This window comes from Eumetopias jubatus, unplaced genomic scaffold, assembly GCF_037043125.1.
Source record: "Eumetopias jubatus isolate StellerSeaLion01/CBP00866 unplaced genomic scaffold, mEumJub1_p1.0 scaffold_2, whole genome shotgun sequence".
In the NCBI taxonomy this organism is placed as follows: Eukaryota; Metazoa; Chordata; class Mammalia; order Carnivora; family Otariidae; genus Eumetopias; species Eumetopias jubatus.
The window spans coordinates 199491371-199560781 of NW_028274808.1; the positions used below are offsets into that span (position 1 = coordinate 199491371).

Genomic DNA, 69411 nt, shown 5'->3' on the forward strand with positions numbered 1-69411 from the left:
TACACTCAGTAATTATTAATTGGGTAGCTCTTATGGGCCAAAAACTAAGCTAGGGCTCTGGTGACAAATAAGCCAGACTTTGGATGTAAGAGCCAAGAGGTGGGTAAACTGTGTTCTTTGTTCCAGCACGAGCTGGCAAGGTCTTCTGCAAGGATTCCCACCCATGGCCAAATGGAATTTTCCACCTCCCTCTATACTTTGACTTCTGGCTTTATGACCTCTCACCCCAGAGCCCTAGGCCTCCAGGTTTCTGCTGTGTCACCTCTCTCTGCTGTGCTCCTATGACACACAGCAGGGCAGCAGGGACCCGTCAGCCAACGCCAGGACAAGGCAAAGCCTCAGGGCCCCAAATGGGTCTGGGCACGTGGAGCACAGAGCCTGAAAAACTTCCCTCTTTCTGTAACCTTTGAACCCTCTGAACCCACAACACTGTGTTGAGTGTTGCAGTTTTCATGTTTCATAACCATCATCTTCGATGTCTGCCTCCACCATCGGCCTGAAGGTTACCCAAGTGCAGGACTGTATTCAGCTCTGCATTCTCCATGCTTGGCGCAGGTCCGTCCCCACGTATTAGCAACTGGTGAGATTTGTCATTACTCATCTTTTGGCCGCTCCAACCAGGCTACACCCCCTTTGGACAGAATTAAGGGTTGAATTATGTCCCCCCTTCCTCAAAAAGCAGGTCAAAGTCCAAATCTACTGTACCTGTGGACTTATTTGGAAATAGGGGCTTTGCAGAAGAGATACAGAGAAAGTGTGGGACCACGGAGGCTGAGTTATGTGGCCACAGTCCAGGAACGCTAACAATTGCTGGCGACGATCAGAAACTGGGAGAGAGGCAAGAGTGTTCTCTCTCAGAGCCTCCAGAACTGTGAGAGAATAAATTTCTGTTGTTTCAAGCCACCCAGTTTGTGGTAATTTGTCATAGCAGCCCCCAGGAAAGAAAGGAAGAAAGAAAGCCTCATTGAAAATGGAGTCAGCGGAGGGGCGGGGCACCTGGGTGGCTCTGTCTCTCAAGCGTCCAACTCTTGATTTCAACTCAGGTCATGATGTCAGGGTTGTGAGACTGAGCCCTGTACTGGGCTCCATGCTAAGCGTGGAGTCTGCTTGCGATTCTTTCTCTCTGCCCCTCCTGCTCATTCTCTCTCTGTCTCTCTCTCTCTCAAATAAATAAATAAATAACAGTTGGGAAGCCCTGAAGGGGGAGCACTCACATAAGTACCGCTCGCTGCAGTGAGCATCACCAGCAGAAAGAATTATTTGTGACAAGAGAGGACATTTTTCACAAAGGAATTCCATCTCCTACTTTTAAGAAAAAGAAGGACGATCCCTCTCCACCCCAGCAACAGCGCATTAAGCGCGCTTGCAGCCAACGAGAAACTGTCCAACCTCGAACTCGCCTTCTTCTCCACTGAACTTTTGTTTAAAACACCCCTCCCCAATTTCCTCCTAAGACCTAATAGAAGCTGACCTTTCCTCGTCTCTCCGGACTTGCCTATGGTTCACCAGAGCTTGCACGGCGGAACTGCAATTTCTCTGCTATTCCTGAATAAACTCGTTTTGCTAGTAAAGTAACTGGCTCCTCAGTTTTTAAGGTTGACAATACGGACAACATAAAAATGAACCACATGGTCCAAGTCCAACGGCGTCAACAGGTGTGTCTGAGGTCACATCACTCATTTACGCCTCACTGAATTCCACAGACACTGGTGCATGCTCTTCTCTCCGAGAAATCACACGCTCTGAGTTAGTGCTTCTCCTGGACTCCATAGCGACTCTGCAGGGAGTGATAAAAGCCCCAACAGACTGACTGAGGCACCAAGAGAATGAAGACTCCCGGAGTTTCCGGCATAGCGCAGATTCTGCGGACGGTACTGGACATGGGGCCCGACCCGTCAGGGGACACGCAGGTGACAGCGGGCGGCCAGCCGGCGCGCGCAGAGGGCAGGCCCGCGCTCCCCGGACCTCCGCCAGCATCCGCACCCGCCACAGGCGCCCCGGGCCCGGGCGAGCCCGACGCGGTGTCCACACGCCACGGCCAGGGCGGCCCTCCGAGCACAGCGGGGACACGCCCCCGCGGGCAGCACACGCCGCGACGGCGGCCCCGGAGAGGCAAGCGAGGGTGAGTCTCCGCGGCGCGAGCCGCTCGCGGGAGCGTCCCGGGGCAGGTGGCCCCTCCGCCCCGCCCTCCCCGTGACGTCACAGACCGCGACGCCCGGTGCGTCATCGCGGCGCGCCGTAGCCGCGGAGCCCTCGGCGCTGACGGACCATGGCGGAGGTTGGCAGGGCGGCTGTGCGGGACCCGGCTGCGCTACTCCCTGGGGGCTTCTGGGCGGCGGTGGCCGTGTGGCTGGAGAGGCCTCAGGTGGCCAACAAACGTCTGTGTGGCGTCCGCCTGGACGCCCGGCGGAGTGTTGGTTTTCCCCGGGCGGAGGCCTGCGGCCACAGTCCCAACACTAGCCCGGAGCAGGAGGAGCGGGCTGCGGCCAGACCCTGTCAGCGCTCCCCCAATGGGGGCCTGGGCCCCGGGCCGAGCACAGGCCCCGAGCTGGGCACGGCGGGTCGCGGGCCCGAGGAGTCGCCGCTCCGGCGCCCGCAAGGGGAGGACCCCAGGGAAGCAGCCGCCGCGGCTCGGCTCGCAGGGGTTCCCGGGCAGCCCGGCAAGGTTGGAGTCGGGGAGGGCGATTTCCCTGCCGCGGACCTGGATTCTCTCTGGGACGCTTTCTCTCGGAGCCTCGCCGGCGGCAATCCAGAGATGCTGGCCTTCCTTACCGGGTCCCGGGCGGGATCGCAGCCGGAGGCGCCAGGCGAGCTCGACGTGGTTCTCAGAACCGTCATCCCGAAAACAGGCCCTCATTGCCCGCTTGCTGCTCCGAGGAGAGAAGTAGTCGTGCAAGGTAAAAGAGTGTTTCTCATGGTGAGAGGTAGAGTGAGGGAAGCGAAAATTAGCGAAAGGGGGTTTGGTCTTTGTGACTGCCTTCGGGGTGTCCCCTCGAGCGCCTGGAAGTTAGGCTCCTCCCCCCCGGAGGCGGGGACACAAGGGCCCACCTTCAGGAAGGGGCTGAGACCGCCCTGGCAGCTTTGAGGGAGCCTCGGGTCATTCTAGGGATGCAGCCTTGAGCTGTTAGGAACTGTGCCAGTGTGGAAGTCTTCAAGGCCAGCTTGAAGCCTAGTTGAGACAGGGCGCAGAAGAGCCTGGCTGGAGTTTGGTCAGAGAGAGAATCTTTGGCACAGGATGCAGTTAGATTAAAAAGCATTCTTTGAACCTTAGGTCAGTGAAAAGGCTCTAACGGTACTCACTAGGTCAGGACCTTTGCGATGTCCCAGGGAGGTTGTAGATTTTTTTTCCTTACTGTTTTTTGAGGGGACATGTAGATATGTGTATTTCAAGTACAGAGAATGGGGTCATTGTTGGGGGGGCGAGTGTCTAGAATGCTTGAGGGACAAGATGACGGAGCTCCAGACGTCGAATGATGAATAGGAGTTTAGCAGGTGAAGAGATTAGTGGAAGGCCCACTCCTGGAGCAGCTGCTGGAGGCCTCCCTCGGGTTCTTGCGTCTCAGAGCCTGCACCAGTCCTTCTCATGCTTGCAAACTCCTCTTCTGCCTCCAGCTGGAGAAAGTTCTTGGCTTTTCCAGGCCCCTGTGACTGGCCTGAGCCCACCTGCCTCATCCCGACTACTCCCTTTCCTGAGGTCTGGAGCCTCGTCACATCTGCAGAGTCCCTCTGTGCCTTGTCACATGGCACAGACTCAGGCTGTGGGTATTAGGGCGCGATCGCCTTCGAGAGGCTGTGGTACCACATGCAGCAATGCCAAATCGCTGTAGGTGCCTTCCCTCCCACCCCCACTTCCCAACACTGTCTGCCTCTGTGCCCCTGCAAGACTTGAAGTGTCCGCTCTGCCAGGAGGCTCTCCGTGACCCTGTCATGTCCAGATGAACTTAGGAGCTCTTCCAGCTTTGATCACTGGTGTTTGATCACCTTTTACATCTCCTTCTACCCGACAGAGGTTGGTGAGTCAGTGCCCCCAAGGCCTTCAGATGTAGGCATCTGCATTCCCAGATTGGCTTCCCTGCTGGGGAGAAGCAGTGCTCCTCTACAGCGACTTCCTACCTTCAGCTCCTGCTGAGCGCATCTGCTGCGTGGGCCTGGCGCCCTCTAGGAGGCTCAGGATGCAGCAGTGGATAGGACATAAAACATGTCTGTGGTAAAGGGAGGCAGCGGGAAAGCCCCAGGAGAGCAAAGTCGGGCTGAGTCATGACTATGTTTAATACTGCTTCTGATAAAATGCTGAAGCAAGCGGTTTTAATTCGTTATCCCCCATCTTTTATTCCCCAGATGTCCTCAATGGAACTGTAACTTTTTTGCCTTTGGAAGAAGATGACAGAAGGAATGTAAAGGTTGAGATGAGCAACGTGTATCAAGTCCGGCTCAGTCAGAGCCAGAAAGAATGGTAAGAGCTACAGAATGGAGCCCTCTTCTAGGGCTGTGTGGCTTCTGTCACACGTCTGGGTAGCTGCAGGATTCAGGGTCACTGAAGAGCTGAAGGTGCCCTTGGTAGCTAAGGTGTGTGGGAACATGTTTCCTGTTTCTCGTTGGCCTTTCCTTGGCGTGTCTTTGTTCCTCTTGGCACCGGGCCTGGGTCTGTATTCTTTACAGTCCACGTAGCCGGGATGATGAGTAGCACCTCGGTTTAGCCGAATTCAAGTAATCGCAAATCCTTTTATTATTTTCTTTTTTACAACTTGGGAATGGGGGGTGAGGGTAGCTTCCTTTGTTATTTCTTGCTGAGGCTCATGTGGTTTTGGATGTAGTGGGTATTCAGTGGTGCTTATCACGAAAGTAGCAGTTCAGTAGCCCCCTTATTTCCATGTGGTATTTGGGCCTGTACCCCAAGTGTGAAATTTGGTTTACTTCCATTTGGTATTTTTTAAATGGAAAAGTCAGAGGAAGGGTACGTTCACTTAATCACTCTGCTGCTGCTCCTTTCCTGAGAGCCACATCTGTCTGTACTTTCCAGAACAACCTTGGGGATTGCTGTCTGTTAGATCAGACTGGGCTTGGCATGTGGCTTTGTATAAAGCAGAGGAGTACAGTGTGAAGACACTGTTGTGCAGTCAGATGGACCTGGGTTTGCCCACTAGCCGTGTGACCTTGGAACGTCGTCTCTGTGGTCCTCGGTCTTCTCACCTGTGCGAGGGGTTAAATAATTCTTAAGCCTCTGAGGAGGGGCCCAGGCTTCATAAGGACCTGTTGCAGGCATAGAAGCTCGATGGCAATACTTAGGGCCTGGCTGAAGCCTCTTAGAATTGTCTAGAGACTGTTCGAGGGACCTGGCCCCAGGACATTCCTCGGCATGCTTGTGTTGGAAAGTGGGGACTGGGAGCAGGCATGTGGGGGAAAGCGTGTCTCCTGTGGCGCTCCCTGGGGGGGCGCCGATGGCAGAGCGGGTGGGTGGCCACCGAAGGCATGTGCTCGAGGCTGCTGTGCGGGTGCCTGGTGCCCGGTGTGGCGCGGCCGTAGCAGCACGTGGTACGTTCCGTGCGTGGCAGTCACATTCTTGGCTGACGGACGGAGGGCTTGCTCTCGGCTTCCTGCTTCCCGTCTTTCCGGGTTGGCGTTTCCTGTCCTCACGCCCCCGGGCAGCTGTCCCTTACATCCCTTTGGGCACTCGGGCCAGCTATTGAGCGCAAGTTAAATGGGGGTTGACTGGACCACCGCTGTAGCGCACAGCGCTCCTCGTTGCCTCCTGTCATCACAGCAGTGTTGGTGTGTGCCCACCCCACCATGTGCTCTGCGATGAGCGGCGTGACACAGAGACACGCTCTGCCACCAGGTAGTGCTAAGTACCACGGTGTGCCAGAAAACGGGTGAAACATGTCTCTGTTCCCACGTCCCCTTGGTAGCAAAGGCGGTGTTGTGTCAGGTCCACGCAGAGCGGGTGGCAGTGCCTCTGAGGACGGGTCATCCCAAGTGAGACCTGAGCGGATGAGCAAGTAGGCTGTGGGGACTCTGGAGGACACCTGGGAGAAGAGCATGCGGCCCAGGGACAAGCAGGGGAGGGGCCTGACAGGGTGCGCCAGCCCCGGCAGGAGAGCTTCCGAGGTGACGGGATGGGAAAGGGGAGCAGCCCGAGTCCTTCCCAGGCTCTTCCCCCAGTGTGAGCTCCCCGGGCTGCGCCTCCCAGCGGACAGTCGGTGCCTGTTACTTGTGTCCCTCTGATGCTCAGCGTGGCGAAAATCCGGACAGTCCTGCTTCTGCCCCTCTCGCCCAGTTGCCTGTGCCTCCGCTTGTCCTTAGGGCCCCTGTTGAATGCCACCTTTTTTGTAGCCTTCTCTATCTGCCTGACAAACTGGATGCTCTCCCTTATTGTGCTGCCTGAATCGTGTCCTCAGACAGTTTATTGTGCTCTGGGCTCATGGGTGTGAGCTTTTACTCACGTGTTCAAACACACGGACAGAGAGGACCTGCTGTGCGTCTGGCGCGGGGCAGGTAACAGTGGGCAGGAGACACACAGAACGCAAACCCGTGAGCTGCAGGGGGCTGAGCACTCCACTTTTGGCCAGGAAGTATTTGGTGAGCCAGTTTACTCACACTTGAGTTGCACATGTGAAAATATACAAAAACAGAATGTTAGAAAAATCCTGAGACATCTGGAACCTGGCTAATCAGAACCTGGCTAATCAGTGCGTGAAGCAGACGGTAGGAGGAGCTTTGTTACTTGTCCATCCTTCTGATGGGCTTCATAGGATGGGTAGACGCATTTTTAACAGCGTTTATAAGAGAAGAATTCTTTCTGCTTTTAAAAAATGTGTTTTTCTCTCTCTGTTGAAAGTTCTGCAGCTAGTTCCCAATCGTTGGGTTTCAGGTCAAATATTCTGTAATTATAGCTGTCTTAACATGTACTCTTTTTTTGGTAAATGTTTAATTTAAAAATAAGAATTGAAACTAGCTCTGCTTATTCATATTTCTCTTATTTTTAAAGGTTCATATCTATTTTAATTTTCTGTCCAGAGAGATGGCATTCAGATGGCATTGTTTACCCCAAACCCTCCTGGCTGGGAGGAGAGCTGCTGGCCAGGCTGGCCCGGTGGTCTGTGGAGAGCAAGAGGAGCGGATTTAAGAGCACCCTGTCCCTCATTTCCATCATCAAATACAGCAAGACGTACCAGATGCTCAAGGAGAAGTATAAAGACATGGTCAAGGTAACTGAGGAAACATTCATGATCCCCTCGTTTTGATGAGGGGACAGTGACCAGACTGTACCAGGTGAAACCATTTTTCCAGTAAACGTTCTGGTGTATGCAGACACAGACATCAAGTCAAAACATAGCCACTTAAAGGCCCACATTGCAGGCTGTGTTTCGACATACGTAGGGATGCAAACTGCAAAACTGTTGACAGATGGAAAAGGATCTTTTTCTTTTCTTTTCTTTTTTTTTTTGCACATTGCTAATTTTTTTCCAAGCAAATAAAAGGAAAGTATTTGAATGAAAATAATTGGATATTAGTTACAAAATTGCTACATTTCCTTATATAAATTTAAGGATGTTTAAAGAAAAGATATGAAAAATTAAAGTGTAAAAGCATATATTTCCATAAAGGAAATAAATTTCAGAACATGTCCTTAACTTTATATTTAAGATATAAAGAGAAAGGAACAGCAAACCTCTGTGCTCACACCCGGAGGAAGAAATAAAGGTTCCCTAATGTAGCTGAACTTCTTTTGTAGTCTTCCCAGCATATGGCCCTCTTTCTGGAAGGAACCATGATTTGTCATTTATGTATGTGTTTTTCTGTTTTGTTTTGTTTGAGGTGGGTTGCAGAGGAGAGAATCTTAAGCAGGGTCCGTGTTCAGCGCAGAACGATGTGGGGCCCCATCCCATGACCCTGAGATCATGACCTGAGCTGAAATCAAGAGTCAGACGCTTAACTGACTGAGCCACCCAGGCACCCACATGTGTTTTTTGTTGTTGCTGTTTTGTTTGTTTGTTTTTTTATCAGTTAGCTATTGTTGTGTAACAGAGCACCCCAAAGGTCACAGGCTGGAGACAGTGACCTTTTTCATTCTTGCTGAAGTGTGTGGGTCCTAGACCTGGCCGACCTAAGCAGGGGGCTCCTTCTCTTTCAGATCCTGGCCTGAGAGGCCTTCATTATCTTATTAACTATTCAGTTCCTTCCGGAAAGGACTTCATCTATTATTCCGGCCTTTGCAGTTGTCCTTAGTGAGACAGCCTGACTCGTCTGACCTCCATGACTAGACACGGAAATCGGGATGTGTAGCCTTGTCGTGGGTTTTTCCTCTTCTGCTGGCTGTCCGTTGTGCACGTGACCCGTGTGAGCAGTGAGGTGTCGGGCTTGTGCGGCCAGTGTGCTGCAGCTTGCAGAGCACCTGCTGGTTGTCCCGTGTGGCGGCGAAGGCTTCAGCATGCAGACAGGGAGATGGGGACCACCTGCTGAGTGCTTCTCCTGAGCAAGTGGCCATCCGGCACCAGCAGACCAGAGGCCTGGAGCCCCAGCCTCCTGACCCCTTTGCTTTCCTCGTCCGAGCATCTTTGTTCATTTTCCTCATCTACATAAACGATGGAGCGGGCGAACTGAGCATTTTCCTCAATGTCCAGTTGCCTCATCTAAATAGCTACATAGGTTGTTTTCGTTGCAAAATCTTGCTTTGGACTGCATTGCTCTTGACGTGTCCCGTTACACACATATGTGGTAAAGGTTTTGCGTGTCTTTATGCCACGCTCTTACTGTAAGAGAGGGATCATCAATGTCTGCCTTTGGAATGAGCTTTTTTTAAAAATTTTACTGCCTGGTTAGTCTCATTTGACTTATGCTGATGGGGATACTTTACGTGTAGTGAAATGGCAGGGTGATGAGTGAACAGTTACATATGCTCTGGAAAATGTTTTAGGTGTGGCCTGAAGTAACCGATCCCGAAAAGTTTGTGTATGAAGATGTGGCCATCGCTGCGTACCTGCTGGTAAGCACATGTTCAGTCACCCAAGCCCTTCTGGGGTCGGGGAGGGTCACTGCCTGCCACCGCTACCGGGGGAGAGCAACATTCATCAAATCCATAACTTAGCATGCCGGCTTGGTAGCGCGTCCACTAGTTTGTGTGTGTGAGTGAGGAACACGTCTGCCCCGTGAGGCCAGACTGCAGGGGCTCCAGCTCAGCCGGGGCGTTCCTGACGCACCCTCACCACGGAGGCACTGCACCACTCATGCCGCTGACGGGACCCCTCCACTCCTCGGTCTGTCCTTAGCTAGCTCACTAGCCCCCAGATTGGGGTGTGCCCTTGACTTAATGGTCTTGATTTTCTTATCTAACAAATGTTTAGGCCAGATAATTTCTAATTTCCTTTCTTCTGTGATTCTCAGAGCCTTTTTAGAATAGCATATTTTGCTTTGATTATCAGAGTATACAGCCTAGAAGAACAAAGAAGGCATGAGGTACAGTACAGTACTGCGGTACAGTAATCTGTAAAGCTCTTGCCCAGAAAGGACCACTTTCATGTGGACTCTTGCTGGCAGGGGACAGCTTCGATGCCCCTGCGGCATCAGGCGAGGGCAGCTCCCTCTGTGTCACCTGCGCAGACCCAGGGCCCCAGACGAGGCCTGTCTGCCTGTCCTGGATATGTGATTTGTAATCCCATGCAGGGCTTGTGTCTGAATTATTCTTGGAGGGAATGAATCAGAAACTGATTTTTTTTTCTTTTTTTTTGTAACTTAGATTTTGTGGGAAGAAGAAAGAGCTGAGCGGGGCTTGACGGCCAAGCAGTCCTTTGTTGACTTAGGATGCGGGAACGGTCTGCTGGTGCACATCCTGAGCACAGAGGGGGTAAGGTGCGCTTCCTTGGCCGTTCTACTTCCTTTTCCTGCACAAGGGTCCTTGAGGTCTTTCTCTGCTGGTACGAGCTGGATCCAGAGTCTGCCTGGTTGTTGGGCTGGGACCGAGGGGAGTGGGCGGCCTGTGCAGCTGGATGACAGGCTTTGTGCAGCATGGCTGTCGTGGCCGTCAGGGGCTCTCTGGGGAACGCGGCATGTCGGGGCACTGGAGGGGGAATGAGAAGCGGTGGGTTCTGCCCCCCAGAAGCTGGAGTCCCGGCCCGGAGGCCAGTTACACTCCTGCTGTGATGGACACTGGTGACACTGGTGTGGGCGCCTTTTCTGGATCTGTGAAGTAAAGGCGGGATGTACTTAGAACAGCCCCTGTCACTCGGAGCAGGCGGTTCAGTGCGAGCCACGAGCTGCCCAGGCCGGTGCTTCGGGCCGGCGTCCAGCTTTCCTACGGAGTCACTGTGAGAGGTGCGGTGCTGTCACCCGGTGACCCCGGCTGACTTCTGATAGGAGCATTCTGCCCTGTGCGAGAGGCGCTCTGTCCACAGCTGTAGGAACTTGATATGGGGTTGTTAGAATGTACATTTTATTTGCTTTATTAAGAAATGAGTTTGTAATGGTAATACCCGTAAACAAGGTGTTGGGGGGGGTCAGCAATCAGGTGGTGACCTGCAGGCTGGTAAGTGAGGAGGACGGGCTACCTCATGCATGTCTCCTCTCCCCGCAACTTGGAAATGAGCACCGTTGCCCCGTGAGAGCCGGTGGGCACGGGCACGCATCCTGGGGGAGAAAACAGCTGCGGGGGATGGGCCTTGTCTCCTGGCAAGCTGGAGGGGCGGACATGCTGGGGTCCGGACTTGACTCTGGGCCACGAGGGAGGGGCTCTGTGTCCAGATGTGTCTCCTGGGCCACTGGCTTCAGACACGTTCCCACACGACTCCCTTTCCCCTTCGTGAAGACTTCTGGTGACCCTTAGCAGAGTGCAGGCCCTGACCCGTTGCAGTTGCTGAGAAACCGCGGGTGCCGTCCGGGTCTCTTGCACTTCACAGTGGTGGCGGTGCCTGCAGAGTTTAATTTGTCTTGCTCACTTATTATGAAGTACCGATGTTGACCTTTGATTTCTGAAATTCTTTTAGCATCCAGGCAGAGGGATCGATGTCCGAAGAAGAAAAATCTGGGACATGTATGGACCACAAACTTGCTTAGAGGTACTGACCTTGTTCATTTGTTTGCTCTCAGCACGTTTGTCCCCTAGGGGCCGTTGTTTTCACGAGTGTGCCCAGTGCTGACCTTCCTAGGTGCCTCATGCGTGTTAACCAGTCCTCACGCGGTGCCAGCAGTCAGTCCCTTGTCCCTCCCACTGTGCCTGGAAGGCAGGGCACACGCACACTGCTTCTCGGCTCACCTCCCGTTCTTGACCGTGTTTTCAGATGACAGGTTACACTACATAAATCCTCGTGCATCCGTCTTAGTTCACTTAAAAAAAAAAAATCTGTCATAGGCCGAACTTGAGAAGTTTGGGGATGATATTGTCATAATGGTTTTCAGAAAGGTTTTACTTCAAATACGCTTTCAGAAAGAGTTTTGATGCTATGAGATGCATCCAAAAAAAAAGGAGAAAAAGTAGAGATTTGCATATTTACCAAATATTTGAATGCCATTAACCTGCCAGGCTTTCTCAGGTGCTGGCGTTTCAACAGTGACAAAAGGCTCCTGCCCTCGTGGGGCTGGGGAACACCCATGGATACAGAGTGGGTGCTGGGTGGCAGGTGTGGTACATGCTGAGGAGGGTGAGGGGGCCTCTGTGGGGCCAGGTCGTGCTGTGCTTATGGGGTGGCCGGGAGGGCCTCTCAGCAAGGGCAGGTGCTGAGGACTCCAGGGTAGGAAGGAAAAAGCAGCCGGGCTGGGGCGAGGCTGCAGGTGTGTGGACGCCTTGTGGAGCTATGAAGGTGGGCTACACGTTTGCTGTGAGCCATCTAGTGGCCTGGCCTCCAGAGCCCATGACCCTTGGGCCACAGTGAACCCAGGTGCCTGCAGCCTTGCTCAGGAGTAGCTCAGTTGTCCTGGTACCAGTCAGAGAGGAGTTTCTCCCCAAGGGAGAAAGTGACCGGCCCCCTGAGCAGCAGTCCCACGTCAGGTCTGGTGTCCAGTGTTCATGGCGTTAGTGTCTGGTCGCGGCCTCCGAGCTGGGCAGAGTGCTGACGGCACTTCTCATGCTCACTTTTGTGGACCACGCAAGGGCGCATGGACGAGAGTGAGCATCCGGGCAGCTCACGGACGTCAGTTACTCTTTTAGCCCCCACTCGGCCTGCTGCTCTTGGGAAACAGATCTCAGCTCTGCCATTTCATCTGTCAATAGTAAGACTCTGAGACTCTTTTTATACTTTCTTTTAAAGTTGAGAATAATATTGCAAAAAAATAAAAAAGATTCGTGGAAGGGAGTTCATGGCTGCCTCTGTGGGCTTGTTGTCTTTATCTGCACCGTCAAAAGCCGAGCATGAGTGTCCAGCTTCTTTCAAAATCCTCATTCGATTGTAAGCAAGAAACTGCTAAGAAAAAAACCACCCATCTTAAATATAATAGCAGCTGTAAATTATGTTTTTATTCATGCAGGCCATTTAAAGGGAAATAGGCAACTAAATCTAGATGGGGTGGGAATAGAGTATAACATCAAAGGTTTGTTTTTCCTGCTTTTAAATTATGTATAAATCCATTGAGCCGTACTGTCTTCGGTGTTTTAATATGTCAGTAGAAGTCCAGATGCTTATTTAAGAACCAGAAAGATTGTAGAGTTTAAATTCCACTTTTGTATACATCACGTCTGCAAAAGACCCATAGTTTTGTTGTCCCGAGGGATGGCCTTGAACGTGAGGTTGTCATAATGTCTTCCCAGTTTGTTCTGATCAAGAAATGGCAGCTGCGCTTGCTTCCCTTGGGGGTTCGTTCTTCAGTTTTAAAATTAGGAGGATTTTGAGTGGTCGTATCTTTTCTCTCTGTCCTTCCAGTTCTTACCAACAGACCCACTGTTGCGGCCTGACTTTGATCATTCATGATGGCCATTCTTAAATCATGAAGTCAAGCTGTTTTCGGTTTAATTACAGAATGGTTAACCTGCCTCTGGAGTGGGTTTTTTACTTGGTGTCTGAGTGTTTACAGAGGATAGCACAGTAGCAAACACTTACTCTGCTAAACAGAAACCGCCCCCTGCCCCCGCCTCTGTTACCTTTCCTGCGCTGTCATGGGTGTGCTTCATCACGTACGTCCACACATGTGAGGTTGCATGATGCATTATTTACACACTGAAATCAACTTCAGACCTGCTTGCTTTCGACTCACTTGCTCCTAAGGCCCTTTCTGGCTCCAGTGTCCTGGAGTGTGGAAATGGTTGCTTTGTCCCACCTCCTGCGGCTCCTTGTATGTTAGTGCACATTTGTATGGATCGAAAAGCAATTAGCCCTCGGAGGGCATTGTTGGTTTCTCTAGAGATGACGCTAGAAGCCGCCCTATTTCATGGCCTGTGGGGCAGACACAGCTCTACCTTCAGGTGCCTGCCCAGTATCCACGAGGCCCCGGGGGGCCAGGGGGTGCCTGAGACCACGCCCAGCAAGCCGAGGTTCTGCGGGAGGCCTTGCCTCAGTAGCTCTGTGCTGCTCTACTGAACACGTGGTCTTGTTTTGTGTTTTTCTTTAGGAAGGTGCAATCACACCAAATGATAAGAACCTTTTCCCTGACGTCGACTGGTTAATTGGTAACCATTCCGATGAACTAACACCATGGATACCTGTTATTGCGGCCAGGTGAGCAGGCGGTCCAGGTGGCAGGGCGGATGGCGGGGCATGTTGTGGTGCCCAAACCTCGCTGTCCACATCTAGCTGCCTGGTGTCTGTCCAACACTGGAAATGGAGCTGGTTCAAATTGTTGAAAGGATCATGTGCCGAGTCTGTCGGGTCTGGGTTAAATTCTGCCTGGCTGGAAAAGATAAGGTCGCAAATGTGGTTCATGGCATTCTCCTATTGAACGGTGTGATGAAAACTGATGACTTCTGCGGTGTTAATAGCCAGTGTTGAGAGACAGGTCATGTTTTGGAAGCTTTTTTCTGACAACAAGGGTCGGTCGTCAAAGGAAAAGTCTGTGAACATTGTGACACTTGCAGCAATATTTAGTTCTTGGCCCAGGGGCTGTACGCAGGGTGGCGGTGCTTCTAGGTTAGGAGGAGACGTCGCTGGCCTGAAGGTTTTGTGGCTGTGGCTCCCCATCCAGGGTCCTCGCTCTCGGAGGAGGATGTCGGTCAAGGAGCACGTCTTAGTCTTTGCATGTCTGCCTCCAACGTCCCTCCCTCCCAGCCGGAGCCTCAAGCGCTTCGGGACGTCTTACGTTTCAGTTGGCCAGAACAACTGCAATGGGGAAAGTTTTTTTTTTTAAAGATTTTATTTATTTATTTGATAGAATGAGAGAGCGAGAGAGTATGAGAGGGGGAAGGGTCAGAGGGAGAAGCAGACTCTCCGCTGAGCAGGGAGCCCGATGTGGGACTCGATCCCGGGACTCCAGGATCATGACCTGAGCCGAAGGCAGTCGCCCAACCAACTGAGCCACCCGGGAGCCCGGGGAAAGTTTTTATAAAGGTAATTAGATTCATGTTTTATGGGGAAGGCATGCCATGCTACATTGTTTCTAGAAATTGAATTAGGGAGAACTGTTACTCGTTTTCTCATCAGAAAACATGAGCAGCCACCAGCACACATGCGTTACCCCAATGCACGATGTGGCTTTCTGCTGAATTTTGTTTTTTGTGGATTGATTTTGAAGGTCCTCCTACGGCTGCCGTTTCTTTGTCCTTCCCTGCTGCTTCTTTGACTTCACTGGGAAATACTCCCGAAGGCAGAGCCAGAAGACTCAGTACCGAGAGTACCTTGATTTCATCGTGGAAGTGGGGCTGGCCTGCGGGTTTCACGTCGAGGAGGACTGCCTGCGCATTCCCTCAACCAAAAGGGTGCGTCCTGGTCGCCGGGGCCTCACCGTCCTTGGTGAGGTGCTGGCGTCTGGATGGGGGGCTGAGGGCTGTGTAACAGAACCACAGAGGACACTGGTGTTCAACACTGGGTGCGATCCAGGAGCTGCCTGTGGTGATCTCAGCGTCTCGGCCACAGGTGGTGTTTGGAGGGCTTGTTTTGCCCCCACGGCCCCTCCCGTGGCGGCTTTCCAGGACCCTCGCCAAGGCTTCATTTCCTTCCCAGAAACTGCGCGTGGCCCTCGGGGACCTGTCCAGAGTGGGCGTCAGCCTGACTTGTGTAGCGGTGGCCCGAGTGTTGTCTGAGGCTTCCTGCTCTAAGTTCTGACTCCTCGGGTTCCCCAGTGATTGGCCAAAATTGAAGTTTGGTTCAGAAGTTCAGAATGATTCCCATTTTCTCCTTATATGCTTCATTAATTCAGATTTCCTTGAAAGGTAATTTGCCCAGACAGACCTTTACCCTTTCCCAGTCTGTGAAAACAGCAAGTGTGCCCTCTGTGACCCTGCCAGGTGGTCAGGGCGGGCTCGGCCATGTTCCCGCTCACCCTCTGAGCCATCATTCTGTGATAATCTCTGATAGCTTCCTTTTATCAGACTTCATGGCCGTCAGCGTGCTTTTTTGACCAGCAAAACACAAAAACCTATCATATCCAAATTATAAGCTTGATTGCTTGACGTGGCAAAAAGGATCCAAGACAGGTGTGAGGTGAGCTCTTCGCTCTGCCACCTGCTAGCCATGAACTCCTGGGCACATTGCAAACCATGCCCGTGTCCCCGTGTGCCCAGCGGGGAGGAGATAACGCTCAGTGGTGGCGGTGAGTGTGGCCCACTCGGCCTCAGGTACGTCATTGCTGCCCACGCGGTCACTGCTCAGGTCACTCTGAAAGCTTCCTTTAGGACCCCGCTTCGGAGCCATGGTGTCCTCGTAATAAATGCCCTCATGTCGGCAAGTCACTCCACTGAAGCTGTAATTGAGTCTGGGAACCGCTGGGATTTGGGTCATGTGGGTACAAGGATCCCACCGTTTGGGTTTTTGCACTTGTCTTTCCATTGTCTTGCTGGAGGCCAAGTACCAGTCCTTAATCTCAGTCTCAGCTTTCTTTTTTTTTTTTTTTAAATTGTTTTTTTTAAAGATTTTATTCATTCGAGACACAGAGATAGAGATAGAGAGAGAGAGAGAGAGAGAGAGAGAGAGAGAGAGCACGAGCAGGGGGAGAGGCAGAGGGAGAAGCAGGCTCCCCGCCGAGCCAGGAGCCAGACGTGGGGCTTGATCCCAGGACCCTGGGATCATGACCCGAGCCAAAAGCAGACTCTTAACGACTGAACCACCCAGGCACCCCGAGTCTCAGCTTTCTTGTAATTCGGTGGTTTGGGGGCAAATGGAAGAGCAGGTGGCCACACATAGTGGCTATTCAGTGAGGGCTGATGATGCCCCACATGCTTGTTGCCACGCAGAGACGTTACGTCACTTGCCCAGGATCACGCTGGGGCATAGTGAGGGGTGCCTCTGATGCGATTAGAGCTGCTTTCTTTCAGTGCCTGTAACCTGGCTTTGTAGCTCCCGCCCGGGGAGGAAGTCCAGAGACGCTGTGCTCGGGGTGGTGTCACTGGACCAGCCTCGCTCACCCCGGGGACGCCTGTGCAGCATCCTTCATCTGGATGTACTGAGGAGAGAGCATGGAGTGAGCATTGGCGCCGCATCAGGTCCAGAGAAGGACAGCTCATTTTGAGAGCTCTAGCTTACCATCAGTGTCTGCACTTTGGGGTCACACAAAGTCTCCCTCAAGTGAGTGTTCAGAGCGGGCCCGGCCGTAAGCTCTGTAGGTGTGGACTCAAGATTTATATGCTTGTGTTAGGGCTATCAGAGTCCAAGCCTTGAGATTTTTCATGGGCTTTTGCTTTTGGTTTATTTTGGACATTTTTAGGATAAGCATTTCTTTCATGATAAATGTCTAAAACTTTAATTTGTATTGCAGAACAAGAGAATTGAATGGAAACCGTGGACATACTCTGGGAGCCTGGTAAAATACTCTGCTGTTTTTCACATGCAGGTTTGTCTTATTGGGAAATCCAGAACATACTCACCTGCTGGAGAAGGTTCCATGGATGAGCGGAGAACCCAGTACATTAACAGCAGGCGGGGCCGTCCCATGAGCCCACCTGGCGAGGCGCCTGCCCCTCCTCCACCCCGGGCCACTGTGGGACACGCGGGTCACCCCGACGGGCACCAGGCCCCGGACGCCGAGGCTGCCGAGGGAGGGGCAGAGGCCCGAGCCGACCAACTCTGGCTGTCGGGATTTCATCCTAGAGAAAAAGCTGAGCGCGTGAGGAATTGTGCCGCCCTCCCTCGAGATTTTATTGACCAAGTGGTTTTGCAAGTGGCACATTTGCTGTTGGATGGAGAGCAGTTAAACACAGGAAGTACTCCAAGCAGCAGCTCGAAGGCCTGGAACCGAGGAGGTAGGCCCCCGGGCCCTTGGTCCCCAGACCCCAGCAGCTGCGTGCCTGCTGGTTTTCAGGCAGTGGCTCGGCTCTCCTTTAGGACCAACTTAAAATTGTGTGGTTGTTTTTAATTGCGAGTGTTTTAAAGAGACATCGAAGATGAACAGGCCACTATACACTCATTGTTAGAAGTTTTCCTACAGTTCCCATTAATGTGCAGGACTCCATTCCCTCAGAGCAAGGTGCTGAGGGCAGAGGGGTAATTAACCTTTACAAAATTGTCCAGGCTTCAGGGTGTGGAGCCCTTTATTTTCAATTCGTAGGAGTTATCCAAACCAAAAACAGAGTCCTGAATGCCGGGAAAGTGCGCTGTCCTCTTGACAATAAGGTAACATTTCAGAGACAGTCTGATAACGTGATTCTCTTTGAAATCCCCAGAGTGCAAAACTCAGACGTGATGAGAGAAAATCGTATCTGATTACTCTCATGGGATGAGTAACGTGCTGGAATGAGTGGCATTCGAGAGAGATAGGGACCAAAGTGTGAGCTTCCGTTATTTTTGTAGAGTGTTTGGCGTCCTAGGCGGCTGGCTGGTCCAAGCTGGTTTCTTTCCTGCCCGGTGGCGCCAGAGGGCGCTGTAGAGCTGGCTGGGTCTGGCAGCACCAGAGACTTGCCTCTGAGTTTTTGGGCCATTGGAGGACCTGGGGGAGCCCTCCCTCACGCTGTCAGGGGCTGATGCCTGGCTGGCTTGTGAGTGGGGGTCCTGGGAGGAGGCGGCAAGCCTGGCCTCCCCGACCCGTGATGCTGTCCTGCTCTGAGCCTGCACGGCTCTCGTGTACTTGCCACGGGGCAGTGCTGTGGAGCATCTCCCCTTCTCTGCGAATCACTGACCCTGGTGGCGTCTGATCGGGAGGGCCTCTCTAGGGGTGTGGTGGCAGCCCCGGCCAGAGCCCCCCGCTGCAGGTGGCTGAGCATCCATGTAATTGGGCGCCAGCCTGAGGCGCCATGGACTGCTCTGTGGGTCGGCACCCCACTTCCTGGTGTGCCATGCTGAGGCGGGGCCTGAGTGAAGAGGAAGGCAAGCTGGGTGGGGGGCTTCCAGTGGGACCTCGAAGGGCAGGGAGTCCGCAGCAGGCGGGCAGGCGCCTCAGAGACATTTGGGTGAGTCTGAAAATGTGTAGTTTGACCTTCAGACCCCAGGAATGACTGAGCTTAGGAGGTGCTTGCCTGTGCCTGGGACAGAACTCTGGCCGTGGCGGACTGGGCCTTCTAGGCTCAGACGTAGATAGCGGGTGGCTCTGAGTCTCGGGTCTTGGGCCTGCCTGTCCAGCGGAAACACTTGCAGAGCTGGTAGGCCATCCTCCACGCATGGGTCTCAGTGTCTGGGGCTGGCCTGAGGTGCTCCAGTGGGGTGGACCTGTGCCCTTGGCCTCTCAGCCCACAGGGTCCTGCCCTCAGGTTGTCTTCCCACCTTTTGGTTGCTGGAATTTAGTGACCCCTCCGCAGCCTGCCCCTGTGATGTACGAGCGTGTCTGTCCCCAGGCCCTAAGTGATCTTTGTAAGGGAGCACAGGCAGGACAAGGTGGTCCCTGCCCTCACAACTGGGTTGGGACATGCACACGGCAGAGGACAAGCCACCGGGAGGTGGCCTCGTGGAGCTGTGCATGTGAGCACCAGCGTCGGGCGCTTGTGCGGGACCAGACCTGGGAGGGGCAGGGAACCGCCCAGGCCGGTTTCAGCCTTCTCCTTCGATGTCCTGCTTGCTCTTGGAACGAGTTGGAGGCAGCTGAGAGGTGCATCTTGAAGGCCGGCCGGGCTTTGGTAGATGGAATCCCAGCCACAGAACGGCTGCTCCCCTGGGCGTCCGGGGCTGGGCCACACGCCAGCACTGCTTTTCTGTGGCAGGCAGGGCTGTCTCTGCTGGCCTACAGAGGTGTTGGGAGGGCGTGGGTGAGACCCCAGGTGCAGGGCCTGGCCGGTGGGAAGTCCCTGGCGTCCCAGGTGGTGGCAGCCTGGCCCATGTCATTCAGCTCCATGTTGTGTGGTGTGGACTCAGAGCAGAGGTACATCTCACGGCCCCTCCTGACGTGCGTGAGGGGCCGGAACTGACGCAGCTAGAACCGTTGTGCCAGGGCGGTGAGCCTGCCTGGTTAACAGTCTCCAGTGGCCTTTATATTGTTGGGGAAACCCGATTTTCCACAGGAAGCCTCTCCTTGGCGGAAGTAGCCCGTAAGCTGGACAGGGGGACGCTGCAGAGGTTGAAGCGGGAATGTGGAGGCCTGCAGACGCTGCTCAGAAACAGCCATCAGGTGTTTGAAGGTAAGGGGATTGAGCCTTGAAACGCGCTCATTTCTCAGGTCTGGATGACAGGCTCCACCTTTCCCGAGTCAGAATGTTCTTCCCCACAGATTCTGCCATCACTGCCCCCACTTTTTCTATTAAGTAGGGTTTGCTTTATTTTTAAAAAAATTTTTTTAAAAATTTATCTATTTTAGAGAGAGTGTATGTGTGCACGCAAGTGATCGGGGGGGCCGGGGCAGGGCAGAGAGAGAGAATCTCCAGCAGGCCCCTGGCCTCCCAGCCCGATCCCAGGACCCTGAGATCATGACCTGAGCTGAAACCAAGAGTCAGATGCTCAACCGACTGAGCATCCAGGCGCCCCTGAGTAAAGTTTGCTTTAGAGATTTAGACTCCTAGGAAAGTGGGGGAGAGAGGATAGAGTCCCCCTGCCCATGCCCAGCTTCTGCCCTCTGAGCGTCTTCTGCCAGGAAGGGACGTTGGCCCCACCTCTTCTCTGATTTTCTCCAGTCCAGCCCCCGCAGGCACGGTGCCCCCCGGGCCTGGCCTTACCCCTGTCCGGGATGTGCTCACGCCTCACACAGAAGGAAGAGCAAGTTTGAAAGCCTGCTGGCGGGGTGTCACTGGACGACTTTCTGGGTGGGGGATTGTTATTTGTGTTGGCTCTTGGCTACCTGCAGCCTGGAAGCATCCCGAGCTCCCAGCTGGGCCCTGGGCAGTTAGAGGAGGAAGCCCCGATGCCTGTCCAACTCCCCTGACCTGCATGCCTGCCTCCAGGCCCTTGGGAGCGAGGCTCTCATTCCCCTTTTGCCCCGCGCTCCAGGCTCCCAGGACGGCCAGGAGGTAGAGGAGCCCAGGAACCTGTGCCCTTTCACTTGGTCTGCCCCTGGCCTCGCGGGGCGTCCGGGCTGGCGGGGAGGGGGACGTGGAACAAGCGCTCACATGGGGACCTGGGGTGGAAAGAAGTTCCCTTATTTAGGGTGTTCATGCATACACCCATCGTCCAGACGGTTGGTCCTTCGTCCTGTTTCCTTCTTGAAGCTCTTTTACCTGTGTTCTTTGTGGAATTATTTTAGAGCGGATCCTAGCCTGCCTGCTCTGTCACCCCTGAGCACTGCAGCGAGGGGCATCTGGCATCACCGAAGCGCCATAGGCACGTTTCTGCCAGAGTCTCAGTGTGCAGGAAGGGGGCGGGGGGGCCGTGCTGGGACTCGGCAAAGAGGAAGAGGAACCGCATTCCTGTAGGGCCTGAGCTGGGGAGGAGCGGGACTGGAGTGTGAGGAGTGGGGTGGCCTGCAGCCCCAAGTGGCCGTGAGGAGGTTTTGGGCCTCTGTGATGGGGTAGTGGTGCCACCCGTGTGGTTGACTCCAGTCCACCTGCGGAGTCACCGTGCGCCTGTCCTCTGCCATGTCAGGGGGCCTTGAGGGTCAAGTGCAGGGCCCAGTTCAAGTCCCCCCACAGCACAGCATCTGGCTCCTTCGACTTCATACGAAGAAGCACATTTCTGCTTCCACTGTGAGGCGTGCTGTGAAGGCCGGCTGTGGGCTAGTGTCGGGTATCACTTCTTTTCTGGGAGGCGGGTGCAGGGCGTGCACATGGTAGGGTCTGAGTGATGTCAGCGCATGAAGATGTGCTGAGAACGTGGGTGGAGAAGACCGTGCCCCTGGGGCCACCCTGCAGCTGCTGAGCAGGGCTCCTCTGAGGGCGTGCTGCCTGCTGGCTTCGTCCCTGCCCTCACCCCACCCACTCCTGCCAGGCTTATGCCCCCAGGTTCCCCCATGTGGCCCCCTGGCTTGTGTTCCACTCACCATGCTCTTTCCTCTGCTGCAAGGCTGCCTGCTGGCTCCCTTCCCCCGTCCCAGTGCCCTGGCCCTTATGCTGTCGCCATAGTGCTAGACCCCAGCCTGGACACCTTTACTACACTGCTTCCCACCCGGTCCTGCCTCTCTGGGCCCCCAGGGTTTGCATGTGCTTCTGTCCCTTGGCCTCCTGCATTTGGTCACATCACCGCTCCAGCTTGACTGTGCACTCCCTGTGGGTGCGGCCGGGCGTTGCTCTGCAGCCCGAGGGGCGGCCCGGAGCCCATGTCACAGGATGAAGATGGAGCAGCCCGGTGAGGAAGACACACTTCCCTGACCCCTCCTCCTAGGGAGATGATGAGCGGGGGGAGACCACTGAGACCCAGAGTCCCCGATCTGTAAGGTGCCACCTGTGAGCAGAGCCCAACGCAGGAGAAGGGGAGGCCCACAGGCCTTGTCTAGGGATGTGGGCAGTTAGTTATCTGAGCCCCAGGATTTGGGTCAGTCCCCACACCCCCACCCTTGTGCAGCTGCTGAGAAGGGTGGTTGGACAGTGACTCAGGGCAGGTGGCCACGGCTGATAGAAGCACATCTGTCTACTCCCAGCCTGTAAAGCTAAGGGAGTTGGGCACTGTCACCTTCTCTTCCTTGCCCGTGTGTGCATGTGACACAGGAGAGCTCTGGTGAGCGTGGCCCGCATGTGTGCACGGGAAAGCTCTTGGGTATGCTTGGGTGTGCGCGGCCCCCCACGTGTGCATGGGAGAACCTGGGTGTGTGTGGCCCCCACGCATGCACGGGAGAGCTCGGGTATGCAAGCTTACAGTGCCTTTGGGTAGCTCGGGTGCCCTTGTGGAGCTAGACTGTTTTCGTTTAAACCTGGCTTTGCTCGTGGAAATGCTTGTGATGGCAGTGAGCCCTGTAAGCAGAACTGGAGTGTCCATGGTTGGGATGGCTGCAGAGGCTGGGGTGTGGGCGGGCAGGGCCCCCTGTTGGGGAGTGGAGCCCCTGGGAGGAGGGCGGACTTCCTGAACCGGCAGTTCCTGCTCCAGCTGAGCTCTGGCACAGCGGCCTGGGATGTGCTCTCCGTTTCACAAGGCCTTTGTCCGTGAAAACACTCACTGCAACCCAGAAGGGCCGCTCTTCTGTTTTTCCCAGCATGGCTTTTTGTTTGACTTCAAGAAATTGTAGCTTTTTTTTTTCCCACCATAAATACACATGTATGTGATTGCTTTTCTATGCAGTTCACATGGGGGGGCACATTTATTTTTGGAAACACTTCTGGGTAGGCGGCTTGGGGACTGAGCTCTGAGTAAACACTTTGCTCACAGTCATGCAAAAACTATGCACCGAGGCTGCTCTTATCTCCGAGGGTATTTTAAATGAGAGTGGCTAGTTTCCGGTCGTGTTTACAGGGCCAAGGAGGTAAGATTGATTTTGGATGCCCTCAGTTCCTCCAGCGCTGAGCACCTTGTGAGGGACGGGCCAGTGCCTGGGTGGGTGCGTGCTACCGTCAGGGGCGGTGGGGGGTGGGGGCATGGTGGATGCAGCCCTGGCCCCATGGTCCCTGCCCGCGGTGCTGTCACTCCCTGTGCTCACCATGGTGAACATGTGGCTGCCACTGACAGGTGGGAACTTGCCCAAAGTCTCTCCTGAATGGAGAGACTGACCTAGCAACCCAGGCCACGTCTGATCAGAACCTGAGCACGGGGCACTGTTCCAGTAAATTGTCCATAGTTATTTTCTGGAACAGCCTGCATCTGGTTCCTCAGAGCACTTTAGCTGTGGTAACGTCTGCTGTCAGAGCGGGTGGGGAACGGACCAGCAGGTTCTGTGTGCTGCGTTCAGCAACTCCGAGGGAGTGCATACTTCGGGAGGAAACGGAAACGTCAAATCAGGAAACTTTGATAGAACGTACTGTGTTCTTGTGATTCCATTTTAGAATCTGGAGTATATTTCACCCTGGGGAGAGTCCACTGGTGCTCGGACCCGTGAGCCGGCTGGAGTGGGTACAGGTGCCCAGCCCAGGCCTACCCAGGACTGGAGCTGGGGGTGTCAGGGGGGGCACGGCAGAGAGCTGCCCTGGGACCTGCGGGTGCACGGGAGCATGTCTTGGTCTCTGCCAGGGCAGGTCCTCTGTCACTGGTGCTCAGGCCCCCTTTCCCCTGACCCTGAACGTGGTGAGGTGCCCGTTTAATTCACAAGACGGCCTGGTATGGGCCAGCCAGTCCTCAGGGGAGGGGCCCCCTGTGGAGGCTTTGGCCCCCCTGCCTTGCCCTCTCCCCAGGTTTCTCTTGAGCATGTCCAGGCCTCTGGGCTGGGCCGAGGGCTCCTTGCATTTTTAAGATGCACACCCCAGGCACCTGGTGGGAGTCTTGCCTCGGGGCTCCTTCAGGACACACTTCAGGGCCACGTCCTTCTGTTGCGGGGACATCCGGTGGAACCCAGTGATGTCCCCCTGACCTGAGCTCTCACACCGAGGAAGCTAGGTGTCAGCCTTGTGGGGAGCTTGTGTGGGAGGCCGGCTCCGAAGGGGGGACAGCTGTGCCAGGCCCTGAGTAGGTGCTTCTTGACTGCCCGTGACAGAGCCTTCCATTGTGGCCCTCTGTGCATGAGACACTTCTCTGCAGCTCCTTTCTCTGGTTTAAGGGAAAATGTTGAATAAATGGCAGTCTGCAGAGACAGTCTTGTTTTTGCTACAACACAAGGCCATTTGAAAGCAAACTCCAAGCTTTAATTCGTGCTTTCAAGTTCTTGTTAGAAGTTGGAGAGCCAGATTTATTCACTAAGCTTCCTTTATTTCTCCCCGAGCCTGTCTGTCTCCAGGTGATTTTACAGCTTCCAGAAAACCAGGATGGATTTGGCTGCTTTGGCCATGTTTCCTTGGAGTTGCTGGCTTTTGGGGGTCAGATGGCCAGGTGAACGCCTGGCGGGGAGTCTCAGCCCAAATGGGGGCGACTGGCTCAGGAGGCAGCTGGGTGGGGGGCCTGGGCAGCTGCTGGGGCCATACCACCCAGTCCCTGTGTCCTGCAACGGCCCCCACCCTGCTGACTGGCTGCTGTGCCCCTCCTCACTGTTTGCATTTGGGGGCTCTGGCTGTGAGGGATGCCAGTAAACCCTCATCTTCGCCTGCCTAGAAAGGAGCTTTGCTTGTTTTTTTTGGTGCGGAGGTGAGGTTCTCCAGGACAGATGCCACCGCAGCTTCCCGAGTTGCACCCGAGTCTGGGACCACACGTGGCTCTTACGCCGTGGTCTCCCAGGCCCTCGGCCTCGTTGCCCACAAGCCCGTCCTGGTGCGTCCCCAGCCACTCATCCGTGGTCACAGCCTGGATCTTGTCAGCAGCGGGCCCTCAGCTTCCCTACGGTTCTTCACCCCAGCCCCTGGTGTCCAGCGTGCGCCTCCTGATGGCCCCTGACCCCTGACACTGGCCCCTCCAGGCTCCCCCAGCCTGCTCCTCGCCTGCTCCCTCAGGCCCTCCCTCCCACCCCCCTGCCTGCCCCACCGGGCCGAGGCTCCGGGCTCAGACAGCCAGCGTGCGGGGGGCTGCTGCCCCAGGCCCTGGTGAGTCGGTGGGCTCGGAGGAGAACACCCAGGCCGTTGTCTTCTGTCTGTCCCGAGCACAGTTCTGAATGGGAGCGTTCACATCCGCGACTGGAGAGAAGAGAAGCCGCACAGGCAGCAGTGCCCAGAGGCAAAGCGGAGGCTCTTCTCAGAGGCCTTCAAGACCCGCATCTGCTGGTTCTTCAGTCACCACCCTGACGGTTGTGTTCTGCCTTCAGACGGCTGCCCGTTTGCCCACGGGCCGGCAGAGCTGCGGCCGCCCCAGACCCCCAAGAGGAAGAAGCAGGTTCTGTGAGCTGCTTCTGCCCCGTGAGCCGAGGCCAGGTGCGGGGGCCAAGGTGAGAGGAGCTCCTCTGGGGACCACAGACTGCGGGTTGGGGTGCCTTCCTCTGGATTCCCCCAGTAACATAGCCCGATGGTTACGCCCACACCAGATGCCACAGAAGCTGACGTCCCTCCTGCCCCTGCCCCGTTGGAGTGCTGGGTCTGTGTTGTAAACGAGGTCACGCCTGTGCTCAGCATCTCTATTCCAGAAAGCACGGGAGCTCTTGCAGCATCTCATCATTGTGAAGGTGGAGGAAGTGCCGGGACTGTCTGGCCTCTCTCAGCGGCCTGGCTCTGGCTCGCCTGACTCCCGTGTGAGAGCGGGCTCACCCCCAGCAGTGCAGCCGGTCCCGCCAACTCCTGGCTGCACGGGAAACCCAGCTGCTCTGGGTGCTCATCACTACACGGGGGTTCTGTCAAGGCTGTAATGCTTACATGTGCAGGTTATTTTTAGTTACAGGGAACAAAACACCCATAATCTCATTAGCCAGGTCCGTCTAGGTGACGTGAAGAAAAAATCCTAAGTGATACACAACAAGGCCAGAAAATCTAACTATCACAGAAAGCGAAAACCCCCCCTCCTGCCCCTCCCTACTAGATCTTCTCCCCAGAAGTGCTATCAGCAAATCTTTTGATTCTAGAAAAAAAAAACCCTACGTGTTTCTGTTTGAAATTATTTTTTCAGTTTTACGTAAAAGGTCACATCGGTGCGCACTCTCGTGCTCTTCATTTTCCGCACAGCGTCCCCTGGTGACTTGGGCAGTGCGGTATTCTGTGGTGTGGGCATTCTCGGTTCACTCGGGGCAACCAGAATGAACTCATCCCTTTTGCTGAGAGGCGCCTCCACTCGGTGCAGCACAGGGGTGCCTGGCCAGGTGGGGCTGGCTCTCAGGGAAATGAGCTGCCCCACAAAGTCTTGGGATGGATGGTTTGCCCTGAAAAACCCCAAGGGCACGTTCTCAGCCACGGATCTCGGTTGGGGTCAGGAGGGGGTGTTGGATGACCTCAGCTCTCCTGGGTGCCCCTGGGTGACACCTGTCCTCAGGTGGGTGGTTGTGGGTCCTGCCAGGTGGGTGCTATGCTGCAAGGAGACTTGCCACATCTTGAAGACTCCCCGCACGCCACTCAGAACAGCAGAAACGGCCTGGGGAGGCCGTGTCCCCCGGATCCGACCTCTTGGTTCCAGGTACCACATCTTAATGGCCACCAGCACCACTGTGCCCCTGCCCAGAGGTCACTGTCACATCTGGCATTACGCTCACTGTGGCATCTCACACGCACGTGTCCACAGGAGTGTGTGGCCAGAGGGTTGCTGACCACGGCGACCTGGCTGAGGTCAGAGTGTGTGGGGCTGGGAGTGGGGAAGAGTCCCAGAGGAGAGGGTCCTGGGGGGTGCGCAGGGGAGTGGCCTCCAGCCTCTCCACCCTCCTTCCCCTGCTCTGTGTCTCTGGCCAGCAGGGGTCCACTCCACCTCAGAGATGACCCCCACCCACATCTCCCCATAAAGACCTGTCACCCCGTCAAAGGGGATTGGAAGGCGACACTGCTCCTTCCTCTCAGCTCTGCTCCTGGGGTGGCTGCCCACTGAGCGTCACCAGGCAGGGGCACAGCTGCCAGGGCAAACTGACCCAGGGCCCCCGCAGGAGGACCCCGTGTTGGGGGGGCAGCCCAGCCCGGAGAGGCTGAGAGCTCAGTTCTGGCCGGCACCTCCCTGGGGGGTTTCCAGTGGGCTCTGTTGTCAGGAAGAGGCAGCCATGAGAAACACATTGAAGTCAGGAGAATAGTGGGTTTCCCAGCTCCAGGCTGACTTGTCGCCTGGGCTGTAATGCAAGAAATGGTTTCCATGGCTGTTTGGAACGACCGGGCGCACCGTCCACACGTTCCTGGGTCCAGCGCGGGGAGACAGAACTTCGGCAAGGCCCAGGGTCGGGGGAGGCTGGCTGGCCTGCAGACGCTGCCCCCTTGGTCTCTCAAGTCCTGTTGTGCAGAGAGGCTGGGTGGCTTGCCCACAGTCACGGTTAACAGCTGCCGGGGTCGGGTTCAAACCTGGCTCTGCCTTCTCCCAGGAGGCTCTTCCCCGGCAAGGGCCTTGACTGGAGGGGACACCTGGGGGCCTAAGTGGTCAGGCACTGGTGTCGCACCTGCCAGTTAGGGCTCGTGGTGCTGGCCTCCCCTTGTCGGTGCTGAAGCATCCTCTCAACATGCATTTCCGTCAAGAGCAAGTCAGTGTGATACAAGATGCTAAACAGGTGACGGTTTGGTGGGTGCATGGATGGGGCCAACGGCACAGGAGTGGCCCCCGGATGGTCCCAGTTTGGGGATCACCTCCCTGTAACTCCCTCCAGAATCACAACCAGGCAGCATCCGTGTCTTGCCATTGTGCTCGCAGACAGTGTGGACCTCCTTGTTCCCGTTCTGCCCTGAGCCGCGGCAGCCGCGCCTCAGCATCCTTGTCTGTGAGATATCACAGATGCCGCAGAAGAAACGAGCAGGCGTCAAGGGCTCGGCCGGCCGGGCCCTGGGCTCCCGTGGGGTCAGTCGTGGCAGCGCGTCAAACCCCAGACCGTTGGGCCGTTCACCCTGGCGGCTTCTCCAATGAGGAGCGTGGAGGAACCACTCAGGACCCCAGAGCTGGGAGGTTAGCTGAAACCACACCGTAATCCATTTGGCCTTTGTTGCTCCCGGAGGACCTGGCCTCCAGGGCTCCTTGGCTAATTAGCAGTCTAGGGACTTTTAATCCAAAGAGGCCGCAGCGGCCTTTGTGGCAGGGCTCCAGCCCCCTCTCGCGCCATGATTTATCCAGGTGAGAGACAGCGGAGCATCTGCCCGCTTGCGCTCTTCTGCTGCCTACCCCCCGAGCCGTCTGCGCCGTGCAGGGAACGGGAGACTTGGAGGCCAGGATGGCTGGGGTGCTGCTGGATGGCTGGGGCACACTGCGGGTGGAGGGAAGGAACTGCACCCTCGGTGGGAGCTGAAAGGATCGCCCTGGGCCAGGTGTTCCAAAAACACTCACAGAGCCCCTCTGGTGGGCCACACCCCGATCTGGTGCTGGGAAACAGGGATGGTGCTATCTGGAATGGCCAAGGGGTGCTAGACAGGAGTGCTGGAGGAGGGCCCCGCATCCTGGCGGTGCCCGCCTGGACCAGGGAGAGAGAGGCCATCCTGGGTGGCTGGGCTGGGGGAGCAGGGGAAGAGTGGTACACGGAACAATCTCAAGCTGTGGCATGCACTCTACCATCCTTCCTCATACTGCATTTCTAGTGGTTGGTCAGGATTTACAGTTCATGTCCTTCACATGTCAGTGTCCACCTTAGACCAATATTAAAACCACTTCCAGGGAAGGCAGAAGCCTCCCAGAGATGTCATTCCATTTATGTGCCTCCTGTTCTTTGTGTCATGCATTTTAGTTCTCATGTAAACCTAGGAGCACAGTGTGGTTGCTATTGCCTAAAACGGTCCATTGACTTTTAAACGTTAAAAGAAAAAGAAATTCCCGTTTACCCACATACTTACCACTTCTTGTACTTCACATTCCTTCCTGTCCGTGTCCACATTTCCATCTGGTATCACTTCCTTGCAGCCTGAAGATCTTCCTTTAGCATTTCTTGCAGTACAAGTCTGCAATCTAATGGTCTATCTTTGGTTTGCCTGAAATGTGTCTAATGGTGATCTAATGGTCTATCTTTGGTTTGCCTGAAAAATGTCTTTTTTTTTTTGGTCCTCATTTTTTTTTAAGACTTTATTTATTTGCTAGAGAGAGAGAGAGAGAGAGCACAAGCAGGGAGAGTGGCCGGCAGAGGGAGAAGCAGGCTCCCCGCTGAGCAAGGAGCCCAGTGTGGGGCTCGATCCCAGGACCCTTGGATTATGACCTGAGCCGAAGGCAGATACTTAACTGACTGAGCCACCCAGGCGTCCCTGGTCCTCATATTTGAAAGATATTTTAGTTGCATATAACATTCTTGCTTGAAAGTAATTTCCTTTTAGCTCCTTAAAGATGTCATTTCATTTTTTTCCTGCCCAGGTTTCTGATAAGAGGTTAACCATTGTTCCCATTGTTCTAGCCCTGTATGCAATGGGTGCTGTATCTGTGGATGATTTTAAGACCTTTTTCCTATCTGTGGTTTTCGGCAGTTTTGTGTAATGTGCATAGGTGTGATTTTTGTTTTTTTTCTTGCTTGAGTTTGCTGAACTTTATAAATCCCTGGGTTGCTCTTCGACCTCAGCCACAGCAACTTCTTCCTAGAAACATCGCCAAAGGCAAGGGAAGCCAGGGCAAAAATGAACTATTGGGATTTCATCAAGATAAAAAGCTTTTGCACAGTAAAAGAAACAGTCCACAAAACCAAAAGACAACCGACAGAATGGGAGAAAATGTTTGCAAATGACATATCAGATAAAGGGCTAGTATCCAAAATCTATAAAGAACTTACCAAACTCAACACCCAAAGAACAAATAATCCAATCAAGAAATGGGCAGAAGACATGAACAGACATTTTTCCAAAGAAGACATCCAAATGGCCAACAGACACATGAAAAAGTGCTCCACATCGCTCGGCATCAGGGAAATCCAAATCAAAACCTCAATGAGACACCACCTCACACCCGTCAGAATGGCTAAAATTAACAAGTCAGGAAATGACAGATGTTGGCGGGGATGTGGAGAAAGGGGAACCCTCCTACACTGTTGGTGGGAATGCAAGCTGGTGCAGCCACTCTGGAAAACAGTATGGAGGTTCCTCAAAAAGTTGAAACTAGAGCTACCCTACGATCCAGCAATTGCACTACTGGGTATTTACCCCAAAGATACAAATGTAGGGATCCGAAGGGGTACGTGCACCCCGATGTTTATAGCAGCAATGTCCACAATAGCCAAACTGTGGAAGGAGCCAAGACGTCCATCGACAGATGAATGGATAAAGAAGAGGTGGTATATATACACAATGGAATATTATGCAGCCATCAAAAGGAATGAGATCTTGCCATTTGCAACGACGTGGATGGAACTGGAGGGTGTTATGTTGAGTGAAATAAGTCAATCAGAGAAAGACATGTATCATATGACCTCACTGATATGAGGAATTCTTAATCTCAGGAAACAAACTGAGGGTTGCTGGAGTGGTGGGGGGTGGGAGGGATGGGGTGGCTGGGTGATAGACATTGGGGAGGGTGTGTGCTATGGCGAGCACTATGAATTGTACAAGACTGATGAATCACGGATCTGTACTTCTGAAACAAATAATGCAATATATGTTAAGAAAAAGAAAAGAAGAAGATAGCAGGAGGGGAAGAATGAAGGGGAGTAAGTCGGAGGGGGAGATGAACCATTAGAGACGATGGACTCTGAAAAACAAACTGAGGGTTCTAGAGGGGAGGGGGGTGGGGGGATGGGTTAGCCTGGTGGTGGGTATTCAAGAGGGCACGTTCTGCGTGGAGCACTGGGTGTTATGCACAAACAATGAATCATGGAACGCTACATCAAAAACTAATGATGTAATGTATGGTGATTAACATAACAATAAAAATTATTTAAAAAAATAAATCAATCCCTGGGTTGCTGTTTTTGATCAAATTTTGGGGGAAAATCAGCCAATATTCCATACAATTTTTTTCTCTTTCTTTCTCCGTCTGATACTAGAACTCCAGTGTGTGTGTATTGTCGATCACTTGATACCACCCCCCCCACCCCAGTCACTGAGTGTTTATTTTTTAACCTTTTTCTAACATGTGCCTTAGTTTGGATGATTTCTATCTTAACTAGTCTCTAAGTCATTGGTCCTTTCTTCTGTTGCATCCAATATACTGTTAATCCCAGTCAATGATATATATTTTTTCAAAATTTCAGATATAATTGTTTTTGTTTTTACAAGTAACTTCTGAAATTTCCCATTTCTTCAGCCTTTACCCATCAGGTTTAACAAAGCCCTTTTCTGAGAAGAAGATAGCAGGAGGGGGAAGAATGAAGGGGAGTAAGTCGGAGGGGGAGACGAACCATGAGAGACGATGGACTCTGAAAAACAAACTGAGGGTTCTAGAGGGGAAGGGGTGGGGGGATGGGTTAGCCTGGTGATGGGTATTAAAGAGGGCACGTTCTGCGCGGAGCACTGGGTATTATGCACAAACAATGAATCATGGAACACTACATCAAGAATGAATGATGTAATGTATGGTGATTAACATAACAATAAAAAGTCCTTTTCTGCCAGTCTCAACTTTTGGGCCATCTGTGGGTCTGTTTTTATTGACTCTTTTTTCTCTTGACCACGAGTCACATTTTCCTGTTTCTCATATGATGAGATTTTTTTGGTTGTTATTTTATAATAGATATTATAGATGATATGTTGTAGAGATTCCAAACTCTGTTGTCTTCCTATGAAGAGTGCTGAGTTTTGTTTTAGTGCCTGTTTAATTTATCAGTGAATCCCTTTGACTTGGTGGAGGCTTGGCATCAGGCTTTGTTAAGGCAGGTCTGTTTCTGGTTTCCCTGTCTTCCACGTCCCTGCAGTCCTGGGACGGGTCTTACTACTAAGATGGGTCTTTCTGGGGTTTCATGGGGGAATTTGCAGGACTTGAATCCCACATGGTGTCCCCTCCAGGATGCAGCAGCCATGAGCCCTGCTCAACTGCACTTCCAGCTCCTGTCCAGACCCCTAGGCTCAGCCTGCTCCTGAGCAATTCAGGAGGCGGCCAGGGTTTCAGAGGAGCTAGTGTGCAGATTGTGTGGTGACTGCCCCTCAATTTTGAGTTGTTTTGGCAGCCCTAAGCCCCATGCATGGACTCCTTAGGGTGGTGAGACCACAGCTTTCTGCCTGATCTCTGCCCCCATGCACTGCGCAGTCCAGGTGTCCTCGATGCACATCATGCCCATGTGCACCCCTTCTGTCAGATAGACCACCCCCCATTACACCTGGTTCTGGTCACTCTCCGGTGCCTTCAGACATTTGTTGTTTGCACCCAGGTTTATAGTTGTTGTTAACGGAAGAGTTGGCCCTGCGTGGACTACTCCACAGTCACCGGAGGTCAGAACCTTGTGCTATGAGCTCTGAAGGAAACAGTTACACATCTCCCATTCTGATGGCCAACATCCATGGCTGGAAACCTGAAAATTGTCCTTGGGCCCACGGATGGAGCCCACGCTCCTTGCTCTGCCTGGCCTGCTGAGCGCCCACCACACCAGGCCAGCCTCAGGCTCACTCCCCAACTCAGTCTTGCCCCCCAGGACTCCAGCCAGGACAACTCCTTACTCTCCCCTGAGCTCTCTAGACTACTCTGCCCAACCAGACCATCTGCAACAGTGGGGACACCCCCAGCTGTGCTGTCCAGGGTGCTGACCTGGTCGCTGGCCACTGGAAATGTGGCCATTGTGACTGAGGAACAGAACCTCTAGCTTTATGCAATTGTGATTCAAATTTAAATAGCCGCACGTGGCTAGAGGCTAATGCACTGGGCAGAGAGCTCCAGTCCTTTTTTTGCTGCTCCAGGTGTGGTCTGACACACAGGATGGGCCTGGCCTGGGAGTCTCTTGGAAATGCAGAATTGTGGGGCTGCCACAGGGCTGCTCACAGGACCCCTGAGGTGGGGCCGGCAAGCTCAGCGGCTGTGATTTACTTGCTGTCCAGGCAGTGTGTGTGCCGGAGATGCTGCACCTCCGTGTCTTTTCACATGCTCTTCCCTCTGCCTAGAAAACTCCTCCCTCTTCTCTGCTTGGCAAGTTCCTCCTCTTCCAAACCCCAATGAATCCAGCCCTCGGCTCCCTTGCTGAACTGACGGTTCATGGCTGCTCCGGGGGGCCCTCTGAGGCTGGGGAGGCAGCCATGCTGAGGAGGAGGGGCTGGGGCTGAATGGAGGAGCTCAGCCTGGGGATAAGAGGCAATCCCGGGGGCCTCAGGTGGAGGACAGAACAGCATGTTCTGTACCACACTCCATGGTGAGACTACATGAAATGCGGGAACCAGATGGGGGCAGATTTCTGCTCAGTCCATAAAACACTTTTAACATAAAGCACTGCTGATGAGAGGTAGAACATGCTGCCTTTGGGTAGTGAGCACCCTGTCACAGGGGTGTGTAAGTGGAAGCTGCAGGATTATCTGGCAGCGATGCTGGATGATGGTTTTCCCTGCTGATATCTTTTGGAGGTGTGAACTCCAGAGTGCCTCTTAACTTAGATAGTCTGCGTCTGGGAATGGAAGTGTCTTGTTGGAGCTACAGGCCGTGTGGAGCCCGGCTGTGGAGACCTGGACTCTCCTCCCTGTCATGCTTCCAGTCTGCTGTGTGATCTCAGGCAAAGTCCTCCCCCGTCCTGGGCTCCAGAAGGCTGCATGGGCGAAGCCCCCTGCCCGGGTTCTGGGCGCCAGTGGGAAACCCAGGCCAGACGGCTGGGTTTGCTGCCTGTCCCAGAGGGAAACACCACTGGCTCTTTACACAGCAGCTGGACGTGCTAACAGAAGGACTCTTGACATTTTCTTCGATCCGTTTGTTCTGATAAGTCTTGCTGTGGCGTTCTCCAAAATGGTTCAACCTATAAAATTCAGAGTCCTGTCCATGGCCACGAAGGCTAACGGGTGTGTTTTTAGAACACACTCCACGAGTTCCGAGTGTATCCATGGAGCGGTCCTCATGACAGGCAGGCCCTGACCTCAGAACACCAGCCTGACTTCTCTCTGTGGCTCTGGTTGACCACGCCTGCATGTTTCCCACAGACTCCTCAGGTGCGCGAGACAGAGCCATGAACCAAATGGCCTAGAACAGCACTTATGGGTCACCTCCCAGGATCCCCGGATCAGGAGCCCCTCCGAGCGCAGCTGGGCGGGGTCCTCCTCTCGGGGCCACACCAGGGTGCATGAGGAGGGGGCCAGGGCTGGGGTCTCTGCTCAGGCTCGGCTGGGGAAGAACCTGATTTTCCGAGTGCAAGGTGGTTGGCAGCACCCAGTTCCAGATGTGGCCACTTGATTCTTCAGAGCCAGCAAGGGGGAGAGCCCAGCGTGACCCCTTACAGTCCCATGCCACATGACCATGGAAGCGGTGGTGCATCAGCCCTGCTGGATCCTGCTGGCAAGAAGTCAGGGGCAGGTCCTGCCCATGCTCAGGGAAGGACGGGGACCTTGGGGCCGCCGGTGTGTGCGCCCCAGTGTGGATTGGCCCAAGCCTTTTTGTGCTCACCCTTTGCAGACACACACGCCCAGGCCTGTACTGGTCAGGATGACCAGCCTCCTGCTGGGTCCCTGCTTCCTCGTCCATTGGCGGCGGTGGGACTTGACCCGGGTCCCAGATGTCATAGCTGTTTCCCCCTGCCCCAGGCTGTGGGCTCTGCCCCCCCCGCCCGCCCAGATCCCTTCTGTAAGTTGACACAAGCATCCACTCTACCCCCCTCCCAGGGTGACCAATGGAGGTTTTGTTTCCTGCCCTACCGAGCAATTAACTCAATTCTCCATGGGCCCTGGCTGAGTGTCCCCCCCCAATCTCAGTCTGACAGGCTCCTCCTGGAGGGGGCGTCAGACCCCACGGGGAAGGGCTCAGCCCCAGGAGGCCGCCCCTCCACTTAAGACCCCACAGTCACCCACGCTCTGACCACCGGCCTGTGGATCCAGGGGTCCCACGGCCCCCTCCTCGGGTTCAGCCGTTTGCTGCAGCAGCTCGCGGAGCCCGGGAGAGCATGTTGTGCACGGGGTCACTGGTTCATGATAAAAGGATGTCGCTCAGATCAGCCAGCCCGGGGAGAACCTCTCCAGGCCCGCACCCTCCCGCACCTGTACCTTTGGGGTCACCAGGCCGGACGCTCTCCCATCCGCCCTCTCAGCGTTTCCTGGAGGCTTCGCTACACTGGCCTGACGGATTGGATCACGGGCCTTGCTCCTGGGTCTCAGTCTCCAGCCCCTGTTCCCTTGGAAGCCAGGGGTTGGGGCTGAAAGTTGGACCCCCTCCAATCACGCAGTTGGTTCCCTTGGCAACCAGCCCCCAGCCCCCAGCCTCAGGGGGCTTTCCACCTCATTCACACAACAAGGCACTTTGGTCACTGTCATCACTTAAGCGATCCCAAGAGTTTTGGGGAGCTCTGTGCCAGGATGGACGAAGACCGAATATATATTTCATGTTATAAATCACAATATGAGATCTGCCGGCCCACAGCCTCCGGAAGGGTGGCACTCCTGCCCCGACCGCGGCCGGCCTGAGGATCTGACCCGGGAGTGGCCCAAAACACCAGACTCACTCAGGTGGGGATCTGAGCCAAGAGGTGCAGATCTGTGGTCAGCTGGAGGGTCCGTGGGCAGAAGGGACATGCAGGGCCACCGCAAGGAGCAGAGAGTGTGCCCCGGCAGTGACACGTGCTGCCTGCACTCGTCCGCCCTGTCCGTGCGGATCGTGGACAGCTCTCCCGGGTGGAGGATCGGTTGGTGCTTTCTCGCCTGTAAAATGGGGGGTGGACAGAGACCCTCCCAGGTTTTCTTCATGGCCCTGGAGAGGCCGTGGAGGGAGGGACAGAGGGAGGCGGGCTGAGGTCATGGGGTCAGAGAGGCAGGAATGCGTCCTCCGTCCCCTGCTCTGTCTGGGTTGCCTTTCATCCTCACACAACCCCCAGGAGAGGGTGTCCTCATGGGCTCTCTTTACACTGATGAGAATCAGAGGCACAGAGAGGTTGAGACGCTTGCCTAAGGCCACACAGTGAGTGGCAGCGCAGTGCTGGCACCCGGGCTGTCCGGCCCAGTGCACACGGGTCGAGGAAGGAGGAAGGTCTCTCGCTGCTCTTGTGGGTCCCGGACTAGGAGATGGGGCCCCTGCGATGTCCTTGGGCCTCCCTGAGACCGGGAGCCACGGGGGTGTCCCACGGCTCCAGGTGGGCGCCCCTGCTGCTGGACCCAGCCGAGAGCTCAGCGCAAAGAAGTCTTTCCAACAGAAGGGTGAAGCAAACCCTCGGGGGCCCCAGAGAATGTTGCCTGGAGCGCTCCATTTCTTAAGCAGCCTGCTGAATCTCCAGACCTTGGTGCCGGCAGCAGAGCCCGCAGCCCTGCTGCCCAGGCTGGAAGGGAGTCAGGACGGTTCTTCTGAGCCAGCCGGGTCTCAGCCAGGGCATGGCTCCAGACTCCACCCCGACTCACCCGATGCAACCTCGGGGCCGGGCTCTGCTCCAGCCTGGGGTCCCTCCCTCAGCCCGGGGGTCCCCGTGGGCCGGGAAGCCGGGACTGCTAGCTTGCCGGCCAAGTGCTGCGTGTGCACTTCCTCTGCGGATCCTCGCCTCCTTGGCGCCCGCCCTGCCAAGGCTCTGCCGAGGCCCAGCCTGGAGGGTTGGGAGCCGCTTCTTGGCAGGAATAAAAACCGCAACTCAAAGCTCCCTCTTGCTCCAAATGAAAAATGCTACCTGGGAAGCCAGGGAGCCTGCCCTCCATCTATACTCACCGGGGGCCTCGTCCGTGGAGCACCCCGAGACAGCACGGCCGGCTTTTGCGTGAGACTGGCCCGAGGAAGCTTCCCCATCGGAACCCACTTCGCAACTGGCACTTGTGCCCAGGCCAGCTCCCGGAGCCTGGCCTGGGCCTGCAGGTGGGGCCCCCCCGCCCCCCTGCCCCCCAGAGCCGTGCTCTCCCAGGACAACCACCTGCTCTGGGACCCAGCCATAGTCTCTCCACCCCACGCCTCACCCGCACGGTCACAACAGAGGGACTGTCTTTATGCGCCGCGAGCCCTGACCTGGCCTGGCCAGTCAGAAGCCCCACAGTCACGCGGCAGCGATTTATTCTCCCCTGTGATTCCTTCTAGAATGAACCAGGCCAAACCTGAGAGGAACGTAAGTGATAAACAGTCCCATAGGCTCCTAGAGTGCCTGGTTCTAGAAGGTTCCTGAGTTCCCTAGCCATCCTTGGCTGTGGGTTCTGCGACACCGTCTCCCTCCCTCCCTCCTTCCCTTCTCTCTCTCTTTCTCTATTTTTGGCTGAAGGTAGAGCTGGTGTCTGTTACCTGCATCCAGAAAGAGTTAACTTGGGGTGTGCGAGGTGCCCCCTGCCTTGGGGGTCTGGGGTCCTGCCCTCGTCTACTCCCAGAACCTGGAGCAGGGCTGTCGGTCAGCGAACAGAAGCATCCAGACCCTGAGGGCTCGAGAACAAGCCCGCGTATCCCCAGTTTGCGCGGACCCCTCCACCCGGCACCACCGGCCCCCAGTTATGGGTCCGCCAGGAGGCGGAGACGACCTAGCCCTGGAAACAACGGGCCCAGCGCGCTCTCGGAAGTCGGGGGCATCTGCTCTGTCCGCACGGGGCCCCGAGGCAGCCCCGGGGCGAGAATCTGGGGCTGTGAGAGGCAGGAAGGGGACAGTCCTGACGGTTGTGCCATTACTAGCCAGCTGGGGGCCGCTGGCCCTGCCTGTGGCTGTAGGTGGTCGGGCTCGTGGGACAGACAGGAGCCCCTGGCCGCATCCCACCTGACGCCCCAGCCAGAGAGGAGGCCTCTGACCAAGCTGAGGGCCGCTCTGAGTCACCTCTGCGTGCAGGCAGCCGCTCAGGGAGCCTGTCCCTCAAGCGCTCGCGGCCACGAGGGTCCGGCCGACCTTGCTGTGGCCACGTGGTTGCGGCGACGGGGACGGCGGCTCTAACATGAGGTAGTGGCTGCGCACGTCGGACCACGTGCCCCCGGGGTCCCATTCGCAGTGGGTCCCAGGACTGGTCTGCTGGGATTGGGGGGCAAGTCTCTTCCCCTCCCCGAGCCTCCGTGTGTTCACCTGGGAAGCAGGAGGAGCCCCTCTCTGAGTGAGCGACGTCCGTGTCCTTGGGTGACATCTGCTTTGGGCCCCTTTCCCTGCCCAGCCTCTCCCCGGTCGCTGCCCTGAAGGGCTGGCAGGGGCAGGGCCTGGGGGCGCCCAGCCAGCCACTCCCCACAGCTGATGACAGAGAGCATGTGGCGTTTCCATGGAAGCTGGAAAACAGAGCACAGATAAATCTTGAGATTTTGTAATCGTGACTCTCGAGTAAGCAGAAAACACAATGGGGTCGTCAGTCCCACTCTAGCCTCTGGAGTTGTGTTTCTGCACGTTGCTGAGGTGCCCCCATGAAAGGGCAGCTGGTGGAGGCAGGTGTCCCCCGGCCCTTCCCGAGAGGTAGGACAACTTGGGGCTGCAGCCCCTGGGCCGCCCGTGGCAAATGGCAGGCGGGAAACACTGGAGAGGCTATTTCTGTGCCCAGGTCCCCTCGAAGCAGAGCCTGAGACAGGGGTTGTGGCTGTGGGATTTGCAGGCGATGCTCTCAGGACAAGGCAGGGTCTCTGCTGGAGTCATGCTGGAGCCTGTCGCCCCTGGGGGGGCTCTGGAGTGAGAACCGAGCCCCCCGGGCAGGCCCAGCAGGACGCAAGGCCCTTTGGTGCATGTGTGTGCACGTGTGTGCTCTGGATTGGGGCGGGTGCGGCCCCAGGGGAGGCACTGACTGAGGGCACTTCTCTGAAGGGGCGCCTGTGTGTCAGCCAGCCGCCCGCCGCTGGGGGAAGGGTGCTGTGGTTGGGACACCCAGAGCGTCCTCTGCAGGGGTGCCTGCCCCAGTGGGCCCCAATTACCCTGTGGGGTTACTGTGCACGGAGATGCTGCTGGAGGTCAGCCTCTGGCCCCCGGTCACAGCTGACACGGGCTGTGGGGAGGGGCACCGAATCCCTCCCTGGGGCCGGTTTGGGACGGGTCGAGCCTCCCTGGAGGACACTGGCTCTGTTCCGGGACCCCTGCCTCTCTGGGCAGGTCCTGGCAGGCTGGTTTTTGAGACCTAGGAGAAGGGCTGGCCAGGTTCGTGGAAAGAACCAGGGGACCTGGGACAGGCCTCCCATTCTGGAATCAGGCTCCTGGGGGTCGGGGGCACACACCTCGGGACGAGCTCTGGGCTTCTGGAAGGAGATCTGTTGCCCTGGTGAACATTTCTCCTTTGTCCTGCCCACTTCAATCGAGGCCTTGACTGGCTGCCATCTCTAACCCCTGGCGTGGCGTCGGTGTCCCCATCTTGCAGAAGGCGGGACAGCACAGGAACTTAGCCACGCAGCTGGGGTCAGAACCCGACCTCTGGCTTTACACTCACCCCAGACCTGCAGGGATGTCCCGTGTCAGGCCCGCGCTGGTCATGGCGGAGGGGGACGGGGCTACGTCTTGGAGGAAACCCCAGGCCCCTGCAAGGTTTCCGTCTGAAGCCCCACAGAGACACCGGGGGAGCCTTGGGGGCGTGGGAGGGAGAATGGAGACTCCCCATGGCCAGGTCAAGGTGGGACACCCGCGGGTCCTCACTGGCAATGCAGGTGAAATACCGTTTCAGAGAAGACCCTCCGGGGCGGCCGTCAGAAGAGGGGAGCAGGGCAGGCCGGGCCTGGAGGGATGGAGGGTGTCCCCTCAGAGTGGGGGAGTGCAGTGGCTCTCAGAACCTGTCCCCCCCGGGACTGATGGCCATGGTTTATGATGCCATATGGACTCCCATGGTTCAGGCCCCTGCAGAGCCTGGGGTCTGGAGAGGCCCACACCAGACACATTGCCCCCACAGGCTTTTTCTGTCTGTTTCCACATTAAACCTACCATAATCTCCCATCAACTAGTAAACAAAATTGACATTTCTTGTGAAGAGGATGCACACGCTGTTGCCCTCATTCTCCTGCTCTTGCTTCTACTTTACCTTTACCCACGGTGTGTTCAACCTTCACAGCTGGCTTGGTCAACTGCTCGCCTGCCCAACCATCCGTCCTGTCTTCCTTCCACTCCTGCATTCACCCGCCCAGCCCCCCGCCCAGCCCCCACCCGGCCCGCGTCCATTCACCCACCCATGTATTCATCCATCCTTCCGTTTATCCATTCACCCACCATTTGCTGAATACCCACTATGACCCCCACGTTACGTCGGATACAGAAACCATAAAGAGGAATATGGCACGGTTCTTTGTCCTTCAGAATCTCCCATGTTCGAGGGGGGAAGAGACAGTGATGATGATGATGTAGTTCACATTTACTGAGGACTTACTGAGGACCAGGCTGGTGGCGCATGCTAAGTCCATCCAACATTTTCCATGGATGTGGCCGACTCCATTGGAAAGATGCATTAGTGGAGTGCCGAAGTATTCCCTGGCAGGGGGTAACGCTCCCTGCTGAAGAGGCCCGGGCAGGTCAGGAATGACCCTCACATAGAACACCGACCAGCGGTGACCATACAAAGGCACTGGGGTCTGGGCCACAGCTTAAACTCACTGCGTGGAGACCTCTTCCTGGACAAGGGTAAGGAGGATCCGGCCAGGGCCGTGGGGATGGACCCCGCCCTGCTGCCCCTGCGGCGTGTGTGCGTGTGGGGATCTTTCCTGGGATGTCTGCTAACAGAGAGCATGGCATGTGCGTCCGGGTGGGTGGCTCACTCTCGGGCTGTGTCCCTGGCGGGGAGGGGGGCGTGCAGCACTGGGTGGCCCTGGCTCTGGGCTTGGTCATTACTATAAGGACATAAGCGAACCATAATGATCAGACAGAAGAAGGGACATTCTTATTGGGACCGAAGCACCAGAGAAACACAGCCCGGGGCCTGGGTAGGTGAGAAGAGTAGTTAACACTAACTGTGTCGGCCTTGGGCTGAGGGCTGCCGGCAGGGTCTTCCGCAGAGTCTGGGATCTGCATCCGGGTGGCCACCCAAGAGCGCCCACTCATAACTAACCCCGGTGTGTTCTGCTGCCTGGACCCTCGCCTGACACTCAGAGAAGGTCACCTGCAGGCAGAGATGAAAGTGAAGGGGATCTGGGCTCCTTCAACTCCGAAGAGTAGGGCCTTTAGAGCCTTAGACGCCCCAAGTCCTCGGAGTTCAGATGCCGTCCCCGTGAGCCTGGAGCGAAGGGTTTCCAGTTTCCAGTTTCATGTCCTCCGGGGATGAGTGTGGGTCCCCCCAGACCAGCCCTGAGGGGAACCCCCTTACGTGCCATCAGCAGCGAGGGGACGGACACTTCGTGGTCGAGGACACGCACGAGAATCCTGCGATGGTGCAGGTCACGTGACCCAGCGCTGCACAGGGGTCGCGTGGATGTCGTGGACACGTGGCAGAATGACAGAAGCCACGCACGAGGCTTGGTCCTGCCTGTGTCCCTTATGTTGAGCTCGACCAGGCAAGATCACCCGTGGGGACAAAGGACAGAGGCTACTCTCAGGAGGACCTTGGTCCTGGGGGAGGTGGCAGGGGGCCTAAGGGCGCAGGCGGCGGCCACGTGGACGTGGCGGCCACGTAGACACGTCCACTTCATGAAAATTCATACAGCTGTACTGTTTTGATACTTTCTCTATATATGTTATACTTAACGGATTTACCAAAAAACGCCCCCAAACTCAGGCCTGTGCAGTAAGGAAACGAAGGGCCCCCAGCAGGTGAAGAGGTCCCAGCACGCCTGTCCGTGGGGAGGGTGGCGTGAGGTGATGCAGAGACTCAGCATGATGCTACATCCACGTTCTTTCATTTCACAGATGACTCACGGAGCACCTGCTGCGGGCCCAGTCCTGCCCCCAGCCCGGAGGCTGCGACGGGGAAGAATCCACGCTGAGCCACACGCTGGCTACAGGGAGCTTGCCACCAAGTGAGGGGTGGCTGGGAACTCACGTCCTGGCTTCTCTCTTGGCCCCAGGCCCCTAAAATGGTGGATGCACTGGGCACACACAGCATTTCCAGTGCCTGCTCTGGGTGCGGGTGCTGCAGACAGAGCCTCTACACACAGGCTGCTCTCAGGCTACTGGGGACACAGAGCCGGGGCCGGGGGAGCCCAGGGAAAGACCAGACCCAGCCTGGGGAGGGGTGAATCAGGGAGGCTTCCAGGGGGAGGTTGCCTTTGGGACGAGCCTGAAGGCCACATAGGAGGCGAGGGGCTGCAGGGCTGCTCCTAGCTCAGGGAGCAGGGTATCTCCCCTCCTGCAGTGCTGTTTCCCCAGATCGCTCGCTGCTCCCTTCAGCCTCATCTCCAACACCTCTCCCCGGTGTGGGATGCTGTGGGCCGTGGCCACTTTTGCTTCTAGGAGCAGAGGCTTGCGTCCTGTGTAGCTGTTCCTCCCTGGAGTCCAGCCCAGAGCCGGGCTCGCCCTGGCAGCTCAGGAGATATTTGTGCAGCTGACCTTTGATCGGCTAGCTGGCATGGCGCCCGGGAACCCCACCCCATGTGAGATCAGCTTTTCAGCTAGAGTCACCGGAGATGCTGCCTGGCGTTCCTAGGTCCCCACCTTGGCACAAACACCCTGTGACCTTGCCCACAACATGTCTCTCGCTGAGCCTCAGTTCCCCTCATATTTCAGGGAAGATAGACCTGCTTTAATCAGCAAGCAGCACACGGTAGGTGCTCAGGAGGCACGGCAAACAGTATGGTGTTGTGCAAGGCCGTGTTATTGAAGGGTCGGGCTGCACCGTGTCTCAGGGACCCAGAGGCCAGGGCGTGGCCAGCACTGCAGGTGGGCGAGCACAGCTGGAGGGGACACGCCGAGCGCACGCTGCGTGGCCGTGTGGCCTTGGGTCCCGTGGCCAGAGTCCACCCCAGGCTTTCCATGACCCCGGTGCTCCACAGGAGGCCACCAGCTGCCCCAACCTTGTCCTCCATCTGTAAACAAACTGTCTGCTTTTCTCCTGCTGACCAGTGCTTGTTGGCAGGAGACACAGAGAGAAACTTTCTGGTGGTGCTCAGTGTACCCTTCTCCCTGCTCCAGGCTGTGAACTCCAGAAAGATCCATCCTCCCATCCGTCATCGACTCACCCATCCACCTTTCCTTCTTCCCTCATATTCCTCCCTCCCTCCACCCAACCACCCGTCCCTCCACCCACCCAACCATCCAGCCATCCAACCATCCAGCTTTGTGGAACCACGACATCCCATGTGCCAGGTACCGTGTGGTCCTGCCGGGCGGTCCCCGCGGACGTTTGCAACAGTGTAACCTCGTAACAATGTAACCCGCACTACCACACACCATTTCTTGAGTCGCCTCCTTCTCTCCCGGCTGATTTTAATTACTGAGCCAGGGACTGGTGTGCAGATGGAGCCTCTTCTTGATGGTGGTGCAGCCCCCACTCTATTGCTGTCTGGGAAGAGAATGATCGTGAAGAGACAAGCAACAGCACAAAGCGCCAAGTCCTCAGTGACCGGTCACGATCCACCAGGCAGCCATCAGTGGGGTGCCAAGTGGCCCGGGGGCCACCGTTGTCCCGGGCAGGGCATCGGTGCCGAATCTTGAGCCGCTGCGTTGTTTACAGGTGTTCAGGATGGACACAGCAGGAAGCCCTGGAACAGGTGAGATGGGACAGAAGCCTGCAGCAGACCCGGGCAGTTTTGGAGGTTTCCTGGTGCAATGATTCATCCAGAAATTTATTTTAAACCTCATTTCTATCCAGTGGTGATCATGGCATGTTGAAACCGGACCCTGGTGTGGCTTTCTCCCCTCCCCCCGCACCAGGCCATGTGGAAGGGAAGTGCAGGGTCTCCTACCCCAGAGACAGTGGCAGGCATGTCCCAGCCCCGTCACCCCGACACGAACAGTCCTGCTGTGGCCATACCCCTTCGCTGAGCCAGTGTTCTGCTGCAGGAGGGGGCGGCCCACACGGGAGCACGGGCCGTGGGGTGAGCCAAGCACTTCTGAGTCACCGGGGTCAGACTCTTCCGCCCTGACCTGCCCAAGGTGGGTGCCCAAGGCAGCACCTCCGGCCTTCGCAGGGAAGGAAGGAGGGCGTGGAGGCCCTGTAGGATCCGTGGGCTGAAGGGCCAAATGAGAGTGGGGGTGGGAGAGCCCCTACCCGGAAAGCCCCCCCCCCCCCCGCCCCGAGACAGCCTGTTGGAGGCCAGCCAGGAGGGGGCTGGGCAATTGGGCATAAACGGCCCCTTCCCAGCACGGGCTTTTTGGAAGATCCCCGCATTCTCCCGTGGTGGCCCAGGCCCAAGGCCACGTCAGCAGCAGGCCGGGCCTGGGAGGCAGCCTGTGTTCTCAGGGTTTCCACGAGGCACAGGCTTCTGGCAGGATGCGCGGGAGACCAGGCGCCCAGGGAGCTAGCTGCTTTCCTCTCCTCGGACAGAGAAGGAAAAAGTGACTTCCAAGAACTGAGTCCCATATTCAGGAACCTTTCTGCCTTGAAAGGACCCTTTCTCTGCGCCGGCTGGCACTTGCAAAGGGCTCTGATTCTGCCCGCCTGGCTTCAGTTGCGTGTGAGGGCAGCAGGGGCAAAGGGCCTGTGGGGGCGGGGGGGGGGCTGACCCAGGAGGGGAGATAGCCAGGGGGAGCGAGGGCTCCGGGGGCACCGCCAGGCCCGGGAAAGCACCCTCGCGGGGCAGGTGGCCCTGCTCACCGCCAGCTTCGTAAGCAGGCCCTGACCCCTGTGGCCACACCAGCCCGGACGAGGCCATTCCGGGAATCTCAGACTGCCCACCTGTCAATGGGCAGGAGGTGGCAGGAGACAGGGCGGCTCTAGATTCATCAAAGACTTCCTTGGGTTCTTTGCAACCCTGACAAGGGGTGTGGGGCGGGTCCTGCCCATGCCCTCATGTCATTTGCCCTTAGGTCGCATATTGTGTCTTAGTGTCCTCCAGCCGAGGAGGAGACGGGCGGCCCCGCTGCCCTCCCAGGGCCCAGCTGTGCAAGCAGCGCTTTCTGGGAAGACAAAAGGAACCTTCACGGGAGCCCCAGCTCAGCGCCACATCTGGTCTGCGTCGGGGCAGAGGAACGTGTGGGGAGGGAATGGGAGCGTTCACATTAAGTAAGACAACAATCACGTTTCCGGAGGCCTTGGGGCGCCTGGCGCACAGGCCATGAGACAGCTCGCTGGGTGGTCCTAGATGCATCCATCATCCCCCCCAAATGTCGTCTTCAGAGACCCAGGCAGAACGTGCCTGCAAGGGCTCTGGCCGGCCTGGTCGCCCTGCTGGGTCACTAACTTTGTTAGTGGGCCCTGGGTGGGCCCCTGTCTTTGGGGGCCTCCGTTTCCCCATGTGTGGAGGGATGGGGAATGAGCCTCGGTTAGGGAAGGAGCCAGGCTGCCTCCGGTGGGGAGGAGTGGGGGTGCAGAAGTCAGGTGTGGAGCTGAGCTGGGGGAGGGGTGGGGCTTGGCAAGACCCCGGCAGACAGGCTGAAGGGAGAAGCAGGTGCCGCTGGAGCTGCAGGGACGGGCCAGTGAGGGGTAAGTGGGCATGCTCGAGGGGTTCTCCGGAATGTTCCTTGGGGGGGGACACACAGAGGGGTGCCCACCCCTTTGAAATCCTGCTCTTCCGCTCCTCTTGGCTGGAATGCAGTTCTGCTAGTTGGAGCTGCAGCAACCACATTGTGACTCTGAAGACAGACACCACTCACTGAGCATGCTGAAGCAGAGAGAGAGGGGGATCTGGGGTCTCTGCCAACCTCACAGCTGCAGGAAGACAGCTATAACCCAATCTGTTATAAAAGCAAGACAACTATAACCTAGTCTCTGTTATAAATTATGAAACTCTTATCAAAATTTTGCAAATTGAATCCAATAGTATGTAAATAGGGTAATATATTACAACCGAGGCAGATTTATGCCAGGAATACAAGGTTGGTTTAATATTTAAAAAGCAATCAGAGTAATTTGCCACATTAACAAGCAAAACATGAAAAACCAACAATCATCTCAACAGAAGCTAAAAAAACATTTTGCTAAATCCAATGCCTATTTTTGGAAAAAAGTCTCAGCACGCTAGGAGTGGAAGGGAACTTCCTCCAGATCCAGGACACCTGCAAACCCCCACCGTTCACACCCTACCTGGAGGGGCAGGACTCACGCCTCCGGGAGCAGGGGCAGGACGAAGTAGGGGAAAAAGAACAAAGCCAAGGTATTATTACACCACCTGATGAAGGGAGGCGCACGCAGCATGCACTGTCTCCTGGCATCCTTTTAAGGACTCCGTGGGGGAAACTGAGGTGTAGGAAGCTGCTGGATCACCGGATATCCCGCAGCCGCGAGCGTGGGGGGCTGGAGGCTCAGGCAGCAGGACCGCCCGTTCTCCTCGGACTGCTGCATTTCCAGCTTCCAGCCCCACGCCTGGCACATCGCGCATGCAGGGCTTGGGAAATTACTAGTAGTAAGAAATTGTAATGGCTAGCAGTCACTGTGCACTGAATCCACGCCTGGATTCAAACCCTGTTCGGATGGGACAGGGGTGCAGAATGCACCCTTCCTGCACCTAGCGTCCTAAGGAGGGACTTTTCCTAGACCCTCCTGGGCTCTGGCCTCCAGCCTTGCATGGTGCCTTGCTGGAGGAGAGCATCCTTCCTTGCTGGAGCATGCCACGCATACACACACAGCTTCTGAGCCCTCTGGCCACTCCGGGCACACAGTGTGGCAACTCCTCCAGCCGCCAGGCTTGGGGGCAGCCCCTTGGAGAGGCTTGCGTGGGTCACTGCTGCTGGTGGCCAGGCGGCGGCCTAACCCCAGAGCCTGCCGTTAGGAAGTGATTATTGCTGCACAATCGAGCTATGTTCTTCTGAATCCAGCCTTTTGTTCTGTTTTAAGTAACAAAGCTAATAATGCATTTCCATTCCCATCTGCCTGATTGCTTTGTCTCCCAGTTGGCTCCAACGAATCTCGGACAGGGCAAAAGTGTATGGTTAATTAAGACTTCTTTGCTCCCAGAGCTAATCCACACACCGTCCCTGCGGGGTGGGTACTGTTACTGTCCTCATTGTGCAGATGAGGAAATTGAGGGCCAGAGAGACAAGTGAACGGAAGGACAGTGTGCCGTCAATGCACGGGCTTCTTGCCATAGAACACCCAGCCTCTGACACAAAGGGCCAGGTGGGGTGGCAGGCAGAGGGGGTGAGGAGGACGGACCCTCTGGGGGCCGCCCTGTGCCCCGTCGGCTCCCCCCTTAGCGATGGGATCACAGGCCGGACATGGGTGGCATCCTAGCTGGAGGGCAGGGGCCGGGTCCCCACGTGGGACCTGCTCGGTTGTGTCCCCGGCGGGCGCCAGGCCCCTCGCGCTGAGCAGGGCCACCCTGTGTGCCGGGGCCCGAGCGGCCACCGCGGGCTGGAGAGCATGCCGGGCTGGGATGCCGCTGGGTTCCCGGGGCCATCTTGGAGGAGGCCAGTGCTTGTGCCTCTGCCTCTGGCAGTGGGAGGTTGCCAGGGCTGACTTTCCACTGAGAAAGGAAATGCTCTGGACGGAATCGGGTGGCCACGTGGACCGCAGCCCCGTTTCCCAGCCAAGCTCAGGCTGCTCTTCCTTCCAAAGATCCTCCCTGTCATGATGGCCGAAGCCGCGTTCTAGCCTTGTCCCCAGGGCTACGGGCCTCGCTCTGCTCAGCAGATGCAGGCAGCCCCACAGGCCACACTCGGTTCCTGCCCCCGGGGAGCACTGGGTCCAGTGGGGAGGCCGAGGAGCTGAGAGGCGGTCATGCGTCCACGGCCAGCACTGCGGCCGTGACAGAGATCAGCTAGAGTCCTTCTGTGGCGCCAGGAAGCTCGTAAAGATGACCTTATTGAACACTTGAAACACACTTTGAGGCTATGTTATCACCTTGTTTTATAGACAAGGAAACTGAACTCAGAGAAGTTAAGGAACTTCCCTAAGGTCACCTGGCTAAAAGAGAAGCAGGGTTTTGAACCGTGTTGACTGACCCCAGTTTGTCAGATTGTGTTCCGTGTGGTGTCTGCTGTGATAGAGGGGAGCAGAGAGGCTGGGGGAGCCCAGAGGAGGCACCAAAGACAGGCCTGGCATCAGAGAAGTCTGCCTGGGAGCAGTGAGATCACAGCTGGGTATTGAGGGATGAATAGGAGTTGGCCAAGAGGAGGAGGTGAGAGAGGGCAATTCAGGTCTCTAACTAGGTCCCTGCCCTGGGGTTGGGTGGTAATCAGGGGACTTCTGGGGGGAGGTGTTTTCTGGGGTGACACCTTCAGAATCCATCTCCATAGAGGCCCTGGGATAGACAGAGGTTGAAAACTCACAGCCTTTCATCGAGGGCCCTCCAGGGCACACAGGCCTCCCTGTGAACCAGAGAGGTTTCTGGGCCATGGCATTGGCAAAGGGCAGCAGAAAAGCAGGGCAGAAGGAAGACGCCTTTCAAAGGAGGGTCAAGAATTTGCTGCTCAGGAAATATTTCTGGAAAAGTTCAATGGGGCGGCCTGTGGAATCTCAAATATTCCAAGTTTAAGAGGAAGGAAGGTTTGTGTTCCCGGGATGTCGGCCTGTCTCGGCTCTTCACGGGCGAGGCCGAGGCCTCCAGGGAGGGGCAAGGTCAGCACTGGGGAAGGCGTGTTTGGGGGAGCTCAAGTGGGAGGCGGGGGCTGAACCAGCGTCAGCCCCTAATGTGGAAAACATTTGGGGCGGGCCTCTGTCTGCCTGCCACTCACCCCTGCTCGGTTCCGTCTACGTGGCTGCCCCGGGGATGGGCTTCATTCTCCAGGCGGGGGGGGGGGGGTGCGAGACCCAGGAGGCCCCACCCCCCGCTGACTCTTGGACGCGGTCCTCTGCAAGATGCTGCCTCATCTGCAGACCGCGAGGAAAGAACCCACTGCAGGGGAACCAGGACGCGGCTCATCTCCAGGCCAGACCCACAGCTTTCTGCAGACACGCACGCCAGGGGGCAGGGACCGGGCTTCCAGCCGCCCCTGGGGAGCGTGAGGGTACACAGCGCAGCGGGACAGGCACTGAGGCTTGGTACCCGTCCTCCGGGTGCTGCAGTCGGGACACCTCCTATTTCTGCCCTGACGTTCTGTTCCCAGTTTTAGAGCTGAGGAAACAAGCATGCAGAGAGCCTGTGGCCGTGGGGTCGGGGGCCGGCTTCATGCGCGAGGGACTGGAGTGTGCTTGGAGATCCCGCTCCCCCCGCCAACCCAGCCCAGCACTCCCTCGCCCCCCCCCCCCGGCAAAGCCCTCTGCAGCTACTGCACCAAAAGTGACGTTGTCCCAGCAGCCGAGACCGTGCAGGCACGCGTGAGTGTGCGTGTGTGTGCACGCGTGTGGCCACGCGTCAGAGCCTCTGCGCTCCGGGAGCTGATGGGCAGCACCTGACCCTGTGGGTGCAGAGGCCAGGCTTATGGAACCGCGCAGTCCTGTGCGTGTGTAAATGATGTTTCCTGGAACAAAATGCTGACAGGGAGGATCTCCTACCTTTTCTTGATCCAGGGTCCCCACGATGCCTCTCCTCTGAGCCCAGGTTGTTGCAGAAGTTTTGTTTTTAAGTTTGTATGTTTTGTTTTTTAAATTCTCACAAAGGCCACGTGCTTTCTGGGCACGGGGTGTTGTGGGTTTTAACACGCATGTAGATTTGTGTGAGCGCACCAGCCCGCCCCCCAGAGAGCCCCTTCGGGCGGCGCAGGGGCCCCTGTCCACAGCGCTCACGCCCGCCACCACGACTGCGGTTCTGTCCTCCCAGGACGTCACGTGAGTGGAATGAGACATGACAAAGTCTTCAAAGCAGCTCCAGTGAAGGTCGCCCGAGAAGAAAGTGGGCCGCGGAGGGCGGCTTCTTTGGGCATCACGAGGCCCTTGGGACCGTCCCTGTTCGTCCCTGGGGGGCAATGTCGGGGGACGTGGCCTGGTTTGTTTTCCATTCGCCCAGTGGAGGACATGTGCCTTGTTTCACGTGGGTGTCCTTTGCCACTGTTCCTCCAGACGCCCACCAGCCCCTCTCCCGTGACGCCGGTGACACAACCCTTAGGCCTTCTGCTGTTTCCCAAGTCTCCAAAGCGTTGTTCACCTCTTTCTTTTTTTTTTTTTAAGATTTTTTTTATTTTAGAGACAGAGAGAAAAAAAGAGCATGCTCATGCAAGAGAGAAAGCAGGGGCGCACGCAGGGAGGGAAGTGGTAGTGTTTTCCTCATGAAAGGGTGTTGGATTCTGTGATCATTTTTTAACCTCTTTTGTTCCCTTTTATTCATACTGGATGATTTCTGTTGCTCTATTATCTTCAAATTCACTAGCTTCTTCTGTTTTTTCTCTCTGGCCAATCGAGCCCCTGTGATGACTTTTAAATTTTGACTCTTGTGTTTTTCAGCCTTATGTTTTTCCTTTGGTTTTTCTTTACATCCTGTGTTCCTTTGCTGAGATTTTTTTTTTCTTTTTACCTTTTTCTTTCATTTTAGTTCTGTTCACGCTTTCTTCCTGGGTTATTTTTATGATCCTGCTTTCAAGTTTTCGTCAGACAGTGCTGATGTCAGTCATCTTGGCATTCCTGTCTGTTGGTGGTCTTCTCCCAAGCAAGTTGAAGTTTTCCTGGTTCTTCGTATGCCAAGTACTTCTGGATTGTATCCTGGACATTTAGAATATTCTGTCTTATTTATTTATTTATTTTTAAAGATTTTATTTATTTATTTGAGAGGGAGAGAATGAGAGATAGAGAGCACGAGAGGGAAGAGGGTCAGAGGGAGAAGCAGACTCCCTGCCGAGCAGGGAGCCCGATGCGGGACTCGATCCCGGGACTCCAGGATCATGACCTGAGCCGAAGGCAGTCGCTTGACCAACTGAGCCACCCAGGTGCCCTATTCTGTCTTATTTAAATACTGTGGAGAATGTCCATATTTTTGTGGTAACGGGAGATGGATCCAGCTGGGTCCAACCCACAGTTTCCCCACGGTTTCCAGCAGCCTCCTTGGGTCGAGGTTTAACATCTTTAACATCGGCTCCATTTCCAGTCCTGGATGTGCCTTGTCCTGTGTGCACCACCCAGTGGCCAGTCTGGGTCCGGGGAGGTGGTCTCCACTCAGCGGAGTCCTCAGTCCCGGCATGCTATTTACACCAGATGCACACATGGGCAGCTCAGGAGTGGGCCTGGGGGTTCAGGAACAGCCTATGGTGTCAGGTTCCAAGCTCCTTCCTCTTTAGGATGTCTCTGGGGGCTTTCTGATTCTCAGGGGTCCCTGCCTCAGTCTTGCTCAACCTGACTTGCTGCACATCTCCTGGAGCTACGCTGAGTCCAGGGCCAGGCAGTGGGTGGACAGGACACAGCAATCGGCTTTGTCCCTTGCTCTGAAGCCTTGGGCTCCTTGGACCGGGGGAGGGAGGTTTGGGGACCTGTGGGCTCCCGCCACCCCACTGCTAGTGCTGTCGTGCCTGGGAGCCGGTGGGGAACGGCCCGCGCGGCCAGCAGATGGAGGCCCAGCGGCCCGGGCGCTCGCCCCTGCGCAGCTGCCCCTTCTCCCTTGCCTGCTCTCAGCCAGGTGCCCAACCCCAGGAGCTGTTCCCTTCCCGAAAACTCCCTACCTGCCGGCTCCCTCTCCTTCCCCCCTGGCAGCCTGCAGGGGGGCTTCTGAGACTGGCCTAGCTTCCGATCAGGAGCTTTCCAGAGGGAGCTCTTCCCTGCTGCTCCACCCCTCACAACTCCTCCGTCCCCTCCTCCCCCTCCAACCTCTCCTCTCCTTCTCTCCCCCCTCCCTCCTGTCTCCGTGCCCACGTGGCACTCAGGCGCACCTGACCACACCTCACACTCTCTGTGCCCATCACTCCTTAGGGTCTGCAGTCTTTCCTGAAGAACACTCAGAAAACCAAGGCTCAGAGAAGCTGAGGGAGTGACTCACAAGGGCAGAGCTGGGTCTGCAAGCCGCACCCGCCGGACTGTGCCTTCCTTGCTCTTTGCACCAGGGAACTCTAGGAAGTCGGGCCTGAGCAGCTGGGAAGAGCTGTGCTTTATCCTTCTCTCTCTCTCCACCGGCTGGATGTTGACACACGCGTCCCCAGGCTCAGGGACCCGGGTGACTGTGCAGACGCCTGCCCCGCCCGGCCCCCAGCAGAGTGAGACCCACTGTGTGCTCTGATAAGACAAAGTTCAGGGCTTTGATTGCCAGTGCGATTCTAAGCAAGTCACTGGCCACGCACTGTAAGAGCAGCTTGTAAAGAAGAAATAAAAAAATTCTTTTTTAGGAAAAGGAAAGAAGGAGAAAAGGAAAGATAAGCCCTAGTTAATCTCTCAAGCAGTCTCTCGGCAGCGGATGGGCACCAAGATACCAGGACAGAAGGAGACAAGATTGTCTGTGCAGTTCTTCAACCTGAGTTTGAAAAGAATTTGGATACCCGGTAAAACTAGTAGGTTATGAGAAGGTAAAGACGGCGAGAGCAAGAACAGGGCGAGCGGGAAAATCTGAGCGAGTTCCGTGTGGACAGCGCGGTCGTGGGCCCGAAGGAGAAGGGACAGGCAGGCACCCAGCCAGCCCTGAAAACTCCATATTTTCTGAAGAGTGCAGTGACAGACCTAGTTGTGGAAAACATGGACACAGAAGAGAAGCAGGGAGGTTGGTGGTCAAGTGGAATGAGGCTGCACCACCAGCAAAGACCCCCCCAACGGCAGGCGGGGGGCGCGGGGTCCCGGGCCATGGAGCAGAAGCACGTTCTGTGCTCACAGCTGGCTGGGAGACCCGCAGGGCCGGGGTGCATCCTCAGCAGGCTCCTGGCCTTGAGCAGAGAGGAGGGTGGGGACCGCCACAGCAGGGCAGGGTGTGGTGCTCAGTGCTGGTGGGGTTGGGGCCTTTGCAAGCTTTGCTGAGTTCCAGTCTGGGGTCTCGGATGATGCATACAGAACATTGACAATTCACTCCATCTTCCCACATTTCTCAGATTGGGGGTAGCCGGGTGCAATCAGCTGTACAGTGCAAGGGAAACGCTGAGAGCCAGGGAGCACTGTCTTCCTCCTGGCGATTTCTGAAGAATGGCTCTTGTTCAAATTACAGAATTCCACAATCAAAGAAGTGAAAGCTACTTGGAGGGTCTTTTGGAGGTAGCAGCAAAGATGCCATCGAGACTCCTGGACCAGGAGCCTGGCTGCCTGGTTCTAGCCCTTCATTCATTCACTCACCTGTCCACTCATTAATTCATTCACTTATCAGACATTTGCCAAGTTCTTCCGGACGCCAAGCTCAGAAACATGATGGACGCAAGATGCAGAGATGTGAAGGCCGTGTGCTCCCCATGTGACTGGCTTGGGCTTTACTCATGTGAGCCCTTCCAGTCCTCTTTGGCTTCCTGGGGGGCACCCCTAACACAGCAGGGAAAGCAGAAGCTCAGAAAGACGCGGTACTGCCTGGGGCCCACTGCAGCACCCAGCAGGGCCAGGGCTGGACCCGGGTCTGCCCACCTGCAAACCTCTCTTTCATCCCCCATGCATGCTGCATCACCCACACCCTCCACCCAGCATGGGGTCCAGGAGCTGGGAACCTCTTCTGAGCTTGCCACCTGTCTTCTCCTGCTAGGGGAAAACCCGCACAGGTGGGATGAGGCAGGGCCTCGGTTTGTGGGAGGGGCCAATTCTCAGGTCTGCTCCTGAGACTGGGGTCATCAGGGAGCAGGTCTAGACCCAACTTCTCAGGGCCATACCCTGCCATGGTTCCCAGCTGTCCACACCCTCGCGTATGGCTCTCTGGATGCTGGGAAGAATGTTCCAGAGGCCCCAGAAAAGACATCCTCATGGCTCAGACTGTCCAGTTCTTTATTGCCTTTAGTCTGGCAAACCTCAGGACTCATCTTCCCTCTTGGGGCTCCATGGGATCCAAACGGGGAAGACCAAATACCCTGTTTATGGAAAATAGTGGTGCTTAGCTAGGTAAAAATCTCACGAAATGTTCAGCCTCGCTGGGTATTGGCAAAATTGGCTGTGTGTCTGCCATGGCATCTTCCCTCCCCCACTTGAAAAGTGCTGCTATTTCTTAGTTTCCTAACTGTAGACACTACTCCTGACTTCCTCCTATGGAAGAGGGGGATTTTCCTTCCTTTGCTTCCCCTCCTTGCCCTCTCCCAGAAGTTGCAGCACAGTTTTGATTTAGTCAGTGTTCAGTGTGGTGGGTGTGATGACCTAGTGTATGCCCCTGACCTATGGACACGCAATAGACCATGATTATATTGTCTTTCCAGCCTTCTCACTTGCCTGGAGTTGGCACTTGCCTTGCGTTTTTCATTTGCTTGGTTTTTCATGTACTTATCACTAACTTATCTCTAAACTCCCTTCGTTGTGGCCAAGTGCAACATGTTATCTATTGGTCCTTTTTAAGCCTCTTCCCTAGGGCCTTCTACCTACAACTCCAACCTGGCTAGGTTGCCCCTGCTTCACTGCAAGTTTCTGCAACTCCCTTTGCTCCCCTTCTGCGCTAGCTCTACTGCTTCCTGGTTCCCATGGCTCCCTCGTTCATGGGAGTCATTTAAGGTTAGCGGCACAGGTTTTGGAACCCAGCTGCCTGGGGCCAAGTCCTAGCTCTTATGCTTTGTTTAGACTCACCAGCCTCTTGCCCCTGGTCCCACTCTCCCTGGATGCTGGTTAAGACAGTACGATCTCTGCAGGTGGACTGAATTTGCAAGGTCCTGACAGAGGAGTTTCAAGCTGAGAACAGGAAAGAGGCAAGTCTGTGTAGTCAGGGTGTGTAGAGATGCACTATGGGGGATGAGGCTTGAACAGTCGGGTGGGGCCTGGAATCCCAGGCTGATGGGTTGAGGAACGGGGTCTTATCTGTAGACTGGGGAGCCACCGGACATTCTTGAGCAGGGGGATTACCTGGAATTGAGGTCCAAAGAGGCGCTTAGCCCCTGTGGGTCCATCAGAGTTCTTCATTTAGGAATAATGGGACCTGCTCTGGATAATTTAAGCCAAAGAAGAATGTGCTGGAAGCATATCAAGCCATTAACAGAAGCCAGGGAGAGGCTAAGGATCCAGACTTTGAAGAGAGTGGGAGGGTGGGGCCAGAGTAGAGCCCAAGGAGGTGGGAGTAACTCAGTGTGACTTCTGGGACAGTTTCACCATGAGTGCACTGTGCTCAGTAGATCCAGAAGTACTGTCCTGGGAGAGAGCAGTGGGTAACCTGGCTTGGGTCTTGTGTGTCCCCTCTGCCAGGCAGGGAAGGGGAGGCCCCTGACCCATACCTCATCAAGGTAGTGGCCAGTGGTGAGTCTGAGTCCCCAGGCCCGAACCGTGGGCTGGATGCTGGGCAGGCAGGACAGGGGAGTCCAGCCCAGCTCACATCCCCACCCAGAGGTGAGTGGCTTGCTCAAGGACACAGGGGGCTTGGGGCTAGGCAGCACCAAGGACTAGCCCATGCGATGGCTCAGAGCATCCCTGTCCCCGTGAGCTGTTAGAGGAATTGAGAACAATGCTTTGAGGCAAACCAGATGTTTGAGAACTGTGTCAGGTGGATACAAGGAGGAGGTGGGCCAGACAGGAGGACTGGCTATGTGCTCTCACCGTATGGATGGGTTCCAACCCCAGTGTGGCACTGCCTGTGGGGTGGGCCACTGGCAAGGTACGTGGTCTCTGTCTCTATTCACACTATTGGGATTTTATCAAAATAAAAGCTTCTGCACAGCAAAGGAAATAATCAACAAAACAAAAAGACAACCTACTGAATGGGAGAAGATGTTTGCAAAAGACATATCCGGAAAGAGTTAGTATCCAAAATATATAAAGAACTGATACAACTCGACAGCCCCAAAAGAAATAATCATTTTTTAAGAAATTAAAAAGTGGACAGAAGACACTGAACAGACATTTCTCCAAAGAAGACATCAGACAGCCAACAGACACATGAAAAGATGCTCAACATCACTCAGCATCAGGGAAATGCAAATCAAAGCCACAATGAGATACCACCTCACACCCGTCAGAATGGCTAAAATCAACAAGTCAGGAAACGACAGATGCTGGCGGGGATGCGGAGAAAGGGGAACCCTCCTACACTGTTGGTGGGAGTGCACCCTTATGCAGCCACTCTGGAAAACAGTATGGATCTTGAAAATAGATCTACCCTATGACCCAGAAATTCTACTACTGGGTATTTATGCAAAGAACATAAAAACACTAATTTGAAAAGACAATATGCACCCTTATGTTTATAGCAGTATTATCTACAATAACCAAGACATGGAAGCAGCCCAAGTGTCCATCCACAGATGAATGGATAAAGAACATGTGGTGTAAATATATACAATGGGATATTACTCAGCCATCAGAAAGAATGAAATCTTGCCATAAGCAATGACATGGATAGAACTAGAGGGTATTATGTTAAGTGAAATAAATCAGAGGAAGAAAGACCATATGATTCCACTCATCTGTGGAATTTAAAGAAATAAAACAGATGAACAAAGAAAAAACGAGACAAACCAAAAAACAGACTCTTAACTAAAGAGAGCAAACAGATGGTCACCAGAGAGGCGGTGTGTGGGGCGGTAGTTGAAAGAGGTGATGGGGATTAGGGAGCACGCTGGTGATGAGCACGAGGTGATGTACAGAACTGAGTCACCATATTGTCCACCGGAAACGAACATAACACTGTTCATTAATTATGTCGCAATTAAAAAACAAGCTACTGAAAGCTGTTCGGGGGAACTCTTAAATGGCCAAGCGGAGGTCCTCCAAGATGACCTGTCCCTTCTGCACAGAAGCAACGGGCAGTTTCCACAGTTTGAACTCAGTGCCGGCCCTAGCCCAGCTCCGCTGGGTTCCCGGGACCGGGGAAGCAAGCGTGGCCCCTGCCCGCCAGGAGCACCACCCTCTGGGAGCACCGCTTTATGGTGCAGACTGCAGCAAACCTGCCCTTGCAAATAGTCCGGCCCGCAGCACATTCAGGCAGAGGCCGGCGGGAGGAGGAAATGTGCAGGGTGGGGGGCGGCTGCAACAGGGCTCGCCTGGATTTGGGGGCCAGGACGTGAGGCCTAAAAGGAGACCCAGCAGTAGCCAGGCAAAAAGAAGGTTGGAGGTTGAGGCTGGGCATCCGGTTCTGCTCCCAGATGCCTGGCATCCAGCCTCCCGACCTCTCACCAGGGCCGTGCCCACCCACGAGGCCCAGCTGCCCACCCTCGCCTTGCTGTGGTCCTCCCTGCTCCCCCTGAGCCCTGCCTCTTTGTGACACATGAGACAGGTGGGTCCTTCTCAAACAGGTCACTCACGCACCAGCACTGCTTCTCAGCTCTCAAGGGACTTCTCAGCTCTCGAGGGAGAACTGAAGTCCGCAAGCCCCGATCGATGTGTCCAATGAGCGTCCGTGCTGCGGGTCCCTCTTCTCCCTGGACACCGAGTCAGGGAAGGTGACCCTCGGCTCGGAGGGCCTCCAGAAGCCATCCAAGGGTTTGGTCATCACAGACATGGCTGGAAGCAGGTGGCTCAGCAGGGCTGCCCCCGGCGGGCTCTGGCCCATGGGTGGACATGGGGGCTTTGGCTGCCTGGGGACCCTCCTCAGGGCAGGGGCAGCAGCGGGAGAGTGGGAACCTAGGTGGCTGCCGAGACCGAGCAGCCCAGAGCGGAGGTAGCTGACTAGCAGGGAGGCAGGGTCGGATGGCGGGTTGGCTGAGCCCGTGGGCTGGCAGCTGGGACCTTGGCTCTGCCATCAAGCCCAAGTGGAGACCCTTCACTCCTGGGAGCCTCTACTTCCTCACCTGTGAAATGGGCTCCAAGTGCAAGTGTCCAGCCTGGGGCCTGGGACAGCGTGGGGGGGCCTCAGTGCAGGTGTGTCTCCTCCTTCCCTTGGATCCAGGAGGGACACAAGGAAAATAGGAGTCTCCTCTTGGGAGGGGTCCTGCCCCGGGGCAGGGGTCCCAGGCCCTCTGGCGACAGGGGCCCCTCAAGGAATCTGGGACATTTCATGGTTTGGAAAAGCCTTCTGGAAGCAGCTAGGAGACTGGCTGCTGAGGACTCATGAGGGCTGCATGTCACAGAGCTGGGGGGTCAGGTGGAGGAACGGTCTGGACAAATGGCTGGGCGGGGGAGCTGCTGGGGCGTGGCCTTTATCTTCCGGAGAGCAGACTGTTAAGTACTCAGGAATGTGGGGAGAAGTTGGTAAATGGTCCACAGCTCGGAATCAGCCAAGAGAGGCGTATTTGCACCATGGAAGTTGGCAAGGGCTACAGATCAGCGTTCTTCGTTCTTGGCTTTCCTGGGAGCAGGTTTGCCAGCACACCACCCAGGGAGGAGAGTCAGGTGGTCTGCCCCCTGCCTTGGGACCTTGTCTTCCAGCCAGGTCTCGCGACACCCCCTTCCCCTGGCTTCTGCCCCCCAGACCTCCTGTAGGACCACCTGCTCATCTCAGACTCAGCTGTATTCTGCAAGCGTGTTGAGCACGGCTGATGTGCAGGCCCAGACGGTAAGCACACCCCGCTGGAATGGGGATTTTGTCATTCTGTCCAATCAACAGCCCCATGGGACAGGTGCCCAAGCCCCACCGCTGGACAGGGGAGCACCAAGTCTGTGCCCTTCCTGCGCCCTGCCTTGCCCTGGGGACCCAGCACAGGGCGTTGAACGGCAGGGTAAGCGACTGAATGGATCCTTCTGGAAAGGGTCCCCAGCTGTTCCTCCTGGCACTCGAGGACAGAGCGCTCCTGGTTCTGAAGGTGGCACAGGCCCGGGCCCATCGTTGGCAAGCAGCTCCTCCACACGTGGCATGCTGCGCCTTTGGAAGCAGGAGGCCACGGCCACAGCACATGTAGGGGGAGGCCCAGGGCACGGGAAGGCACCTGGAGTTTTCAGATGCAGCTCTGGGGCAGCCCTTCCCTAATTTCCCAGCAATTTCCTCCTACTCGGCCTCTCTCTTGTCCTGCACCACCTGGCAGGGGGAGGTGGCTGGGGGACAATGATGAGGGGCCCTGTAGGGCGTTGCGGCCAGGAGCAGGAGGACTGGGTCCCAGCTGGGCTCTGTCTGCGCTCTCCTGGGGCTGAGTCTGGCCGGCGTCCCCACCCACACTCCTGCACAGTCTCTCTGCCAGGCGCCTCCGTGGGGGACCCTGGTCAGCGGCTTCAGCCTCTGGCCTGAGCTTCCTGGGAGGCACCTTCAGCCCACTGTGGATGAGCCTGTGAGGTCCCCAGGGGCCTCCGAGCCACGCTCTCTCCTGGGAGATGCTGGCCACGCCCACAGCTGCTGCCGCCATCACAGCTGCTTTGCGGATGAAGAAGCAAAGGCAAAGAGGTTCCAGGTCACGTGGACTGCAGGCGTGACTGGTGGCCTGCTCATTCTGCACCCTGGTTCTTGCTAGTCTGCTATTTCACACTTACCCCATCAGAACGTTCATCCTACTGGGACAGGGGCCCTGGTCAACTGCGCCCGGTGTCCCCCCTCCCCAGTCCAGCATGGTGCCTACACATCTGAGTCCAAACGTGTCGTGGATTCAGTGGCCGAGTGGCCGGTTTTCGGCCCCTAGAGGTAGCGGAAGAACCTAGAAGTGCACTTACCAAGGGCTGAGGCCCATCCCTCGATGGGCAACAAGACGGAGAGCTTTACTCGCGCAGGTGCGGCCTGACCGATGAGAGGGCAGGGGTTACTCCTGGGAGCATCCGAGCAATAATGTCAGGCTGGGCTGGCCGTCAAGTTTCCAAGGATCTACAGGCAATCAGAGATATCTTCTAGGAAGGTAGAGTTTTCTTGTAATATGTTCAAAATCTATTTGTAACCCAGAGCCTGATGACACAGAGCTGGCATCTTTTTTGAAGAAATTAACTTCTCTATTCTTGGTCAATTCACTCCGGGGACAACATTCCCATGCCCGAGCCACCGAGCTGATGGACATGGGGAAAGCCTTTCTTTTTCTAGTCTCATTTTTCATGACCAGGGGCAGCGGCCTGACATTCTGTGAGTGCACAGAACACCAGAGATTGCAATGGTAGGGAAATTGCATGTTTTAGGTTCAGCCATAAATTGAGCAAAGCTAAATGCAAAGTGCAACCTCCCGTCCTAATAAGGGAGTTAGTCAGAACTGGGGACTGCAGGGAGGTGGGCCTGGGGCCTTTGTTTCCCCAGTGGGGCTAGGGGAGACTTTGAGCTGTCCATTCATTGCCTGCTCCCTTGATTTCTTTCTGATACAACCCAATTTCATCCCATGCCACTGTTGGTCTGGAAAACAGAAACCCATTCAGGGACTTCGGAGGGGATTTAATACAAGGTGCTGGTCACGGAGTGTTGGAAAGGCTGGGGCAGCAAGTGATAGGAGGGTGATGCCCCGAGATCAGGGCTTCCCACGCCGGTGGGCTGAGCCCATGTCTGTGCCTGCGGGCGGAGTTCTGCGGCCGCGGCCAGCTGGGACCACCACCGAGGCTGTCACTTCTGTTACCACAGGTGTCTGGAGAGGCTGTGTGGACCTGGAAAGAGCAGAGAGTCCGCTTCTCTTCTCCCCCAGCCACATCCCCCACCGCCGGACCCTAAATGAAGGCCACCTGGCCTGGGAGCCTGAGACATGTCCCCACCACATGGAGCAGGAATGAGGCTGAGAGCAAAACGGGAAGCGATCAGCACAGTGGCACTGCGCTCATTGAAAGACTCCGTGTCCCAGCTTCCGTTGTACCCAGCGTGGTCAAAGAGAGGGGATGGGGGCGGCTGAATGGGCTACCACGAAATGTTCAAAGGGGTCGGGCCATTTGTATATGCCCTTCCTCCCTCCCTTCCCCTTCCTTCTCCTTTCTGCCTGAAATTTGGATGTGATGGCTGGAGCTCCCACAGCAGTTTTGGACCAGGAGGTGACCTTGAAGATGTAAGCCACTCTGTAAGAGGGCAGAACGAAAGAACAGAGCTAGGGTCCTGGATGATCATGTGACTGCCCATTGCCTCTGCCCTGGATGTCCCCGCTCTGGACTTTCCTGCAGGAGAAACAAAACTTCTGCGTTATCTCTCTGCTCATTTGGGTTTTCTGTCCCATTTAGCTGAGCCAAATCCTGATCGCTCTCTTGATTTTCATTATCAACTAAAAACCTGAGACTCAAGTCCCCTATCTGTAAAACTGGGCCGATAAATGATTGTTCAGTACACCGACCGGGAGGACAGCACTGCTGGTGGCCAACGTCTGCTTAGCCCCTGGCTTACTGATGCCCATTCCTCTGGGGAGGGGATGCGAGTGTGCAGCCAGGGAAGCTGGCTCTCTTCCGAGTGAAAATAATGACTTTCTGTGTGGTTCTCTCGGGAAGCATGTGAATTAGTAATGGGGACTTCGGGGGTTGGCTTAAGGCCTGGCATGGGGGCATGGTGGTGCCACGATGTAGTCCCTTGCCCCCAGAGTTTAGAGGGGTGCCCCGAATGTGAGCAGGTAACTCACAGTACGTAGTGGTGACATAACAGGGCATGGGACTGTTGGGGTCCCTGAAGGACAGGTCCCCAGACTGAAGAAGGGTTTGAGATTTCCTAGAGGAAGACCTGAAGGAGGGTCAGAGCCAGTGTGAGCAGTGGACACGGGGTGGAGTGGGGACAATACTCCGGCCAGAGGGAACAGTCTGTGAAAAGACCTGAGGTTAAGAGGAAGAATGTCCAAAACATTAGAGTAGGGGACGGGTGAACTTGCAATAAGTGAGCTCCTCATTCCTGGAGGTATCCAAGTGAAGGCCGATGTCCAAGGAGATAGACAGACCCTGCATCTGTGCTGAGCAGGAGGAGGGGGAGCCACCCCAGTGAGCATGACTGAGGAGGGTGCCTGCAGGGGACGAGGGAGGTTGGGGGCGTGGGAAACCAAGCAGTGCGACCCGTCAGAGTCAAGCCCCCACCAAACAGACCCCTGGCAGGTCCACACCGGCGGGGGTGTGAGAAGAGTTTCCTGGGCCCTTCCATGGAAAGATCCCCGGGGTCCCCAGGAAACTGCCAGGGCGTGGTCTGCGTGTGGCCTACAGGCAATAGGATGTGTGAGGCCGGGGGGCCTCCTCACCCCCTGACCTGGCGGAGAGATTCCCAAGCGTCCAACAAAATCCTCCTTCTAGGCAGAGCTGCAGCTGGTCGAGGGGCTTGTCCCGGCCCTCCAGCATCTCCCCACGGTGCCCACGTCACTGCCGTGGGCTGCGGAGGTCAGGGACCAGGGCGCATCTGCGTCCGTGCCCCCAGGCCCAGCCAGGGCCAGCTCAGAGCTGGTGCCGAGGACACGCGTGTGGAATGAATGTGACAGGGACCCAGAAGCTCGTCCCAACTCGGCTGTGGCCTTGGCAGCCGGCTCTTTAGTGGAGGCTCGGCTTCCTTAGCTTTGGAAGCAGATGCTACCCCTTTCCTTCCAGGGGTACCTTCCAGGGTAGACGTGAGGACTGAGTGAGAAATGCACGGGAAGCCTAGAGCCCTCGGGGCCCCAGTTTCTCATCTGTGAAAGGAGTGACAGGATCCAGCATGGCCCAGGGCATGCCGTGGCATCCCAGGATCGCAGAGCTGGGGCCTGGCCCGGATCCCAGGCAGCAGGGCCAGGGCTGAGCCCCACAGCCCGGAGCCAGGCCGCCACCCCAGCGGCCATGCCCAGGGCGGCTGAGCCGCTACACCAGCTGTTTCCCACATTAGCTGCCCCTCCCAGGAGGGCCTCCAGCACTGGAAGGGTGGCAAAGAGACGGCCCAGAAGTTTCCAGGCAGCCCCGGGCTCCTGGGGCTGCAGGTGGCCAGCAGCGAGGGTACTGGGCCGTGCTGGAGGACAGCTGCTTTGCAACCATGCCCCCTGGTGACCTCTGGGCGGGCCGCCCGTGGGCTCTGGCAGGCCTGGCCGGCCCGGCCCTGTGTGGCAGGCAGGGTAGCTGTCGATGCTGTAGGGCTGGGCCTGGCCAGAGCTGGACGTCGAGACTACTGACCACAGCCCTGCTAATTTGTGCTAAGTGCTTAGGACAGTGCCGGCAGAGGGTTGCAGGCTGCCCTGGTGTGAGAGGCGGCATTTGGAGATGGCCCCGAGGTCCTGCCCCTGCGTGCACGCCGGGATCATCGGTTCGCCTGGGATGCGGGAGAGCCCGGGAACCTGACTTTAAGGAAGGGGACATCCTGATGGGCCTGACCTGACCAGGGCCATCCCCCTGCCCGAGGGCTTGTTCATGGGAACCAGCTCTGGAGGCGGAGGGTCCCATGGAAGGGCCTGAGAGTGACCCCGGATGCTGAGGGGCCCGGGCTCCAGGTGGGTCGCAGCCCCGCCACGTCAGACCGTGAACCCTGCCCAACTTCCAACCCACAGAGACGCAGACGGTAGATGATGTAGTTACGGGGTCATCTGTTAAGCAGAGTAGACAAGAACACATAAGGAAGGCCACCGTCTGGACTTGTAGCTCCTCCTCGAGCCCCCGAGGCCCCTTACCCTTCCATGTCACTTGCTTTCCTGCAGAGCGTGCCCTGCTCCTCGTCTGCACCCCGTGAAGTCCCCCTGGCCCCTCCTCAGAGAGGCCACCTCCGCTCCCCGCGCGAGGGTCTCCCGCAGTGTGGGCTGAATTATGAATTTTTAATGTGTTCCTCAGAATCGCCCTGTGTGGGGAGTCGCTGGGACCCCGGGGCGGGCTGCCCCCAGGAGGGAGGCTGTGGGGGAGGGTACTCCAGCCCCACGACCCAGACCTCAGCTGCTCTTCCAGACAGACAGACAGACAGACACCTAAAACTGCTGATGTGTGTTTCCTCGGCTCCTCTGAGGGTGACTTTATGGAGGATTCTCTGGAAAATAGCATTTTTTGTTTTTTTAAATGGGATACGCATGTCATAAAAAGTAAAAAGAAACAGGCAGGAGATCACAAAAAATGTTTAAGAATCAGACTAAATCCTGTTCCTAGAGAAACCGATTTTGAACCTTTTGGTGAACGTCATGTCAGGGTTTTCTCTGGGTACACACAAGTCGTCTCCATGTCCACCTGCACTCACACCCGCACCTACCAGCACACGCATGCCCACGTGTGCACACATACACGGGTTCGCAGTAGGACCCGATGTAACATGGGCTACGCCACCTCATGCGACGTGTCCTTTTTGTTAGCTCAGTAAGAAGCCTGGACAGGTTCCCACGCGCATAGATCCAGACCTGCCTCGTGGGCCCCCCAAGCATTTCTTTGTGTGTATCGGGGACCGACTGTCTCCAGGCTTTGTGACGCACGACCCTGAACCTCCGTGTGCCCACGCCTCGGCTTGCCCATGATCGCCTCCTTGGTGCTAAGTGCCAGATGAACAGTCGTCAGGTGCCATAGGCCTTAAATAAATACCTGCGGGGTGGACTTTTACATCTCTATGCTGAAGGGTCTTCCTGTTCTAGTGCCCGCGACCAGACAGGTGCAGGGCACACCGCGCCCATCGTCCTCTCTCCCCGCTGGGGAGCGGCGTTCCCAGCTGAGGGTGCAGAGCTCAGTGTCTCTCTTCCCCTGTGTAATCTTGATCGCTGGGAGGTTAGAACAACGCCTTACAGCATCTGTTTGCTGGCCTCGGTATATTCGCAGCCCCCGCCTCCCCCTCTCGTGAATTCCAGCTCCCTGCCCTGCACTTTTCTCTCCTTTGGAGCACCTGTGAGAGTTCGTCCCTGCCAGGCTGGTCGAAAGGGCGGGGGGCGAGGGCCGGGGTGAGCGTGTAGTGCAGGGGGCAGCGAAAAGGAGCACTCACGGGAGGGGTCGAGCCCCTCAGGGTCCCTTCTCAGCATGGAGGCGGCCAGCCTAGGATCCGCGAGGAAGCAGAAAGTGGGGCTCCTGGAAGGAATTTTAGTCGGAAGAGGGTTCTTCTTGGTGTGAAAAATTACTTGCCCCAAAGTCAATACAATCCAAAGGAAGGCACGCGAGGAAGGAGGAGGCCACTGTTGGCCTCAGTCCTTCTGTCTGTGAAATGGGACTCATGACCTTCCTTCCCTCCTGGGTCCCAGGCTGGGGCCCTGCTGTCTTCTCACTGGGCCAAGTGGGGTAGCTCGGGGGCTCCCCTGTACCCCACCAGCACAGCAACACGCAGCAGCACAAGGAGCCCACCACAGGACCCAACCCCCTACCCCCACTTGGGGAACCAAGCCCGGGTCCTTACCAGGTATGGAGCCTCTTAGTTCCCTGCATGCACACTGTCCCTTTTGCAGAGAACGCTCTGCAGGCTTCACCTGGCTAACCACCTGAGCACAGCTCTTGGCTTAGATGTCAGTCCCTCTAAGAGCTTGAGGGACCCCTATTTGTTCCTCTCCAACCCTGGCCTCACTGCGCATGGGGGTCTGTTAGCTGCCCCTCCTGGACGCCGGCAGCTGGGCAGTGACAGGGCCGGTGGGCAGGAGCCAGCACTTCTGCTTGCAGTGGTCCACAGGCCACTGATGATCCCTCTGCGTGGGAGGCCCACCCTCCCCGCCACCTCACCGGCAGTGCAAGCCACCCCGGATGTGTTGGTGACCTCTCCCTGCTCTTGCCCACAGGGCTTGGGGAGGGAACGGGGCACCCACAGTTAGGAAGCACCAGTCCTGCGCTTCTATTAGCTTTACCCCATTGTTCCTTCCGTCTGAGGCCATGCAGGAACCGAGCGTCATTCCCCACAGGCAGCCCCGAGTCTGCAGCCCTGATTGCTGACACCTCCACTCATCACACTCTGGGGTTTCGTGACCTGTGCCTGACTCAGTTACCGACGGGGGCTGTTGCCTGGGATTCAGGATTTCAGGTGACGCTCAGCCGTGGATGCGTGATGTACAGTGACAGGGAATTTGAGTTCTCTTCTGGGGGCAAAGCTTTGGACAGTGTGGCAAGTAGAATTCCCCAAGTCTGGCCATCAGGCACGGAACAGTGTCAGGGCCCACACGCCCACCTCAGGACCACAGGGTCCAGTGCTTGGGACCCTTTCAGCTGTATCGCCCGAGGCCAGTACCCTGGCCTCTCTGAGGCTAGATTTCTCCAGTGCCAAAATAAGGAACATAAAACCCTTCTGTTGTCTGCAACCTGCATTAGCAATGTTTTAAAGAGATTTCTGTTGCACCTTCACCTGTTCACTGTGTGCAGGCCCTTCGGGAACAAGTGTGGGCAGAGGGAGCATGGGCATGGGACCCTCACCTCCCTGGATCGCCAGGAAGAGCGTGGAAAGAGCTGCCGTGAGCACTTGCTGCCACCTTTACCAACAGACGGGGGGCTGGGGGCAGGGCTATGGTTCCCTGTGATGCCTGCAAAGGTGTGCGCTGAAGGTGGGCTTTGCCCGGGCCTGGGGCAGCGCGTCACCTGAGCTCAGATCCCGGCTCGGTCCCTTCTGAGCAGTAGAGCCTGAGCCTTTCTGAGTCTCAGTCCCATCATCTATAAACTGGGAACACAGTTCTGAACGTTCGTGTCCCCAAAAGTCACGTGTGGAAACCCTACCACCCGTGTGATGGCCTCAGGAGGCGGGGCCTTGGGAGACGAGCCCAGTGAGTGGGCTTAGTGCTCCTACAATGGAGACTGTATGGTACAGTAGAGGAGGCTCCACCCTCATGACCTGAGCACCTCCCAGAGGCCCCATGACCTGAGCACCTCCCAGAGGCCCCATGACCTGAGCACCTCCCAGAGGCCCTGCCTCTGGAGGCCATCACACTGAGCGTTAGGGCTTCCACATATGAATTTTGGGGACGTGAACATTCAGAATGTGGCAGTCATGTTCCCGTTTCACAGATGAAGAGACTGAGGCTCAGAGAGTCTAAGTCCATGCTGCTCAGAAGGGGCCGAGAGCTGGGATCTGAACCCAGGCTCAAATGGCTCCAAACCACAAACCTTCTCCTTACCCCTGTGCGTTCCCCCACTGTCCGAAGACGAAGTTGCACCCGTTGACACTGAGATGGGTTGCCAGCCCCGTGGGAAATCTTTGTGTTCCTGTGTTTTACGAAGGAGGAGGCTCTGGGGTATCCTTTTGCCTCTTGCTGGAGGAAGGGTGGGGTGGGAGAGCAGAGGGCATCCGAGTAGGTGGCCCTGAGTTTCAAGTGCTTCAGTGGGAAAACCAGGCAAAGGGTGTGGTGTGGTCTGAAGGCTGTGGGGTCGCTGGACGAATGGAGGTGGCCCAGGTAGGTGGGGGCCCCAGGCTGCCTCTAGGACCTCTCTGAGACTGCCCCTTGCTCTATCTCGAGGGGTTCTTCATGGAGGGTGGGGCTTTCTCCTGCCCAGAGCTCTGGGCAGCAGGAGCCCAGGCTGCACAGGGCAAGGCTCCCAAGGCCTCCAGGGCCGCCAGACCAAAGGAGCTAAAGAGTCCCTGCCGAGCCGGCCACAGCCCTTGGCTGCCATCCCACAGCCTTCGGGACAAACCTGGCTGACACAGTCTGCCATTGAGCTTTTCTCACGCCTGTCCCTGTCCCGGGCCACAGCCTCGAGCTTCCCGCCAACCTGTCTACATTATCCAATTTTCTCGTACTTGCCCCTTCTTGGCCTGACGGTTGTTGTTCTGACTCTGGGGAGACCTGGGTTGGGTCAGGAGCCACCTGGGGGTCCCGGAACCCTGAACCTCCCTCTGCCGCAGCCTGTGTCCCACCAGGGTCACGTCCAGCTTCTGGCTTCTCCTGTCTCTGTCCTGCATGCATGGATGCCAGGCCCCCGGTGCTTTGGAGACTCTCTGTGCTTCACTAAGGAACGGACTGGAAAGTCTTGTTGATAACAATGAGTGTGGTGTTGGAGGCATGCCCGTACGGTCACCACCTTAGCACCTGCCACCCCTCTGCAAGCCTGAGGAATTTTCACCCGTCTTTTCCTCTCTCCGCTCCCTTCCTCCTGCTCCTGGACAGGTTGGCGGGAAGCTCAGGGTTCTACAAGACCAAGATGCTCCAAAGCAGACTAACCAGTCAGTCGTGGGAGGCAGAGCTTGAGGTGGGGAAGGCACAGCACTGCTTAGAGTTTTGATGGAGGATTTCAACTGGATCTTTCTTCCTGAGCGGTTTCCTGATTTTCACGCGCTCATGCTCCTACAGAAAATGCGGAAGTTATCGGAAACGGTGAAGAAACAGAAGAAACCCCCAGCGCTCATAATCCTGCTGCCCGTAGCTGACCGCCATGGTGGTCTGGCGCGTGGTATGCAGCCTTTTCCAGGCTTTGCTTAGAGCCGAGATTGCCACGTGATTCCCGTGGCTTCCACTGAACAACACACCCTAGGCGGAATCCCGCGGATGCCTGTGAGTGTCTGCATCCTGCTCTGCTGTGGGGTATAGTAATGATTTACCAGCTTCCTGCTGTCCGCTGACTCGTCCACTTCTCTCCTTCCCGCCTTCCCTTCCCTGCATGTGTGTGTGCAAATACTTTTGCTGACATTTCTCATTATTCCTTTGGGATGCTTGCCTGGAAAGCAGATGACTGGAGGCAGCATCTTGGTGGATCTAAGTACACATTTGCTGTGTACGCACCCCCGAGCCTCAGGCCTCAGATCTCACTGGCTGGGCTGCCCCCCTCTCCCTGGGTTTGAGAACCTGTGGTCTCATCAATAGAATACCAGTTACTATCCTTACCTTTGAATCTCATTCCTGGTGAAAAATTTAAACCCTCTGCAGGGTGGCATACAGGGTCTGATCCATTTACCTTCCAATCTTAGGGGGGGAAATTAAAATGTTAAATATTTTCAGCACATTAAAAAAGTACTCCAAAAATAAGGTTGTGGCCCTCACTAGGGCCCTCCTGCTCATTTTCTCTGGGACGCGCATTTCAATGACAAAGCTCAGCCCCGGCTCCAGAAGGTCCAGCCCCTGCTCAGTAACGTTGAATGCTGCCACATTGCCCACAAATTCTTCATTGGCCACTGGACGCCTGCTGGAAGCCCTTCCGAATCCCACCCCAGCCACATGTGCTGGCTCCTTCTGCCGCTGTGACCACAGATGCCCACACCCACGTGCTTGGAATACCTGCTCTGCATGGCACCCTTAGGCTTCCTGGATCTGCCAGCCTGGAGACCAAGGCCTCTTCCTCCGCACGCTCGCCAAGACTGTTGTTCCAGCCGCAATCCAGTCCTGGGCTTGCATGAGGCTGCTTCTGCTGCTGAGTCAGAGCCCAGTGCTCTGTACTGTGTCCTCGTCGGAGAAATTGGGGCAGGAATACCCAGCCCCGAGTGGCTGTGGTGGGAAATAAATATGGTTAAATGAGATAAGCTCAATCATGAAATATGCTTAAAATTAAGTAAAATTCAATACACTCAGTTAATACTTGTTCTTTTCTCTCCTTACACATATTTTTCCCCTCCCTGAGTGCACATAACAAACTTCCAGTGCAAGTTTGTGGAAATGAGTTGGTTCACAGTGACAGTATTTCATTATAATCGATAAAATTCATTTGTCTTAAAAAATCAGATCATTGGGGCACCTGGATGGCTCAGTGGGTTGAGCATCCAACTCTTGATTTCGGTTCAGGCCACGATCTCAGGATTGTGGGATCGAGCCCTGAGTCAGGCTCCCTGCTCAGCGGGGAGTCTGCTTGTTTCCTTCTCCCTCTCCCTCTGCCCCCACTCACTCTCTCTCTCAAATAAATAAGTAAAATCTTAAAAAAAATAAGATCATTATTTCTTATAGGAGGTTAGTGCACTTGTGTTTCAGATCTTATGTTGTCCGATCTTCTCTCTGCTCATCAAAGTGTGAGCATCAAAGCTTGTTAGTCTCTGCAGTCTGTCTGGCACAGTCCCCTAT

General features: G+C 56.0%; 1 protein-coding gene across 2 annotated transcripts; it reads left to right on the forward strand.

Moving 5' to 3' along the window:
- Positions 1-2251: 2251 nt before the first annotated feature.
- Positions 2252-30358, forward strand: TRMT44 (tRNA methyltransferase 44 homolog). Of its 2 annotated transcripts, XM_028088765.2 has the most exons (12): positions 2252-2897; positions 4339-4453; positions 6986-7205; positions 8915-8983; positions 9734-9841; positions 10977-11048; positions 13531-13637; positions 14647-14830; positions 16900-17308; positions 19493-19609; positions 25009-25284; positions 25381-30358. In XM_028088765.2, the coding sequence occupies exons 1-11, from the start codon at positions 2270-2272 to the stop codon at positions 25239-25241; spliced, it is 2262 nt and encodes a 753-aa protein (XP_027944566.2). In that variant the 5' UTR covers positions 2252-2269; the 3' UTR covers positions 25242-25284; positions 25381-30358. The 2 variants fall into 2 exon arrangements, with proteins under 2 accessions (XP_027944566.2, XP_027944563.2); XM_028088762.2 differs by having other exon boundaries at positions 25009-30358.
- Positions 30359-69411: the final 39053 nt, after the last annotated feature.

Coding starts and splice junctions, on each gene's coding strand:
- TRMT44 (XM_028088762.2), top strand. CDS start 2,270: ATGGCGGAGGTTGGCAGGGCGGCTGTGCGGGACCCGGCTGCGCTACTC. Junction 8,984..9,733: donor CCATCGCTGCGTACCTGCTG/GTAAGCACATGT, acceptor TTTGTAACTTAG/ATTTTGTGGGAAGAAGAAAG. Junction 17,309..19,492: donor GAAGGCCTGGAACCGAGGAG/GTAGGCCCCCGG, acceptor GATTTTCCACAG/GAAGCCTCTCCTTGGCGGAA.